The sequence below is a fragment of the Lissotriton vulgaris genome, chromosome 8 (assembly GCF_964263255.1).
Source record: "Lissotriton vulgaris chromosome 8, aLisVul1.2, whole genome shotgun sequence".
NCBI classification, from domain to species: Eukaryota; Metazoa; Chordata; class Amphibia; order Caudata; family Salamandridae; genus Lissotriton; species Lissotriton vulgaris.
Genome location: NC_141696.1, coordinates 1330475169 through 1330547257, shown reverse-complemented (window position 1 = coordinate 1330547257; position 72089 = coordinate 1330475169). Strand labels below are relative to the sequence as shown.

Here is a 72089-nt window from a genome sequence, read left to right as displayed (position 1 = left end):
TATGTGGTGAGGGCAGGGGTCGGACGGTGATCCTGAGTGTATGGAGTTCATGATCTTGCGGGTTTGACGTTGACGTTGGTCCAGGAGGTCAGGCGGCTGATGCTGTAGGAGTTCGCGAGTGGGGTGGGGCTTGGTGTTGCCATGGTGGTCGTTGTGCTGAAGCTGTTGTGGATGTCGGCGATCTTGCGGTGGAAGAAGGTGGACAGTGAGTCACAGAGTTCTTGTGAGGGCGGGATGTCGTTGGCATTGGTGCTGAGGTTGGCGAGTTCTTTCACGATGCTGAAGAGCACTTTGCTGTCGTGTGCGTTGTTGTCCAAGCAGGTTTTGATGGAAGATCTCTTGGCAAGTCTGATGAGGAGGTGGTGACTGCGGGTGGTGTCCTTGTGGGCTGCGTGGTTGTCCAGTGTTCGTTCGTTCGCGGAGCCATTTCTTCTCCAGTTTCCAGCAAGTACGTTTGGAGGTCTGGTGTTCTTTGGTGAACCAGGAAGCTTTCTTGCTGGTGTGGTTGTGGGAAGGTGTTTGTGGGAAGGTTTCTTGAGTGGGCGAGGGTGTTGGCGCAGTCGGCGATCCACTGTTTGAGGTTGCGGGCGGCGGCATCTGGGTCGGTGGGGTCGCTGGGTGGGTTCAGGGCGAGGGTGGTGGTCAGCTGGTCTTCGGTGACTTTGCTCCAGCAGCGTCGGGGCGGCCGTTGGGTGCAGTGGTGCATGGTGGTCTTTTTGTAGGTGAAGGGGACGCAGTGGTGATCAGTCCAGTGGGGTTCAGTGGTGTGGTCGAAGGAGACGCGGGTGCTCGTGGAGAAGATGGGGTCAAGCGTGTTGCCGGCGGCGTGGGTGGGATAGGTGACGAGCTGTCTGAAGCCGGGGTTGGTGAGGTTGTCGATCAGGGTGGCGGAGTTGGCGTCGTTGTTGTTCTCGTGGTGGAAGTTCAGGTCCCCTAGGAGGATGTAGACTGTGGAGGCGAGTGCGTGGGTGCTGACGAGGTCAGCGATGGCTTCGCTGAACTGAGTCCGGGGTCCAGGGGGCCTGTAGACGAATTTTCCTCTGAGGGTGGTGTTGGGGTCGTTGTGGATCCGAAAGTGTAGGTGTTCGGTGGTGCTGAGGGTGTCGTCTGTGTGGGTGGAGACCTTAGACCTTGAGTGTGGACTTGTGGACGATGGCTATTCTTCCTCCAGTTCAGTTGATGCGGTCTCTGCGGGCAATCTTGTAGATGTCCGGGATGGCAATGGCGATGTCGAGGCCCAAGGTGCTATTCCACCAGGGCTCGGCCAGGGTCCGGGGGGCCTGTAGACGAGTGTTCCTTTGAGGGTGGTGATGGGGTCGGTGTGGATCCGGAAGTGTAGGTGTTCGGTGGTGCTGAGGGTATCGTCTGTGTGGGTGGAGACCTTAGACCTTGAGTGTGGACTTGTGGACGATGGCTATTCCTCCTCCAGTTCCATTCGTGCGGTCTCTGCGGGTGATCTTGTAGATGTCCGGTATGGCAATGGCGATGTCGGGGGCCGAGGTGCCATTCCACCAGGTCTCGGCCAGGGTCCGGGGGACCTGTAGACGAGTGTTCCTCTGAGGCTGGTGTTGGGGTCGGTGTGGATCCAGAAGTGTAGGTGTTCGGTGGTGCTGAGGGTGTCGTCTGTGTGGGTGGAGACCTTAGACCTTGAGGGTGGACTTGGGGACGATGGCTATTCCTCCTCCAGTTCCGTTGGTGCGGTTTCTGTGGGCGATCTTGTAGATGTTCGGGACGGCAATGGCGATGTCGGGGGCCGAGGCATCGTTCCACCAGACCTCGGCCAGGGTCCGGGGGGCCTGTAGACAAGTGTTCCTCTGAGGGTGGTGTTGGGGTCGGTGTGGATCCGGAAGTGTCGGTGTACGTTGGTGCTGAGGGTGTCGTCTGTGTGAGTGGAGACCTTAGACCTTGAGGGTGGACTTGTGGATGATGGCTATTCCTCCTCCAGTTCCGTTAGTGTGGTCTCTGCGGGTGATCTTGTAGATGTCTGGGATGGCAATGGGGATGTCGGGGGCCGAGGCGTCGTTCCACCAGGTCTCCGTCAGGAAGGCGACGTCTGGGGCGGAGGTGTCGAGAAGGTCCCATAGCTCGAGGGCGTGTTTGCGTGCGGAGCGGGTGTTAGGGAGTATGCAGCGGAGGTTGTTGGGTCTGGTCCGTAGTGGTTTGGTTGCTCTGTTGAAGGTGAAGCTGCAGGTGCGGCAGGAGAAAGGTCCGTAGGTGCGTTTCTGTGAAGTAGTGTGGCTCACTGGTTAGAGGCGGCAGACCCGAGAGCAGAGGACGGCCCGGACCAGGGTTCGATTCCCGGAGCGGCAGGTTTCTGGACCAGGGTCAGCGGACTCGATAATTCTCTCGCCTCTGTGCCCACTCTGATCAGCGTTCACACTCGGCAACTTTGGGCATTAGCTTGCCTCATCTTCACTAACGGCCCCACCAGACCGCCGGGGATGCCTGGTCTCACCCTGGAGATACCCATTAAGGGACCATCTCTCAGGGAAGCCAGGAAGGGTTTCGCAGCGGTCGAAGCGCCTTGGGACCCTCCGGGTAAGTAGTGCGCTATATAAATGCCTATACATACATACATACGTTTCGGGGCGGCCTGGAAGCAGCTGTGGTCTCGGCCGCAATTGAGTGCGTGGAGGGTGCTGGCGTCGTACTGGAGTCTGGTGTCGTGGCGTTTGCGGGGGCCAGGGGTTCTGGTGCTGGGCACGGTACAGGCGTGGACGGGAGCAGACGGGCTTGCCTCTGGCACGCCTCCGGCGCGCCAGCGGTGGGCCCGCTGCCCGCGACCGCACATCGGCCACCATTTAAGGCAGGGAGGGAGGAGCAGCTGGGAGCGGGGCGGCGAATGGACGGCGAGGGGGCGGGGCTGCAGGGGAGCAGCGGCGGGAAACGGGCAGAGGATACAGAAGAGAAGAGGGGGTCGGGGTGGGGGGACGAGCAGAGCGCAAGGGCAATAGGGCAGAAAACGAAGCTCAGAACACGCACAGGGCACAGCAGTGGAAATAAAAACGTACAGGTGGCAATAACAGTTAAACGCACAGAAGTAAAATTCTGGCAAGAACAAAGTGGCCCAGAACAAATTGAGTGGCAGAAGACGAGTGGCACAGAACAGACAGTAATACACTAAGAGGCACAGAACAGATACTTAGCTACGGGGCGCAGCTGACAATGGCAACGCACAGGGGGCACGGCAGGCTCAAACTCAGGGTCAGGGGTCGCTATGAATTGTTTGTAGTTGCTGTCCCTGGGCTGGCTCATTTTAGTCAAACAGACTTCATCAGAAGACATCTGTACTTGATGATTTTGTAGAGGGTTATGAGCTGAAATATCGGCAAACATCCTACTGTAAATTTAAGGACACTATATTCTGTGATATTGAAAAGGACTTTGACAAGTGGTTGAACATCCTATTGATGAAGACTGCAGTCATAAATAAAACCAACTGGCAGAATTAGAAGTTGTCAAATCAGCTGGTTTTTTAACCCATCAATCGCCCACGCACGGTTGATCTCTCTCTGATGTTGTACATTGTTCGGACGCGTGGGGTTCTAGATCTAGACAGGATTTTAGCATTTATTCCACAAAAAGGAAATACATAGCTGTGTTTGACGTGCTATACTTCAAATTTGAATGTTATGAAACTCATTTTGCTCTCTTCTCATCTTTTAATTCCTTTCCCATCATTTGACAAACTTCAAATTATAAATGGATCAAGTCTATTGGATTGGAATTAATGTGGAAAGGGAAAGCCCCTTGCAATTTGGAAATTTTTCTACTGCTCTTTGGTATTATTCATGGGGTTTTCCCACTTGCTGGGCTCATGTTCTTCAAGTCCTCAATCAGTTTAGTTACAGAGGCTATTTCTGGTCACACTAAAAGCCACACAAAGCCTTTTCCCAAAGAATAAACACTTCTGGCATATCAGTGCAATTCTGTATTATTGTAACTGAAGCCGGCGTTTCCTGAATGAATCAATAAAGTTTACAGCTGTGTACTTGCATTCATTCCAAAGCAAGCAGCAGTGCCAGCATAACAGTTCATGGAAGCCCACAAAGGCTCAACACATGCAGAGGGCCACTCATTCGGGAATTTTTCAAGCCAGCGTAAAGTCACTTTTCTAGGATATTTATATCAAGTATCATGCCTAGTATTTAAATAATGAAATCAAATATTCGTGTTCTGAAGATGCTCCAGGGATGCATGTAACATGTTACAGAACACCCGAATCGAAAAACATACGAGCATACACATATACACCTCACTTGCTTCTGCAAAACCTCTCGGGTTCCACTGAACTATCTGCACACTACACGTCTTTTTGGTACAGCATATATTGAGCCAGCTTCCTACAGTTGCTAAACACATTTTGCTTATAAATAGTGACAGCAAAATCTTTGAGAGTGTATTAGAGACTTACTGTGCCCCATTAGCATTTGATATTTGTGAAAGGATTCCAGCATGGTGCCTGGGTCTCAGTGGGTGGAAAATTCTAGGCAGGCAGAGATAGCCCTTGACAGACTTACCTGCACTTCCTTTCAGACCTCTTTTGTGTGTTACAGGGACAAACTCTTGTTTCCACCAAAATGGGTCATGTATTCCGATCCTTGGGTGCATGCTGTTTCCAATTAAATGTTTTCCACCGTTATTGGGATACCAGGCAGGGATGTCCCTTGTCACCAATATAAATTATTGTGATGTCAGAATTTTTGTTCCATCAAATATAACTGGATAAAAGAATCAAATATATGTACCCCCTTGTTGTCGAAGTAGGGATTGTGGCACATGATGCTTGTATTTTGGCTCATTTGACAGAAACATCCAATCAATCAGCATTTGTAAAACGCAGCACTGTCAACCTTAGGGGTATCTGGGCACTGTGGATGCGATGTCTCTGTTAAAGATCCAGGTCAGAAACAAGCAGAAAGAGGAAAGATAAAGGTCGGAAACAAACAGAAAGAGGATACCTAAAGTTCAGAAACTAGCAGAAAGCGGAAAAAATAAAGGGAAGAAATGAGCAGCACGAGGGAAAACAAAGGGCAGAAACGGGCAGAAAGAAGAAAAATAAGGAGCAGAAAGATGCAAAATAAAGATAAAAATGAACAAGCAGAGAGAGGAAAAAATAGAAGAAAGAAAGGAAGGAAAACTAGAAGAAAGAGGCAGCAGAGGGCAGAGGACTGTGGGCAAGCTGGTCAGGAGAATTATTGCAGGGGGAGCAGGCACGAGGGCCTGCTCAATGGGGCCAAGCTGCAGCCTCCATTAATTAGGTCCTTGGGGGAGTGCGGGCGCTGGTTTGGAGGAGGGAAACAGCGGTAGGAAGGAATGGCAGAAAGAGGGAAGTAACGAGCAGGAAAAGAAAAATAAAGATCAGAAAAGAAAAGAAAGAGGACAAATGAAGGTCAGGAATGAGCAGAAGGAGGAGAAATAAAGGTCAGATATGAGCAAGAAGAGGAACAATAATGGGCAGAAACTAGCAGAAAGAGGAAAATTAAGGGTCAGATTCAAGCATAAAGAGGCAAAATATATATCAGAAACAAGCAGAAAGATGCAAAATAATGGGCAGAACAAGCAGAGAGAGGCATAAATAGAGGACATAAGTGGGTAGAAAAAGGCTGAAAAACTAGCAGAAAGCAAGTAGACAACAATGCAGCACCTGAGCAGAGTAAGCACAACCTAAGGCAGCAAAGGGTAGCAGACTGTGGGCAAGCTGGACAAGAGAACTATCGCAGGGGGAGCTGGCGTAAGGACCTGCTCGGGGTTACTTAAAACTTGTTTTCATTGGGAAAATAATCAGAAGGTATTGTCTCAGATAAAACTGATTTTGCTTCGGAAAATCCTCTTGAAGGAAGGTACATTCTCACAGCTCTTGTTAGTTTGGGAGAAATACAGACCATGATATATCAAGATATTAATATGCTGCTCTGCGAATGAAACCATAATCATGGGCATTAAAAAGAAAGAAAAAATAAAAGAAAATGTTAATAAGTGAAGTGAGCACTGTTTGTTGTGGAAAGGTCCTTTGGAATCCACAAAAAAAACTAAGCTATATTTTTTGGTACTCTGTCCTCTTCCAGGATTGTCCATTACATGATCCAGTGTTTTCCTTAAAGAAGTACATAAAATACTTTACAAATTCATAAAGGCTAAAAGGAAATCCCCAGCAGAGAGTGCCACACTCTAGAAGCTGAGGATGTGGAGAGGGTGAACTTCCATAGTTCCAACCCGTGCTGTAGGGAATTTACACTTTGCAGTTTTGTTGTGGCTTGAAGAAAGTCATAAACTTAAAACTGCTTGAGTTATATTAGAAGAGCAACAACGTCCCTTCACACTGCCACAAATGATTTTCATGTTTGAGTGGAATAGATGTTGCTTATTTCCAGCATTATTCTTCTCCACAAACCTGCATTGACATGCAACATATCTGCATAATCCCACCAATATATATTTAGAAATGTTTATCTGGCACAACAGACACATGATATTAAAAGGACCACCCTTACCTTTCTCCACTTAGAACTCCTGTAACATCCTTAAGGTGGGGCATGAGTGGAGTAATTGCAGATTGATGACACTTCCAGAACAACAGGACAAATGTGGTATTTGAGATTTGCTTATTTCACTCAATTACCTTTGGTCCCTTATGCATCTACCCTAACAGGAAACTGAAGCTTAATGCCTAAAAGGTCTAAGAGGAAGCTGAAATAATTATTTCAGAAGAAAACAAGAGATGAGGCAATTGATGAAATTCAGGCGAGGAGCATAATCTTGTATACAATTTTAGTACTTAAGAGCAGAGTAATGAGCAAATATAAGGTTTGGTGGCGCAGGCAACTGTGTGGGGTTCCCATCCCAACACATGTGATTCCCTTGCCTCGTTTGGAGGTGGGCAAACACCATGTTTTCTACTGTGGAGCCTCAGCGGGCTTTGCTATCAGAAATCAGTGGCAAATGGCTGATGAGTCAAGGGCTGTTGGTTTAAGAATCACTTTTTTACATTTACTGTCCCACTGTCAATTTCATACATACTATAATGCATCAAAGCAAAGGCTGTAAAGGGCCCATAAACATCAAAGCTGTATGTACCGAACCTTTCTCAATTTACTTGGTGTACGACTTTTGCCTTGTGCAGGAGGCCATTTGGTACATTAGACCTATCAGATGTCAGACGTATCCTTATAAATATGTAAATACCCTGGTGTGCACATGTCTATCATATTAAAGAATTTAACAATTTTCACTTTGTAATATATACTGCGTTTTACATAGTAATGAATTGCTTATACACATGGTCTCTATTTGCTGCCATATTATCAGCTTTTTATAGTAGCCATTCGCCAGCTTGTATATCAAGGTTTGATTTTGTTTCCCCTCCATGTCCTGCTCTCTCCTCCTTTGCCCCTAGTCTTTCCCCATATCTTTCCTCTCTTTCTCTCTCTTCTCACCACTTCTCTTTATTTCCCCTGTAAAAATTGGCTTCAGAAATGGACTGGTGTTTCTAATACTAATTGTTCTGGTTTGATGGCAGGCCCTGGCCCTATCGGATTTATGATATCCTTGCCAGATCTATTTACTTTTAACTTGAGATTTCCGCTGAGGTAATGAGAACATTTTGGGGAATAATACCTAGAATGACCGTTTCCCCAGAATTTCCGCTTTTTTCAAGAGGACCCTTAAAATCCAATTAGCAATGGTCCAAAATGTTACGCACCTCATAGGTACCAGCACATGAAGATATACTGGTCCATTTCTAGACCGCTCAAATTGAGGACATGAGAGTGCACTGCTAACCAGAGGTTTAAATGTAGTTATTGCTCACAAACATTGTGTTGATGAGATTAACAATGTATAATCATTTGCTTAAAAATTTATTTCGAAAGGAATATGGTATCTACAGGATTTGTAATTGCAGTAGGCTAGCACAAATCTGTCAAACGCCTTATAATGTACAAGCATTTGAAACAGCGTGAACTTTCCTATAGAATTAAGCACTATTAATGACAAATCTGCTGTGGGCATGAAGCATTAAATGCATTTTAAAATGTGGCACACAGTCATTTGGTGCTGCAATTTAACACATAAGGCTTTGATATTCACAGGCCTTTAACCTGAAGCTTTCCCTTTGAACTATGAATTTATAGTTTGACCTTAATGTGACTAGTTTAGATTTTGTCCTCAATATAGAATGCAGTTTTAACTTACAATGTAAACATGTGTGCAGTAGTAGCATATAGTTTGTATTGAATTAACACAACAGTTTAAAGTGTGAAAAACAGAAAACAGGTAATGGTTTAGCTTGTTCAGATAGCTCAAGCTTGACCTTCCATATAAAAGAGGAATGTGACTCTCATGAGAAAAAGAGGCATGTTATAATATACAGCAAGTAACCTTGGAGCCTTATCATATTTAGCTGCTGGTAAAATGATTCAAACAAAGCCCCATGTATTTCTTTGCCTTAGAGAGAACAAAAAAGCAAACACATTTCAAAATGTATTTCCATCTTATGTTTTAATGATTCCCACTTCAGTAATATGTTCTTTTGCAGCTAATGTAATGTGTTTTGTTAAAATAAAACATTTCTTTAACAGAAGGTTAAGCAATGAAGTAATTTTAAATAAGATACAAATGTGCCGTGAAAACAGCGCCTGATGGACGATGTGTAGACAGCAGGAGAAGGTGGAGATGTGCTATTGGAGTACACTGGATTTCATTGACGGAGACAAAGTACATGCAACATACTTTTAGCAAAATCTTTACAGATTTATAAACACGTTCCAAGTTCAGGAGTTTCTGACTTTGAGACGGAGATCTGCAGCTACAGAGGGGAGAGAGATTCCTTTAGAGAAGAAGACTGGTATGTTAGATGCAGAACTGAAGGGAGCAGAGGTGATTTGCAGAGAACAGATGCAAAGGAGAAGAGGGAAGACTGTGATGGAGAGCAGAACAGATTCAAACAAGGGCAGATTAGATGCAGGCTGTATCCTATTTAACTTTTGGTTTAAATCCAAGCTTTATGCTTTCACTAATTGGCTTTGGCAAGGCTTATTTGCGCTCTGCTTTATTTCACTTCATGGGAAATTCTGCAATCATTAATTATTGGTTTAGCTTCATGCTAATCACACTCTTGCCTCTATTTTTGAACTCTTCATAGGTTCTGACTGACATATTTTGTGCCCTATTTCTTAGAATAGGGATTCTTTCCTTTATGGAACGCGCTGTAAGCACGTTATAATATGCTCTGCACAACCCTTTTTTTCTGTTATCAATTCTGTAACCTGATTGATGTTTGACTACTGAATGAAGAATCAGAGAATCTTAAATTTTACTATGAAGAAAGCCCTTCAAAACTCTCATTATTGACTAAAAAATGTCTTTGCATTTGAATACGTGTTTCTGTTTATGGCGGAGTTCTTTTGGTCAAAAATACAGTGGCCAAGATTTGTCACCTTGAGAACAGATATTGGTGTGGAAAAAGGGTAATGGTAAATATGGGTAGTTCTGCCACATTTGCAACACTTTCCAAAGAGAGATTACAGCGAGATTTCCATGCTAGCACATGTGTGTCACTTTCTTTCAGATGGTCTGGGCAGACACAAAAATAATCGGGCTGGGGCATCTTCTGGGCGCCGCTTGTCCAAGCCCCAGCAATGTGACGTAAGGAAGATAGGAGACTGCCAAAAGAAGGGGAGCTACGCAACCAAATGATGGCTGGAATGCTGAATAAATCATCCATGAACGAATAAAATGTATTTATAAACTCTACAGCTACTCAGAAAGAGTGTCCCGGTGCTAGAGAACCTCAGAACTAGTCTGCTGCTACCCCTAGAGGGAGGGTGAAACTTAAGATAATAAGTGTCACAAGAGAAAGGTTGTAAGCAACTTCCTAAGGGTAAGCCAAAAGATCTGGTTTAAATCCATCATCCCCTTGCTCACCAAGCCACCCAAGTTTAGACCCAGCCACATGCAAATCAGCCTTGAGCCTGCTCCTTATGGGAAGACTCCAGCCCAAGGTGCTAAACCAGGTCCTCCGTGGACTGGAAACAAGCATCCTGGGACCGGTTTTGGGGTATTAGCCCTCTTTAGCCAGGCTAGCCTGAATCCAGTGGTGCAGTGAGCAAGGGGCCCACATCTGGGCATACCCATCCCACTGAGGTAAAAAACTGCTATGCAAACAAATGATGGAAGGAATGCTAATTAATCGTACATTCATCCCCAGTCAAGAGATCTTGGTTAAATCGTTCAATCTTTTGCCTACCTTGACACCCCAGTTTATACCCAGCCATAAGCAATTCAGTCTTTTTTTTTTGTTTAAGAAATTTTTATTGAGTGTTAGCAAAAACATACACAAAGCCATACAATAATGTAAGTGAATACAATACATTAAGACAGAAGGCATTCAAGGTAATGAAAGGATTTTTTTTTTCCATAAAGACAAATGAGGAGAAGAAATAAGAGTAAAGAAAAGAAGGAGAGAGAAGAGAGGAAAGAGGGAAAAGACAGAGAAGGAAGGGGAAGGAGGAGAGAAAGAAGCTAGATGAGAGTTGGGAAAATGCAAGAAGAAGAACAGGATATGAACTCACAAGGAATGGGTAGAAGAGAGGTAAGAAACAAAGGGGAGCCATAGGAGATCAGATTTGATTTGTAGAGGGACAGAAGAAGAAGAAGCAACAGAAAGTCTATGTTCATCGCATATGAAATTCCACCAAGTTATAACAGAAATTTTAGAATTATCTTTCCAGCAGGATAGAATCACTTTAAATGCAATAGCAATGAACAAATCAAGTAACCGAGCATTAGATGAGATCAAGCAATTCAGTCTTGACCCTGTTCCTTCTGAGAACTGTCCAGCCCGAACTGCCAAGCCAGGTCCTCCCTGAACCGGAAACAAGCAACCTGTGACCGGTTTTGGGGTATTACCCCTCATCAGCCAGGCTAGCCCAAATCCAGTGGCGCAGTGATCAAGGGACCCACATCTGGACGTAACCATCCCACTTAGGGCAAAAAGTGCTATGCAAACAAAGGTTGGTTGGAATGCTGAATGAATCGTACATTCATACCCAGTCAGGAGATCTGAGTTAAATCCATTGTTCTTTTGCTCACCATCCCACCCCAGTTTAGACCCAGCCATATGCAAATCAGTCTTGACCGTGTTCCTTATGGGAACAGTCCAGTCGAACTGCCAAGCCAGGTCCTCCCTGGACCGGAAACAAGCATCCTGGGACCGGTTTTGGGGTATTAGCCCTCATCAGCTAGACTAGCCCGAATCCAGTGGCACAGTGAGCAAAGGACCCACATCTGGGCATATCCACCATCGGCCATCTGTGTGTCTGTTGCTTTCTTGTCTTAAGTGAGCTGGGTATGCCCAGACATGGGTCCTGGGCTCGCTGTGCCACTGGACTCAAGCTAGCCAGGCTAATGAAGGGTGATGCCCCAAAACCGTTCCTAGTATGCTTGTTTCTGGTCCAAGGAGGACATAGCTTGGCAGTTTGGGCTGGACTGTTCCCATAAGGCAGAGGGTCAAGACTGATTTTTATGTGCCTGGGTCTATACTGGGGTGGCATGGTGAGCAAAAGAACCATGGATGTAACCCAGATCTCTTGAGTGGTGGTAAATGTTTGATTTGCATTCTGTCCATCTGTGTGTCTTTTGCTTTCTCAACCTAAGTGCGCCGGGTATGCCCAGACATGGGTCCTGGGCTCACTGTGCCACTGGATTCAAGCTAGCCTGACTGATGAGGGGGTGATGCCTCACCACCACCTAACTTCCTGGTCCTGGATTTAATGCCTTTCCTCCGCCATGGCAGAAGGGGACCGGCTTCACCTCAGCCTCATGATGCCAGGCATTGCCTGTTTACTTTGTTTTCCAAGGTGCTATTGTTTGGGGGTCTGTTAGACCTGGCACCTTGGCGTGGGTCTCCCTTCCACATTCTGTTGCTGTGCCTCATATGTTTTTGCTCGTGTTAGATGCTCAGAGCACTGTTCCACTGCCAACCAGTGCCACATTGCAAGTGCTCCCTGTGTAAATTGCTATATCTTTGGATTCCATGATTGGCTTATTTGGTTTACTGGCAGACCCTAGTGCAGTGCACCAGGAGTGCTCAGGGCTTGTAAATACAAATTCTGCTGGTGGGCTTGCAGCACTGGTTGTGCCACCCACAAAAGCAACCTTGTAAAATGTGCCTAAGGTCTGCCATTGCAGAGCCTGCGTGCAGTCTGATACTGTCATGCTGACTGGGCAAGTGCACCCACTTGCCAGTCCCTAAACATTCCCTTACCTTCATGTTAGTCACCCCTATGGTAGGCCCAAGGGCAGGGTGCATTGTAAGTATGAGGTAGGACAAGCCCTGATGTGTGTGGCATGTCCTAATATAATATTACAGCCATTTTCGTTTTTCACAATTGCAAGGTTACCTGTTCTCCATAGGCCAGAATTGGCTGTTAGAATTATTACATTCTATAATCCTAACAGACTCAGGGAACATGGTAGAAATTCAAGTTTCGTATGCCGAACTTAGAATGATAAAATACATCTTTTAGTAAAGTTTATTTTAATATTCTGTATTTGCAAATACCACTTTTAGAAAGTAGGTATTTGCTTGCCTAACCTGTCCAGGCTTGCCTCTGCTAGGATGTGTATCTGCTGTATGGTTTCTGTGAGTGACAGGGCTGGGGAATTCCAAGGGGCAGAGCTAGGTAGCCCGGTGGTGAATAGAGAGATTTACATCCAGATGGGTGGGAGGAGTGCACCTGGGCTCTGACTAGGAATGTGCCTTTCCACCACAATGCTGGCTCCACCTCCTGTGGAGTGTCTGATGTCTCTATCCTGCTCCCTGAATAGAAAGTCAGAGCAATGTCAACAGAGTGCTCCAGAACTGGTTTAGACTGGGCAAAGACCCCTCAGCCCCAGAGGAACAAAGGATTTAGGGGTGTAAGTATTGGGACCCTGCTCCCACGAAATTAGATCCAGATCAGACAAAGATACTTCAGAAGACTCTGAAGTTACAAGAAGAAACCTCTTCCCGAAGAGATGGAACTGGGAAAGCTGAAGGAGGAATACTGTCCTTGACCTGGGGGATTGGCCTGCAGTGGTTGCCTTGCTGCTGAAGGAGAGGAGAAAGACTTAAAGACTTTATTTTCACTTGTGCAAAAGATCTCCAAGGGCTTGTAAGAGAGCTTGCCCTTGAACAAAGTCACAGGACCAGTGGACTTCACCCGCCTTGAGGAGAGCTGCTGGAAACACTGTTTTCCGTGGCTGCCGAGGCAGGGAGCTGTGTGCGCCTCGTACTATTGACTCGTGTCCTTTAAAGCACCGTACCAAGTCCGTCTGCCTCAATCAATGCGGCTCTGCGCCCAATGACTTGTACCAACGATGTCAACGAGCCGTAGCTCCCACCGTGACTGGCAGACAACGCAGCGTACACCGCTTCACCTCATCGAATCGCACTGGTCGGAACAACGCGTACATTGCCCGGGATCTCAAGTCTAGGATCGCACCTGGAGTTGGGTACGCTTCACACGTCCGGGTCATACTGCCCACCTCGCACCGCGTTCATAAGACTGTAAGACACCGGCTTCCAAGGTACGGCTCGTACGCCGCAACGTAAACTGAATGAACGGCACCAAGCACCGTCCCCTTTTTACATCGCACCGTTGATGCCGGATGCATCTAGATAAGGTACTGTGTACGACTCGCACAACATTCTGAACGCATCAGACCCAAGCATCCGCTGCGCTTGCCAGACTCTTTGTGTTCTTTTCATCACCGGGAGAGCCGGACAAGGGTACGAATCACACAGAACTCTAAAAATGAGCATTTTAACAAGAACTCTTTATTTCTGATATTATTGTGGATTATTTTTGTCGTTATTTGGTCTTGTGCTAATTCTTTATATAAAAGCTAACTATTTTTGATATACTACCAGTGTGGTGTCCATTTTAAGTGTTGTCACTTGATTACTGTATGTGTTCACAAATGCTTTACACACTGCCTCTGAGATAAGCCTTACTGCTCGTGCCAAGCTACCAAGGGGGTGAGCAGGGGTTATTTTGGGAGTGTACCCCCTTACCCTGACTAGAGGAGAGGGTCCCTATTTGCCACAAGTACCTACCTGTGCCAACTAGCGACCCCCAATTCTAACAGGGTCTGTGTAACTCCATTCCCTGCCCGTGCAACTCGCGGTTGGCGCCGTACTTTGGATTTGTGCCTGTCATGACATTATGTTAGCCCAGGTAGAGCTATTTTGTTTCTACATTTCTATTTTTGAAGCGACCAGTTTTTACCTAGTAACTTGATACATGTATTTTGGATTTTTGTTGTTTTGGTCTTGTTTGGTTTGGATAACGATACCTTATTTTTCAAAACTAGCGTGGTGTCCATTTGTCGTGTTTTCACTGTGTTACTATGTCTTTGGGCACAAATACTTTACACATTGCTTTTGGGATTAGCCTGTCTGCTCTTGCCAAGCTACCAAGCGGGTGAGCAGGGGTTAACTAAAGTGTGTAACTCACTTACCCTGACTCGAAGAAAGGGTCCTTACTTGGACAAAGGTGCATACCTCTGCCAATTAGAGACCTCCCTTTCTAAAAATAGGTAAAACATATTGTCGTTAACTACGCCAATAGCTCTAACTCTTGCAAATGCGAGACCTATTGCATTGCAAATGCTTGTTATTACCTTGATAGCATCTCAGTCACTGGGTGAGCTAAATCATGCAGTTGACCAATCCAACTCCTGAAGCTCATGAGATACATTGCCCAGGCTATAGTAATGGAAGGGAATCACATCATCTAAAAAAGGCCACCATGTCACCATGATCACAGCAATGTGTGGTAAATGTACAACATTTGTCTAATTTGTGTGAGAAAAAACCTGACTAAGGGAGTGCCAAAATTGTGGCATTAAATGCTGCTTTCCTGTTGTGTGTATATTTGTACTTTTACCACCTGCCAATTTGTGCCTGTGCTCAGTGCTCATCAGGAGTTTTTTGTTCTTTGTCTACCCTAAAATGTGAGCATATGCTTAGTGCTCTTTTGTATTCAGAGAGTGAGCTGTGACATGGTTGACACTGAGCAGAGAGACACTGTCAACTCATGAAGCACTAGCTAGTAGGTGCCGGGATCCTCTTACTGCCCACACAGACTGAAAGACAGTACTCCAGTTTAGCTGGCCTGAGGACACAGTATCATAGGAGGACTGTGAGCCCTCATGTTTGCATGGCAGTGCACTTTTATGGAAGGCGAGTTACTACAAAAGTACCTTGTGTATATTAGCAGGTTTGATTTTATTCTCGGTTTGGCCTGCAGGGCTAGACAGTGCAGTTTGAAGAGTGGCCTTCTCTCAGCAAAGCAGGTGAGGAGAGATTATGAGGTCACTGTTCCGGGTTAGGAGGATGCCAAGTGCAGGTCCTACTCCCATCCTTTCAGATGGGTAATGCTTCTCTCTTCTTACAGTGGTGGTTTTCATAGGATGTGCTGCGGGCGGGGCAGGGGAGGGCAAGGGTAGGGCTAGTAAACTCGGGCATACGACGGAACGGAGGATTACTTTCCTCCGTTCCGTCGTATTTCTGAGTTTACTACCCCCCACCCTGCTTTTGCCCCGCCGCACCTCACTGCCCCACAGCACATCCTATGCGAGCCGCCACTATCTTCTAACCTGCCTTTGTCTTTTAATCCTTGTATTTGGATACATTTATGAATGGGGCTGAAAAGCGATCATTGTCTCAGAATTCAGAGTTCCTGAAGCTGCAGGTCAGACTGAATGTAAGTCTGCCACCAGCATCTCCTCTCTACCAACCAAAGCGAGACCTGTGGCAGCACGGGGCCAAGTGATAGCAGTCACACACTACTCATACAGCCCTCACAGAGTAGCAGTCTCACACTGCCAACAGCAGTCTCACACGTGTCGTTGAATAGTAATCACAAACTACCAAACGCACTCTTAAATCCCTCAAACTAGAAGTCACACTCTAATCACAGAACACTCACAGATTAGCATTCACTTTTTCAACCACTTTTGAGATTTGTAATTATTTTTGCTCCTTGTGCAAAGTGAATATTGCTATTGTTTAAAATCACAAATATCATCAAACATATGGAGTAAAGATATGTTCTAATAAAATAATTTATTGTTTCTTAACAAATACATAAATAAGTTAAATGACTATTAAATATAATAAATTACTTTAGAAACATACACTCAAGAATGTTGTCCTGCATTAAAAAATAAACCTAATTTTCAGCATTGAATTCTAACTTTCTTAAAGGTTGAACCAGTACTGCTTCGAAAGTACTCCTACATCAGTTTTTTTCACATTTTAAAAGATCTTCTCCTTCCATTAGTGAACTTTTTCTGCAGATATCTTAGCATCCTAACCAGCTGGTGTTCTTCAGAGTTCGGGTGACCTTCTTAGACTTCATGTTGAACTCAAACTGCTTATGGCCAATGAAGAAATACAAAAGTCCTGCAAATAAAAAAGAAAAACTATCAGTGCATGGTGTAATGTTTGTGAAAATGATATACTTTAATATCTGTCGGTCAAGAAGAAACATCATTATTTTGCTGAGGTTATCTTCAACTTTTCTAAATTGCCCTTCTATTGACAATATTAACAATCAAAATTAAACCGATCATTGATAAATACTTTAGTAAATAGTGTAAAACAGCAGGGCCCCTTATGTTTGACCAAGAAATTGTTTCTTGGTCTTGCTGTTTCATTATACGTTATATTGAGAGGCTGTCATCGCATGTTTAGTACTGGCTAAATAAGTAGACATAACAGAACCCATATCAAGACCATATTGTTTTGCATTGTATTTGTTGCATTTAAATTGTGCAACATGGCTCTCAGAAGCACACAAGGGCATTTGTGGACTGGTGGCATGCTTCTTGGTGGCAGTGCTTGGATGGAAGAGCATGTGTCTGTCATGTATGCCTGTGCGAGTAGTGGTTTGACGTTGTGTGTGAAGACCAGAGTTGAAATCTTGTCCTGTTTGTGTCACTACAGCTTGGTGAGTAGTAAACATAGCAATACAACTGTTGTGCTTTAAGATGACATTGTACTGATGGAGAGAAAATGCAGGAGTGTTGGGTGTCCTCCTATGTCGGAAGTACTTTGGTGCTGTGTGTTTATGTCAGGGACTGCTCATGTGATTGAACAGGACACTCTGGTTAGGAGATCAACTCTTTGGCACTGCAGATTTCATTCATAGCTGAGAGAACATGACTGACTCCTGGCAGAGTCTATCTCCATAAGCTGGCTGCCTTACTTTACCCTGCCTTGAAGAGTAAGGGAGTTAGGCTTTAAGAAACAATGTGTTTGGAAACACTAGATTGTGCCTGTGCTCTGCTCAGATGGTAATAATGACTTGGGGTTTTAGTGCAGGGAGGAGGGAATAACTTAAGTTAAGAAAGGCAAAAGGTGTTAATTTCTTCTGGTTTAGTACTCTGTTATTGGGCACACATTGTTTAATCAGCAATCAAACATGTTTCTTATCTTGAGTGTGTTTTATCAACCTAGGAGTTTCTTTTTAACCCCGTCCTCACATAGCTGAATTATAAAATATAGTAACACTTATGATATTTCAGTCACACGATCTACCAGTCCAAAGCTTTAACTAAGGGAACTCCTTACCATTATCTTCGAAAACAGCATTAACTTTTTTGCCAATCCCTGGAAAGTCATCTTCTATCCTTCGTGGAGATTCTTTGTCCATGGTCTTTCTGGCTTCATCATAGCTATGGAGCAAATAGTTTACAAGGAATTAGGATCTTCAGTTTGGTGAAACCAATACACATCATTATGTTTTCACAGTATTATTATCATTACTATTACCATCATCATGAGCATCGTCATAATTATGTTTCATCTTTTTTATGTTTAAGTTCACCACCCCTAAGAATAATGATCCATAATTTATCAGCTGGAACTTCCATTAAAGATTTACTGTTACTTATTGTGGGTGTCAGTTTCTAAATGCAACACTGACCTTTCTCTCCACTAGCAAGTTCAGAGCTGATAAATGTATGAATGTTCTAAACTGCAGGAGCCATCTTGTGGAACTACTGCACTGCCCTAAAGTAATGCTTCTGCGCCTTCGGCTCTTCAATGTGGTGCGCAATATTAGATAACCTCTGTAGTGCGGCTGAGCTTGATGGCGCAAGACCGAGTGACCTCAAGTACTTTTGAAAATGCCTTTAGGGACTCCAACAAGCTTGCCACAGTGCACAGTGCTGGTAACAGGTACCACATCTTTGTCAATGGAAGGAAGGGCAGTAGGGAATCTGGTGTGGAACTAGGATGTTAAATTACAGCTAAAATATGGACAACTGTTGGTTGTTGGTTGTTGGGACAAGGCCATGCCTAACAAGAATAAGGAGCCCATTACTCCTCCACCCCACCGAGGGGGCTTAGTTCATCTGTTAGCCTATTTCCTAAGACTTCATGAAGTGAGAGTAGTAGAAAATGTTAACCAGCACAAAGCAGTTTCCCTTGCGTTGAGCATCAGCCTATGGTGTGTTACTTTGGAGGAACCATCATCTGGCCAATGCACTCTCTTCCTTGTATTGTTCCCCATAGCTCAGGTATTGGTCCTTTCCTATTCTCTCTCTAACCATCAGTCTTGGCTAAATTGTATTTCATTCATTTAGATTATTTGCTGAAAACACATAAATATTATTCTCTTTTGCCATCTTCGCCCCTGATATTCAAGCCAAAATCACAAATTGCCTTATTAGGCATGGTGCTGTAACAAATCAACACCCGGTTTCAAAGCATTTGAAGACTTAGCACTTCCCCACATTCTGAACAATATTAGCAACTACTTCCCTTCATCTGCAAAATTCTTTGCCGCACAACTCCACCTTGGTACCACTGTCTTTGTACAGGACATTCTAATTCAAGACCTTCCTACATTGTCCTGTTGGACCCAATGTGATGAGCCATAAACATGCCCAGCTCATCCTCCCACCGAGCAGCACCTTCCCCAATATTAATGTTGTTTATGTTTCTTTAGATTTGTTTCACTCCCAACTCATAAACTCTATCCCATCCACCTCTTGGTTTATAAAGCCACCAACAGATGTCTTGCTGGGTCCTGCATTGTTCACACTACAACATATTTGTTGTTATGTTATATGTTTCCAAGTAAATATAAATAAATGCAGTTTTCATCATAATCACCAGGGCCACCTCTGAAATTTACTGAAAGTACCGAATGACGTCATCAGAACATCACAATCTCACATCCTTACCTCCAGTACTGCTCTCCAACAAAGAAGTATGTTTTCTGTGTGCTTTGAAGATACACGGCTGCGTTGATGTGCTTCACGGTCCTTGGGAAACCAAGTTTGTAGATGCTTTTAGGGTAATTGGGCAGAATGTCAAATCCCTGAAGAGCCCAGTATGTTGATGCTATAAGGAACAAACAATAAAGAATGTTAGCACACCTTTAACTAATTCATTATTACCATTCTTTATGATGTCCCGATTAATCTTGAAAATACAGTAAACTGCATGGTCGTAGGTAGTTAAACCCTTCTCGGTCTGCTTTCAGTTGATAAATTACATTTTCAACCATTGCTTAGTGCACTTGTTGCTATATATACAACACTGTTCACTGAAATTACATTCCACTGGCATGCAGGTGGCAATCACATTGAACCGACAGTTTTTAAGATTTCTTTCTAGGAGCATCATTTTTTAAAGGGTCTGCAGGTCCACTGTGTACGGATCAAGAAGCAAATGAGAAGAATTTGTTTTTTTATGTTAAGCAAATAAAATATAGAGTGATTATCCACCCACAGTACAGAGACTTAATGTAAATCCGTGGACGTTCATATTACAAGTTCCTGATTCGACCCCTAGTTAATGTTTAATATTAAAATGTAAATTACATTACTTGACAGAATATCTCACACTCAAATAATTCGTATTGAGTACTCCTCTAACATGCCACAAAAGACACTTGGAGGCGCTTGATATTGGTCAGGCCTCTTGTACTGTCATGTCTGTTCACGGTCCACACCCGCAGACTGTGGAGACCTGTGGTATATTTCCAGGGGTGGGGTGCGCAGTCAGGCCTGAGACACAGGTGAGAGAAAGTAGCACAAGTGATAAAATAACCCAGAGGGTTAATGCACCTAATTACAGTTGTCTAACCAAGGCCCAAGTTTTTGAGTAATGGCAGGGGCCATTTAAAAGCTCAAACAGCTCAAGGTAAGGTCAGATTTATTGAAGCATAGCATATGAAATTCTGGGGGTTCTAGGTGTGTCAAAGCTATTGCAGACTGATGCACTAAGGGTCATACACCCAGTGGAGAGTAAACATCTAGCGTGTGCACCCTAACTTGTAGTTCATGAATGATGATCATTCCAGGCAACAATAATTTTATTGCTATGGTGCTTCTGCATTGTTTCCCTTCTCAAGTCATGTAGGCTATCAATGCTTCCTTTTATGATGCTGGGGAATGGATTATTGATTGACCCTTCCTTTCACATTATAGATGAATTCTTATCAATTATGCTATTCTCAAAATGATCATATTCTGATAAAGTTGGAATTGTCCCCTGTGTTTGGTTCATCATACGCAACAACACTACAACAACGCCAACCCAACAATGACCCAGAATTTGTTGGATGACTTAGACCTGCAAGGTCCAAAATAGGAGAAGGAAGGCCATTGGGTCAGATTTTAATCAGAGAAAAAAAAAATGACTTCTTAAAGTATTTCATTTAGGTTGATTGCCTGGGCATTTATCTCATTGGGTTATTCTGAAAATGTAAGCACATATGGATCCAAACGACCTTCAATGAACACTTGTGATCTGAGCAAACTGTGGGTTATTGAGAAAGTTAGGTGGAAAATGACCTTCACTACAGCAGGAGCTGTCAAAGGGTTAACGCATGAAGCACATGGACAATCATAAACAATGATGGGGAAATTTTTCAATCTTGAATCAGGCAAAGTATTGATGATTTTCAGCCATTAAAACCAGTGGGTCCCTTTACAGACCAAGATTCTCCATGGTAACAAGAATATGGTGAAAGTGATGACTGAATAGAAATACCTTTGAAGAGGAAAATCTGATCCGTCTCTGGATTTTCATAGGCGGCCTGGATACCAGATGGCAAAGAGGGCCAAAATGTTGAGATTGGATAATTGTAAACCTCTGTTACGGTTGGAACTCTGCGCCAAAAGGAGCTGTTTTGAAAAAATAAAAATATATCAGTCAATTGACATATCAAAATTCTCTACACTGTAAAACAAATCAACATTATTGAGGGCATGTCAGTTTATAGAAAATAATGATATACATTGGGAGAAGTGATACTAGAAATTCCTGCAAATATCTTCATGCTAAAGATGTCACTATGAAGGAAACAGTAGTTGTCTGTGCTTTTTGAGTTAGCCGCAATTATTTTTAGACCTGAACTAGCTTCTCTAGCCCTACTCAATAATGTATAAAGCCAAAACTAGAAATGTTTTTCTTTGCTTCACCTGTCTTTGAAAAGGAGAATTTCTCCACGCAACGTGGTGATGGCATCAAAAACAAGAGTTGGGTCACAGATGGATGGATTGATGGGCGACGAGGTAGTTGTGGTGGTAGATGATACAGTGGTAGTTGGTGTGGTAGCTTCTGGTATTGTTGGAACTGGGTTTGGAGATCCTCCTAATAGAATGAAAAAACATGCATTTCAAAATCAATGTGAAATAATATGCTAAATGAGCTCATGCACATAAAAGACACCTTCTTATAAATCTCACAGTTGCTCACAGTTGCTAGAACATAATAGTTTAAAGAACATATTGACCCTTTCTTGCAAATACATCTTTTTACATTGTAGAAGGAAAATATCATAACATGTAAAGTTAACTTACCATACAGGGCTTGAATGCCATCAACATCATCCTGGGGGAGTTGGAATCGGGCTGGATCAGTATAGGAGTAGGTCGGATACATCAGAGCACTGCGGTCACCAGAATGAGACAAGCCTAATGAATGGCCAAACTCATGGGCAGCCACCAGGAACAAGTTGTATCCTGTGGAACAAATCAAAACAAATATGATGAATATACAGTTCACTAATAGGACATTGTTCAATATTTATTCATTTCTGAATGCAATGAAACAATAGATAGTGAAGCAATAAACCAAAAGCACTTTAAACTAATAACCGATTGAAAGCTGACAAAAAGTTGTGATCTGAAAAACTAATCGGTGAGACAAGTAGTATGTAACCATCAGGTGCTTTGTGGGTCCATGCGGCTTTACCTGGTGTCACTACGGTCTACCAGAGCTTTTCTGAGTTTATATCGCCACACTGAGGTCTGCCAAGTATAACCTGAACTACCAGAACCCACCAGAGCCTAAAGGACATTGTATGCTGCCAGTGCTACCATGGACTACTAACCCCTATCTAAGTATTTGAAGGCCTACCAATGTTTCTAAGGTATACTGGACTGTACTTGACCCTACAATGCTCTACATTACCATTAGAGCCTGTCAGGCTCTCCGTTTAACAAGATAAACAAAAGTACAGCCTAGTTCCTCTCCTTCTACAATAGTGTTGACTAAATGATGCCACTTTAACAGTTACTACAGAGCAGCTTTTTTGTAATGGTGTGTGCTCCCTATTGTGAACAGGGCTTATTGGCACGCTCTTAACTATCTGAACCTGTCAATGTATTATGCAGACAAGTTCTAAGGACATTGAGGTCACTTCCTGAACACCTGAATTCTTGTTTCGTTACCTTACTAGTGGGCATATTAGTTAGTATTTTGCATAAATTCTAAAATTAACAGGGAGACAGATAACTGAGTGTGAGGGATCTTAGTATGGCAGGCACCTCGAGGTGCCTGCCACGGGGTGCCGGGATTAACAGGGTCGACCCCCAAACAGGGGCTGCAGAGGCAAGGGGGCCCAGCTAAGGGTCCCCATACTCGCTCTCAGTCTGGCTTTCCATGTCGGAAAGCTCTGCATGGAAAGCCTCCCGGAGACCGAGCATCATAATCCCAAGGGAGGAAAGTCTGCCCCTTTGAAATTATGGACCGGCATCTGAGTGTCCGACAGGCTCCATGATCCTGTCAGAAGCCAGCCGGAATGACCAGCTGGTTTCAATTCCAACCGGCTGAATAAAAATCAGCTGGTCGGAATTTAAACAGACGAAGAGGCCCGTAAAGCCTCCGACCGCACCCATTTCTGTGTATAATGTTCTGGCTTTATTGAACTCTTTTGAAGCTGAAGTCATTTTCGCATCTTTCCCATGGAAGATGCAAAATAATTTTAAGTAACACTTATATGTTGTTTCCTGCAAATTATTAGACTGTGTGAGCTAATGTTATACCTTTGACAATGAAAACATGAGAATGGGAATGTGGGATCCCACGCTGTGAGCAGTGAAAATGACTAATGTATTAAATAAAATATTCTATGGTCAAGTAATTTTAATAGAGCCATTTTAACCTTTAAGAGGTTATCGATTTTTGAAATAAAGCTTGCTGAATAAATCTCTTTCTACAGATAACTACATAGTCCATACTCATATGTAGGAACATTCAGACATAAAATGTTTTATGTATTAAAAAGTAAAAAAGTAAACCAAAGTATTAATATTTGTTCAAAACTCTAATCCACTAATCGCTGATTCAGACACCGCTCACACCTACCAGTCATAGTGAGACCATATCAGGTTCACATACCTCAGTTTAGCTCCCTCAGTATGACAAAGGGCGGGAGAACAAGAAAGCACTTTATATGTGGAATGCAGACTCATTCACAATCAATTCCTTGTCTATTTAATAGTAAAATGTTTTGTTTTTTAAATGCTTTGTTTAGGGTAGAGTTTTTGTTCCTCTGATTCAATTGCTTTATAATATTAAATTGCTTTAATATTATAAGAAAGATGTATATGAAAGCAGTGCAATAACAAATATGCAAAGGAGAATGGAAATGTGAGGACACAGATGGCACTATGATGAAAGTATGACTATGTATTTGACCTCGATGGGGATCACAGCAGCATGGAACACCGGGCTAGATCCCGAGTTAATGGTTTATGATCATTTACAAGCGAGGCAGGGTATATATAGGATCCTATAATGTGGAGTGAGGTAGTGTCATTTGAAGATACAGGTCTTTCATGTCTCTGTGAACTGCATGTGGGTAGCAAAGTCATTTCTTTTGTAATTGGCAAAGCACTTTATGATTTTCCTCAAGGGGGCATTGACTAAAACTGACCTATTCATCGGGTGTTGATTTCCCCTTTCTATTTTGTTACTCATGACGACCCTCACATAAGTATCACTCATTCAATGACACTTGAATGAGATTCAGAGAATGGTTTCATGTATGTGAACACCTACCGGCCGACCCTGCGGTCCAGGATTCGTCTTCATCAAAGTGCGCATCGCCACCAATTGAATTCCCAGGTGCAAAGGCGTGGGCCAGAGTTCCATGAGGTCCATCAAATGGGTAGAAATCACCATGCACTAAAAGAGTAAATGGCAAATTAGAAAAATCGCCAGGAATAGAAAGCTAAGGAAAATGAGAAGCAAGGGAGACCTCCCTAGGATGACTGCAGCACATTGATTCATCCTTACCTCCTGCTCCAAAGGAGATCTGGATATCAGCCGTCCCCTCGTAGATACGGCTAAAGGTCAGTGGGGTCACATCACTCCAGACTTGGAAAGCTCTCTGGATCGCTCTATCTACATCAGCCTCATGCATGTCAGGTGTGTGGTTCAAAATTCTTTAAAACAATATGAAACATCAATATTAGTGGTGCCTGTGTGCATTGGGAACAATAGTATATACTGTCATCTAAAACATGTTTTCTATCATGTTACCTGTATGTCAAAGATGTTGTTCTCCAGGTAGGGCGGCCACCAAAATGACTGTATTCGGCCGCATCAGCAACTCCACAGCGGGGCTTTTGCATCACTTCCAGTGTGTTGGAATCCAACTTCCCAGTCACCTCCAGCCCAAAAAACGCCTGCATTTCTTGAAGTTTTTCAGAGAACGGGTTGTGCTTTTTTCGCGTAATAGGTGTCCCATCTTCATTGAGGTTGTAGAATTTCTTTAAATATTCCTGAAATTAATACAAATAAACAATTTAGTAAATTAGTTTGCAAAAAACACAAAGGAATGTCGGCAACCTCCCAATTGCCACTTGTTTCTTTACATCTCAATGAGGCATATCCTGGAACTCATTGAAGATGAATGGCTTTGTTTCTACTGTTACATAGAAGATGTCTCTCCAGTCTTTCTATGGAGAGATTTCTGCAGTGTCAGCGGGCCTAGGTTTCGTGGAACAAATGTTTGCGAGACAGTAGGCTGAGATTGTATGTTACAAAACAGAACCTTGGCCTCATCTGGGATGCAGGCCTGAGCTTAAATACTCCGATTGCGACACTTGTACACAGTACATTATCAGACTAGGCAGCCATATTGACTTCTGCAGTTTATCACCACAGAGCAATTTCTGCCTGAGGCAAGGGCCTCCTTCCAATTTAGAAAGTAATTTCTTGTAGGTCTTCAGCAAAGTACAGACAGAACCAGACCAGTATCTGAACAGTGGTCGCAGAAAAGAGCGACATTCAAGATGTTACCACCAAGGTTGGACTAGGAAGCTAGATTCAGCAGTGGAAAACACACAAATAATTGCTTTTTACTACAACGACTGCAGTGACCGAGCCTAGCATGCAGTGAACGAGGCTAGTGACCATCTCTGGGGTAGTGTGGCAACCAATTATACATTTTACAAGACAATTTTCCAAATAAAAATGCTGAAAAGCCTCCACCCTTAGAGGTAGTTTTGATGAATAAACACATGGGGATGTTGCAATGCTTTAAGCTCAAGTACAGTACCAAAGAGCATCATTTATCTGCAGCAGTAAACAATATAGATGACTCTAACAAACCCTCCTGGTGCTCTCTCAGAACTGTTTTCAGGGATAAATGGGTCTGAGAAGCCTCAACCCTCCCAGTCCTAAAACCACTCAATTGTTCCCAAGCCTACTAGGATGTTTCTACTTGTCTCATATAGCAAGACCACCCCAGGTTACATCTCAGCTACAGTGCAACAGTGTATACCTGCTGGAATCTGAAGTTAAGTGACCTTCAATAAAGTCACTGATATATTCCTCCTGGGTAATGTGTGCTTCTGACTCTCACTCAATTCTTATGGCATGTGCCTGCTTAGTTCTTCAGTCCTGTGACTCTATTGAAATCTAATAGTATATTCCTGCTTGGGTTCTACAGTACAGTGACCTAAACAGATTCCCCCACGAGCTTTCAACGTAGAGGAGAGTGGCCTGTATGTATCAAGTCACGAGTGGACAGGGTGTCCTCTCTAGTGATAATCTGGGTTGCCATAATTTACTAGCCTTTAGCAAATGTCTAATGAAGTTTTTGGTAGCCTACTCTTTGCCCTTGAGCCTTTGGTGACTCTGGCGTCCAGGCAGCCATTCGAAGGTACAAGACATCTGCTTCATCTCAGCACATGATGTGGTGTAAACATACCAAACAATGTGGTATGTTTGATTCATGCCTGAAAATGTTTTCTGCCTTCCGTAATGAAGTAATGCCTGCTGCCTTCCAAGCGCCAACAGACATGTTCTGCTCTTCCTTGTAATACGAGGAGCCGCCTCTCAGCTTACTGCTATGACATTTTTATATACCCCAGGGCCATATTTCCTAGTTCTCTTTAACTTCTCATGCCTCTTCATTTCTTGCTAATCGGGAACGGAGAGCAATTACAAACCTGCAGCAAAACAAACGGTTTTGCATTTAGTTTTAATTTTTCTCGTTTCCACATAATTTTTACGCTCTTTGCTAATAGTAGAACTTTATTATACTGTACTTTAAATAGCGTCTATCCCCCTAAAAAGGCGACAAATCAACGTTTACTTCACATTTAAGGTTGGTACATTAAAATATATATTCATCCATATTTTATTAACTGACAAACCTCCAACACTAAGGGATTAAAGCTTCAACCAAAAAATGTTATTACATGCAACATGCAGAACAGAATTTAGCATTTCTTGCAAAATGTTGTTTTCAAGAGTCGATAAGTTGAAAATAAACTATCCTACAAGGTTTACCGCAGAACCAAAACATTCTATTATGGGATTTTAACTCTTCCTTTATGCAGACTGGGATTCTGCTGGACTCAGTTCATGGACTGAAGTCTGTCCCAGGACTCACCTCTGCCAGCTGTTGACTTTCATCCGGGTCTTCGGTTACAGGCGCTGCAGGGAAGGCATATGTGTGCAGCACACACAGGAGCACCAGCAGCGACAGGGACTTCATTCTTCTCTTCTGCTGGCCCTCCCTCTGCTCAGTGAAAGGTCTCTCTTCGGGTTCTCTGCCTCTCCATCTCGCTGCCCCCTTTTATACAGTCCTGTGAGCGCCCCCCAGTCACCTGCATGAGTCACTCTTTACAACTTGCACCAAATGCAAGTCAAAACACATCCAGAGGGTTGCGTCATCTGTCTGTTTGGTAAATCCCTCAATGTAGCAATCCATCCTGTAAAATTATTCGTAGTCAGGAAGAGGTTTAAAAAAGTAAAGGAAACTTTTTTTTAAACTATGAATTCTGTTAAAAAAAATAGTCTTTTGCAAATCGCACTTTGGAACGCGTTATTTGTCATATTCCTGTACCAGCAATAATGAATATGGGAATGGCTTTAAGATAATGACTGCTATATCAATTAAAAAGAAAACTATTGGCTTGAATTCTGAAAGAAGGCCACTGTCCTGTTGTCCAAGGAATGTCCCTACTCAAGCCTTTAGTTTTATTTATATTTTCATTAAAAATATGTATATATATATATATATATATTCACTGAAAAAACCATAGGTTATAGACCATATATAGTTAGGAATTAGCATTTACAAAACCTTAATTTACTCGCACAAAACCATTGAAATTCGCATATATAGTTAGTTGCGCTAACTATATATCGCGCACCCGCAATCCACTGCTGATGATGTCACATATTACATCATTCATGACATGGTCAGTGACATCACTGATGACATCACTGATGACATCATCCAGTGACTGTATGTTTCTGTAAAGTTAAAATATGTCTTACATATTGAAGAATGAGTGGATGTATAAGTGTCTGGATGAAGGATTTAGTAGGTGCATGACTGACTGTATGAGAGAGTGATTAAATGTGTCTCACTGGGTGCATGGGTTAGTGACTAAACTGTCTTAATTTCTGCATCATTATATCTGTTGTTCTGTAAACTGCTGCATGTGTTGATCAGTAGCTATATGAGTAACTATATGGGTTATTGATTGGTTGCCCAAGTATTTGTTTGGGAGACTGAGTGTGTGTGTGTGGGTGGCTGGGAGGTGTGTGACTCTGTGCATAGATGTGTGAGCAGTTGATTCACTAGATGTATGGGTTCAAAGGTGCATGTGGAAACAGCTGTATGGGTGGTTGACTGTGTGCATGAGTGTATTGGTGAGTGAATGGATATCTCAGTGCTACATGTCAAAGTAAGTACATATGTAAAACACAGTACATGTGAGAGTTGACATATATAAATAACTGTGCATAAGAGCCAGTGAATGTGTGAGTGGCTGTATGGATCATTGTGAACTTGTATCAGTGATTGTATAAGAGAGTAAATATGTGTTAGAATATGTTTCAATAAGTAAGGTGTGTATAACTGTATAGTTGAGGAAATGGAGGTGTGATTGATTCAGTGCATGACTGACTAGGTGTGTGAGTAACTCCATGGATGAGTGATAGTCTGTGAGTGTCTGTTTACTCTGAATGTATCTAAGGTTATATTAGAGTCTGAAGAGGTTGATCGTATTATCACATGATTGATGTCATCAGTGATGTCATCAGTGATGTCATTTGGGTTGTCATCAGTGATGTCATCAGTGATGTCACTGACCATGTCATGAATGATGTAATATGTGACATCATCAGCAGTGGATTGCGGGTGCGCGATATATAGTTAGCGCAACTAACTATATATGCGAATTTCAATGGTTTTGTGCGAGTAAATTAAGGTTTTGTAAATGCTAATTCCTAACTATATATGGTCTATAACCTATGGTCTTTTCAGTGAATTTCAATGGTTTTTTAATAGCAAATATGAAAAGCTGTAAAATGTCAAGTACGTGGTAGGTAAAAACATTTTCGTATTTATGCACGCTGATGTGCTTTGAACGCTGCCCCCCCCTCCTCTTTTCTTTTAAAAATTCGAAGAAACAAAAAGTATTCCCTTCCATAAATAACCCAAGACTTTTATTTTGTTATAGCAAGGGAACGAAATAGAGAATAAACTATAGTTGGTCACCATTGGGTTTAAAGAAGGGATGGTTCTTCACCAGATTAGATATTTACCCAGACCCTCATTCTCCAATGTGATGAACTAGGCTAAAATTCTTCTGGTGCCTGCACCCTGTCACAGAATATCACCCTAAAACATGGAATCTCCCAAACACCAGATTGAGTTGAACCCCACAGTAAGCCTTATTTCTTCAGGGCCTCAGAATTTCTTTTGCTTTGCTCATGGAAATTGTGGGATATAGGAGAGATAAGGTGTCACCATTTAGAAAGGGTAGTATTTAAATTTGCATATCAATTATGTTAAACCTTTTAGACATATGATATGCTAGCTTGAACTTATGCTTTACATTTGAAGCCGAATTCAACAGCTTAAGTAAGTAGGTTTTCGTAGTTGTAACTTTAAAGGGTGATCTAGCAAGCTGTAAAGATTTTCTAAAACAGTGGAGCGTATTTAGTTTTTTAATGTACATGTTTATGAAACAATTACACAAATGAAACATTTGTGAGTTTTAAATTTCCGGAGAAGTATAATTCACCAATAGCTTTCTCTGTAGATGTTTTTCCATTAACAATCCCAGTTCCATCACCCGCCCAGGATATCACTACTGTTAGTTGTCATTGTTGCTTCTGTTTTAATAAAAAATGTTTTAAGGTGTTTACTGTTTTTGTTGCGATGTATATATTTATAAGTTATTAAAGTGTTATAATCCTACTAATTTTTTATCGATTATTGCTCTTTGAGATATTCCCTGTCTACAAACAGAGAAGAATAGGAATATTCTGTCTCCCTTTGCAGATAGTGAAGGATAGGTAATGCGGACTTTTGTCCCCCGTTGTAATCCGTCATGCCTGTTTTTCTCCCCACTGATTGATTGATTGGCTGGACATTTATTGTTCAAGGAATAGTTCTTTCGAGGTATTCTCTGTTTGCAAATAACGTGGAATAGAAATATTCTGTCTAGTCTTTGCAAGTAGTGAAGGGTGGGTAATGCGGACCTTTGTCCCCCGTTGTAATCTGTCATGCCCATCTACTCCCCACTGATTGATAAACTAGTTCCACCCGGACCATTTATTAGAGGTACATCATCTGGCTCAACCGGAGGGTACCCCTAATAAAGAAGACATATGTAAAATACGAAGTAATCACTGTATCCTGTTAAACAGAAACTTTAGCATGAAACACACTTGAAAAGGAAGGGAAAGAAATCGAACAAAATCAGTAGGCCACTGATGAGTTTTTGACTTTGCTAGAAATAAGAAACATGAAAGTGGTGAGAGAAGCCAAGCTTGACGTTACGGCAGCCACGAGGTAGCTAGGCTCCGCCACCCCCCCCACTGCTCCAAGCATGTCTGTCCCACCGCCCGCCACGCCCAATAACGGTAACATGAAATAGATACAAATCAGCAGATACCTACCCCCATTCCGGAAACTCCCGAAGTGCAACAGGTTCGCGGCTAGGCCCATCCGGAAGACGAGGCCTTCGGCACGTGTAGGGCGGGTCCTGCTGGCAGTCGTCGGCCGGGGAGGTCGTCGCGTAAGGTGGGCCAGGAGAGGAGCCGAGGCCGACGGGATCCCTTGTCCCATCCTCTTCTTTCTTCAATAATAGCTGCGACAACGGGGGGGGGGTGTCTTGCACATGCCACCGACCCCCCCCTCCCCTCGTATCTCCTGGTCTGGCCCCGGCTTGGTATGAGCTCCCCGTTCGGTCCTGAAGCGGCGCCCTGCAGGCCACGTGGGGGGGGATGTCTTGCCTCTGCCTCCGACCCCCCCCCCCTCTTATCGCCTGGTCCGGACATCACGGATATCAATGCCAGGTGTCGGCGTGGGGTGCGCTGGGAGGGAGAGGCGGCGCGAACGAGCCTCTCCCACCCCCCCAGGTGGGGGCCCCTCAGCTGCACCCCCAACACTCCACTCACCCAACAAAAGGTCTTGTTCACTATTGCGAGGCAATGATGCTCCGCTCACCCAGCGGGGGTCTCGTCCACTGTTGCGGTGCAACGGCGCTTCTGAGTTCAGCTAGAAAATGAGTCCTGCGTCCAGAAACGTTCTCCTCGACTTTGAAGATTCTATAAGAGCCACGGGGGCCCCCGACCCCCGCAGATACCCCCAATGGGGAATGACTGCCATGATCACCCACGGAACGACCACGACGTAGCCGCGGGACGTCGGCGCGCTCATGCCGGTGCTGGCCTCAGTCTTGAAATGACCAAAATCCTGCAAGACTACCAACTTGATCAGTTCCGGTGGGACACCAGTATGACCCGGTAGGAGAGATTGTTGCCTCCCACCCCACTTTGACTGATGGTTCATGTCGCCAGTCCCCTCTGCTACCCTTCAACGAAAATTTTTGGACTGCCGAAAGAGGTCCCGGTCCAACCACGAGTTGGTGGAGACATTTTGACTATACTTGGACCTTCCTGACCTCACCCAAAATGGCGCCGGTACAAATGAAACTCTCAACTCCTTGTTGTGCCCCGATTGCTCAGCCTTGATATCATGAGATATGTATGCAGATTTTAGCACATGAATTGATATGGGATAAGACTGATTAAATGTTCGGACAATGAATTGATCCGGGATGGGTATTGATTATACGTTCGAACAATGAATTGACATGGGACGGGTACTGATTACACGTTCGGACAATGAATTGATATTAAGTTCTAATGCATCATTGATTACTGTATTTATGAAGGTTCGAACTGTCGACACTTTTGGTACTTGCTCACAATGAATTATCGATATGATTTTGTTGCACTTGTCGCACTTTTTACTATGAAATCAACGACCACTGACTCTGTTATGTTTTCCACAAATAAATACCCCCCCCCCCCCCCATTTACAGTTCCAGCCTGCTCCGTGGCCGGCCCACGGGGTTGTAGGCCCGTATTTGTGCACCAACATTTTTATTAAAGGTTTTTGAAAAAGCAAACGTAGTTGTAACGCGTAGATTGGTAAGTTTTGAATAAATGGCCACTGTTTCCGATAAAAAAAAAAAAAAAAGCAGGTGAAATGAAGCAGCTCGATTAGTTAAGGGTTAAAAAGTATAGTACGCAGAAACATTGCAAATATGAATGGTCCAGGTTTGTTGTATGTGCTTTTCATATTTTTGTACAGCATAAAGCAATCGATAAAGTTCCTGGTATTTAGCCTCTACTTTATATGCTACCTGTATCAGGGAAGTTGTTTTAAATGCCCCTAAGCCACCCCGAAGGAATGTCACCTGGCCCCCCTAGTACGAACGAAAACGACCCCGTACCACTGTAGGTTATCTCTCTTCCTCAAAGGAGAGCACGAGCTCGCCCCCACTTTACACCGACTGCCCTTTGTTTTGACCCTCCCCTGCACACGATCCGTAATGCCACACTTGGGCGACCTATGCTATCCACAGGCCTCCGATAATTATCTCTCCCACATTACCGGTCCCCCCTGGGCTTAAACGCCGAGATGGTAGGGACTGCATCCCGTGGAGATAGGCCGAATATGTAGTAAGTAAAAGCCTTATCGGGTTTATGCACGCTGATGTGTTTTAAACGCTGCCCCCGCCCCTTCTTTTTCCCTCTTTTCTGCAGGTCACTTCGGAACGTCGATTAAAGTATGGAAAAATGGTGACTTAATGGCCCATGCATGAGAGAGAGAGCGGGGGTGACCAGTGCATGGGGGAGATGCTTGCGAGGGTGGGGAGCCATACTGAGGATCGGCGGCGTGCAGAGAGTGGGTCTGGTCAAGGCATCTAAAATGGCTGCCGTGCACGACAAAAGTGTGGCATTGGAAAAAAGGCAAGATGGCGCAGACAATGTTTATCAATAGGGATTAATTTATAACAATTATTTTTAACAATATATTTACTCGCAGTGTCAAAATGGCGGTCAACACTTCCTGATTTCCTTCGGATCGAACGTTAACAGACGTCACGCAGCAAAAAAAAAAAAAAAAACGCTCACGCGCAGCCGCTGGAATACATGTATCAACATATATGAGCATCCTCAGCCACCCTCAGAAAACATAGGGGGTCAGGATACGTCTCCCGTACCCCCTTATACCCATTTCTCACATTGTTTTTCCTCCATCTTGTAATTTAATTAAAACGAAACACAAAATGGCGAATTCCCGTTTCGCGACCCAGTTCGCGAACCGGAAAGCGCTTCTACCGCAAAAAATCAAATTTTTTTTATTTGCCCCACGGGACCCTTTAATAACCCCAACATCATTCCTAGGGGGTCAAGAAGGGTCTACCTTGCCCCCTTTCAATTAAATTCCCCCTTCGTTTTTCTCCTCCTCTTGTCTCTCGATCCTACCGAGAGACAAGATGGCGGCCGTTCCGGACTGTTTAGAATGTTGACAGACACTGGAGAGCCAATCAGCTTCGCTTCGCAAAGTTCCGTAACGCGAAAAGTACGCGAACCGGATCGCTACCCGGGACGCTGTCAGAGATATATCTGTTTTTTAAAACGTTAATTTCTCAAAATCCACTGGAGCACATATATTGAGACCCAGCAAAGGCACATCGGGCTAACAGTCCCTACAATTTTGCCAAGTTTCGTGCAAATCCATTAAGCCGTTCGAGCTAAAAGTGAGGCCAAACGCCCTATGGAAAAATGAATTGGAAAAACGCGTTTTGGGACCCCCCTTTTTTCTCGGCCCTCCCTTGACGAAACCCCCCCAAATTTTCAGGGACTGCTCAGAAACAAAATGTGCCATTTTCCTGAAAATTTCAGCCGATTCCGTCCACAAACGCCAAAGTTATTAGACATAGAATTTTCAAAAGTCCCATAGAGAAAAAATCCTAACTATATATACCTACTGGCTATCGCCAGTAGGTAATATATATATATATATATATATATATATATATATATATATATATATATATATATATATATATATTAAATAGTATGGTTGGGTGTTCATTTCATTAGGGCACCAACATCACTCATTATCCTTACCGGGATGATGATCTATCACATGTACGCGGCGGAGAATATTCTACCTAGTTATTAGAAGTTGTTTAGTAACAAAACTGTATGCAGTGAATGTTAAAAAGTGAATTTTCTCTCATGTCCGGGTTCACAAAGCCCGGCTTTGAAGCATCAGAAGTCTACTGCTTTAGGTTTTCTTCTACTCTTGGAACAGATTTCCAACTTTTGGGGAAGTCACATCAATTTTGGGAGTATTCCTTGAAATCCAGAGGTGTCTAGAGTTTAAGCAGTAATTCTTCTTCCCAAGACACATTCCAAAGTTTCCTACTGTGAGAAACCTGCATGAAGAAATCAAGTGAAAACGCAGCCATTTAACTTCTTTTGGGTCTCACCTAGCGACATAGCACATGCGCTACACTCCTTGGTGAGCCCTATAGTCGTCGATTTTGCTAGCGAAGGGAGGCAGGAGATGGCATGCGCCCTGAAAGGCGTTGTGCACACACAATCACATCTCCTGTCCGTACTCCTAGTCTTTGAGCAGAACGCACGCCATGCGCGCTTTCACTCTCACGGCAACAACGTGTTGTAGGAAGGCTTGTTTCTTGTGTATCCATGGGTACTTCCTGTGTGTATTTCGGTAGGTCAGTTTGGATTTGTATATTTATGCACGTTGGCCTATAAATGTTTACATTTCTGTATGCAGGGTTGGGATAGAGAGGGGTCCAGATGAAGTCTAGATTTGCCCACTATTGTGATCTGGAATCTGTGTTGATTCCTCTGGGTCTCACATCCTGATTTCTCGAGAACAGTTTGTTAAGGGGGGCTTTCTTTCTTCAGCGGCTATGTCAGCACTGATTTAAACATTGCAGACCTGCCAAAACAGCCATTTCATAAATATCCAAGAATCTATTTATAACAGGCTTGAGACCTGAAGGTAACATAGGGATATTCAAAACTTACCGCGTTATCTTGCATGAAAAGCAAATCTGTGATCTAAATGTTACTAACCATGCTTTTTAGTGGACATGTTAACTCTGCTATTGTGTGATGCTACAAACCTGTGATGAGAGACGTCATACAATTCTCCAGCAAGTGCCTTCATTTCTACACCTCCCATTATTGAAACACACAGACTTCTGTGACCCAGCATAGGGAGCTGTGGGGATGTTATTCCTAGCTTAAGGAAACATTCAAACAGCATATGAAATGGGACAGCGAGCAAGTCAGAGGTGTATAGCAAATAAAGATGGCTGCAGATGCTGTCGAATGCGGAGTGTGGTAAATCAGACAATAACCTGTACCGCCAAGGGAAGATGGTGTAAACAGCAAGACTTAAAGAATTGTTTATATGATTCTCATACAGATGAGAGCACTGAGTATGCAAAGTGGGACTGTTTCTTCTATCATTTCATTTGCTTTGCCATCTTCAAAGATAAATGGAGTTAGAAATTACTTTTTAAATGGTACAATCAGTTTTTAGAGAATCTACACAAGATACTTTCGTACTACAGAATTGTTCTTAAATAGTGTTCTTTGTATTTGTGTTAAATATAATTACAAATGATTTGTGAAAGTATTCTGCATATGAACATTAACCATTTAAACCCAAGATTACTTCATTTGAGACTCCGCGTGAGCTGCTCTGTGCACTCTGTGAATGTCCAGGCTCATGAAATCCTTAATTCCCATAAAATGTGACAGAAGGCTTCAAAATTAAAGCTTATGAAAGAACACCTGGCTTAAATTGAACTTAAAAATTAGAGAAACCATATGCAGCAATTTCAAAATAAGGTTAACTATGCTACTGAAATCAAACCTATGCCTCAATGAACAAGCATTTACGATGCAATAGGTCTCACATTTGCAAGAGTTTAAGTTATTGGCATTATAAATGACATGGCTTTTATTTGTCTGTTTTGAAAACCAACACATAAATAAAAGGCATTGTCATTTACAAAGCCAATAGCTCAAACTCTTGCAAATGCAAGACCTATTGCATTGCAAATGCTTATTTACCTTTGGAGAAGCTCCTGTGTCTACAAGTCCATGAAACATGGGGTCTTAATTTCCTTTCCAACCGTGAAAAGGGGCTTACTTCTTTGAATATGCAGCAGTTACATATGTGTGAATAGACACGACGTCCAACATGTTTGTGTATGTTTCTGGAAGTTCATTGTAGGTGGCCAAGTAACACTGCTTCTAAACTCCACTAGTCTGCTCTGAATATTAAATGTACAATATTGGAAGTCAGCCATATTGGCACATTTTGGCCACCAGAAGTGAACATTTTGCTAAATATCCACTATTGATGTGCACAATTGATTTTTCATATATCTAAGTTCCACCTAGCTGGCGAAAACCTTTCTAAACCCAATGTACTGTTATAAAAAAAAACTCCTTCCACTTTCTTACTGAAATAAATTAAATTTAATGTGATTGAGTTAAAGAAACATCGTATACAGAGGATGGCAAATTATACATTGTCATTGGCCAAAGGTAGAAGCAGAGGTGCTGCAGTTTGGTTTCCTAAGTTCTGGACGCTCGGGTAGATTCACATCATTTGAATGAAGACAAAAAGTGAATAGTTTGCAAGGCATGGTATAAAATGGTCAAATCTCTCTCAGTTTATTTGGATGATATAGAGAATACTGCCTTTTGGTTGCTCCCAGGTAGCACATGCTCTAGTTTTCAGGTGCCAACATAACACTTGAGGGAGGTGGCCATTTCTTCAGGAGAGATGTAGGAGAGGCTACATCTTTCGAAATCTGCAGCTTAATTTCTGCAATGAATACATTTTCATTTCAAAACTTTTGAGACTGACTATAGTTAGACGGTGAAGTTCGTCAACTGGGAAATCAGATCAAGCACCAGTCACCGCGGGCTTTTATTGGAGATACTTCCAAACCTAGGATTAGGCTTAGGTTTAGCATTGCTAGTTAGAAGAACAAGACCTTTCCAGAGAGTCAATTTTCTGCACCAAATCTTCGTTGTATGAAGATATACCAATAGCAAGTAATTGAAACAGGAACAAGATAATTATTGAAAAAGACAATGGTGTCTACTAAAAAAATGAATCTTGGACAGTAAAAACGCTAGGAGGGTGACGTCAACTCCATGAACCAAAAGCACGAAATATGAAACGTTTTCTCTCTCATAAACAAACACAAGCAACCAGGGAGATACAGAAAGAGACTGCAGATGTTCTTTCAATTGTTTTAACTTTCTACACCGATATGGGTGACCTTGAATAGCATATAGTAATGTCTGCCTAAACAAAATACTTCAACAACATATAGGCCCAATTATTTCAGATCTTTAGGAGCAAATGTATTGTTGAGGAAAGTCCTGGATGCTATGGAAATTCTGCAAAAAAGAGAAGGTTCTATTGGCAGAGGACTTCTTGATGGTCTTTTTGAAATAGTATTGCAAAGCGTTGTCTCTCCTGATCTTGGCGCTAGTTAACTCATTCAGAAAATAATGGAAACCAAGTGGTTCCTTCTTATAAGAAGATGACATTCTGGCAAATAGCAAGCTTCTTCCTGAAAGTTGCTAACACATTTTGCTTATAAATAGTGACTGCAAACTCTTTGTGGGGTTATTAGAGGCTTTCTGTGCTCTGTTAGCATTAGACATTTGTGAGATAATTCCAGCACGGTGCCTGGGTCTCAGTCAATGGGAAATTCTATGCAGTCAGAGATTGCCCTTGACAGATTTACCTGGACTTCGTTTCAGACATCTTTTGTGTGTCTCGGAATAGCCTCTTGTTTCCACCTAAGTGGGTCATGTATTCTGATCGTTAGGAGTACCAATTACATGTTTTCCACCATTTTATTCTTAGTTTGGGAAAAAAGGCAGGGTTGTCCCTTGTCACCAATATGAATGATTGTGATGTCAGATTATTTTCCCGAACAATTAAAACTGGACAAAAGCATAAAGATTATGCACCTCCTTCTTGTCAAAGTGGGGTCGCGGCTCATAATGATGGTATTTTGGTGGCACACGTGACAGAACTATCCATATTATTTAAGTTTTTTTTATGATGGAAATTTTAATCTTCTCGATGATCAGAAGTTATTCTCTCAAATAAAACTGACATTTTTGCCAGAAAATCCTCTTGAAAGTAGGTACATTATCATGGCTTTCGTTTGTTTGGGAGAAATACGGACCATGATATATCAACATAATAATATGTTGCTCTGTGAATCAAATGTGAATAAAAGAAAAGAAAATGTTAATAAGTGAAGTGAGCATTTTTTGTTGTGGAAAGGAACTTTTGAATCCATAAAAATCTATGCTTTATTTCATGGTTCTCTGTCATCTTCGAGGATTGTCCTTTCTATGCAGCAGGGGCCTGCTCAGGTAAGTGCAGTGGGGTAGTGGCAGGGGCAGGGTGTGGCAGGGGGGAAGCTGACAGACAACCGGATATGTATGTATTTATTTAATTATACCTATTCCATCGTCTGTCGACTTACCCCCTCCCACTCTGCCTCACTCCTGCAGCGCGCACCTCCCCACTGTGTTTACCTGTGCCGGCTGCCGCTGTTTCCATGGTCCAGTGTCTTCCTTAAAGAAGTAGATGCAATTGTTTTCATATTCATCCTAGCTAATAGGAAACCCAGAGCAGACTGCGCCACACTCAAGAAGCTCCCCCTCGTCAGTTCTCTTTATGTCCCCTGTAATGGTTGTATTTACAGATGGACCGGTGTTTCTAATACTAATTGTTTAGCTTTATTGGCAGTACTTGCCCCATCGGAGTTTTGATATTCTTAGCAGATCTATTTACTTTTAACCTGAGAGCCCGGGTGAGTTAATAAGAACATTTTGGGGAATAAAACCCAGAATTACTGTTTCCTCCAGAATTTCCTCTTTTTTCAAGAAGACCGTTAAAGTCCAACGAATAATGTGCCGACATTTTACGCACCTCACAGGTACCAGCGCATGTAGATGTACGGGTCCGTGTGGATGCTCAGATTGAGGACACGAGAGCGCACTGCTAACCAGAGGCTAAATGAGCTAAAATGACGGAACCTTTTTAAATGAAGTTGTTGCTCAAAAACGTTGTGGTGATGAGAATAACAAGGTAGATTTCAAAAGCTATGGCAAATGTAAATAACTAAATACCTGTGAATTGTTCAAATCAAACAGTGAGTGTTGTTGGCACTGCAGGATTTGTAATTGCCCTAGGCTAGCACACATCTGTCAAACGGCTTTACATGTGTGTCATAAAAAAGTTTCCAATGACGTGCGGTTCTTTCACGCGCCAATAATCCGGGAACAATGGTTGAAATCATCAGTATTTGTTTAAAAGAATTTACCCTTTTCGCAGGATTGGCTCAGAGGGGAACCTGCGATTTCTTTTTAAAAAACTTTTAAATGGTGATTGTTGAATTACAGCTTCAAGCAATAAAAGTTGCTATTGTAATAGTCAATTCAATTCAAATTCACTTTATTCGGATTCATAAGAACCACATGAGCACACGTGTGCAATAAAAATCATTAAAGCACAATGTAACAGCCATTAAAATCTGACAGTAGATTAAAAAAACTGTTAATCTTTCCACAAATTCCTGAGATACATCATAGATTTTAAAAAACAAGTAATATTAAAAATCACAAATTCATCAATGAACATATGTAAAAATACCAGGACAGGAAAGATTTGAGGAAAACTCTTACCCTTCAAAACTGGAATAATGAAAGTTCTTCTTGCCAACTCGACTTTATATTAGAGAGGGCTGCATTAAGACCTTAATTTGTTAGAATATTTATTTGAATGTTCACTTTATTAGGAAGGCTTTCTGTCCATAAAAGTAACATACATATAACAGTTGACATTTCATTCAATTAAAAACAAAATTAAATATTATTAAAAGGAGAAATTACAAAAAGCAGCAAGTTATAACAGGATAAAGTGCCAAGGGCCTTCACAGCATATCGTGCTGAACCTACAGGATCAATATGTTTAATTTTCAGACAACTGAGTAACAAAGGAATGTAGCTCAACATTATATATCAGAAGTGGAATTGTGCATAAAAGCAAGTTTTAAAATAATTAATTGCAATGTGCCCTAATAGCGTGTCTTAAAAATGAACTTATGTGTAGGCATATTTCATTGTCGGACAAATGAATAACAGAGGAAAACATAGCTCTATGGTTAATATCATTGTATTTCCTTTCACATGTACAAGACAGTAAAAGATTTGGCATAGTTAGTTTGACCTAACTTATTGTCGCACTGACAGGGAATTGCAGCAAGGCTTGGTGGATACACAAGTGGAAAACCCAATACATATTTAAGGGTGTCGGCCTGAAACCCGAATAGCAGAGAGCACTCCCATCTCCCACAAGGCTGCTCTAAGTAGATGGGGGATGTTGCCAAAGCACACGGCGGTAATCAATGGTTCCCCTTCCACATTGTTTTATAGGCAGTTGTACTGCGCTAATTCATAAAAAGCTGCTACGACTACCTTTTTATTAAGAGTAGGACACAGGTCTTTCACTATAAAATCCTTCTGCATGCCAATTTTTTCCTAATTCTGATTTAATGTATACCGACCGGAATTCGGAGGCCGTTATCACAAGAGAGGCAGTGATTTATTTTATCTCTTGTGAGCGGTGCCTCCTCAGTGCTCCAAAATGGTAAAGGCCTCATTCTAATGGTGTTCATTATGTACAATGGATATAGCTCATTGAGACAGATAATATAAGGAGATGAAATTGGTGCTCCAAGGAGTCATTTGCAAAACCTATTTTCTTCATTTATAAGGCTTCACAATTAGCGGTCCCCAGATTGCAGAGCCGTAGGTGGCGATGGAGATACATTGAGATTTATAAATTTGCCACATTGCCTTCAATTGCTCCCCACCACAAGGTTTGGGATGGGAGGATAATGAACCAATTGCCTTTAAAAACTGCATTCTACGGTGTGCAATATTAGGCGACCAAGCTCCTGAAGCAGAGAACATAACACCCAGGTATGGCAATGTCTTTACACTAGTTAGGGAGTTTCCACCTACTTGCATGCTGGACAATTGAATGCAGTGTGGACCGCATGCAATAATGTGTCATTTAGTAAAATTAGTTCTAATTTCAAGATTAGTCATGAAATCAGTGAACACAGATACTAAGAGCCACAGTGAGTTGGGGGTCCAAACTATTAGCACAGCGGCATCCGCACATAAAAGTGCAGGTAGGGTACTCCCTTTGACAAATGGGACATCACGATTTATCAAAGCTAAGGCCGGGTGTAGATCATTAATATATAATATAAACAAGAGCGGGGAAAGCACGCACCCTTGTTGGACACACCTGGCAATCTCAATATCTTGAGACACATTCCCGTTATCACTTAATCTAGCTCTGGCTCTGATATCCCTATGGAGATATGCAAGAAAGTGGACAAGAGATACATCTAGACCCTTGTGCAATAGCATGTGCCATAATTTAGTTCAGTTGACACAGTTAAAAGTGGCACTTAAGTCTATAAAGGCCATGCATAATGGTACACGCATTACAAGAGTATATTTAACTACAATTAAAGTTAAATTTGCGCATTGCTCAATTGTCCCTATCTTGCTTCTAAAACTGTGTTGGGGGAATGTAAAATGGATTCTGCTAGAACCCACTCCTGGATTCTATTATAGATAACGCGTCACAGAATTACAGACTGTTGTGTTGATCAATGAGGTTGGCCTATAACAACTGGGGTCCTTACTGTTACCCTTCTTAAATGTAGGGACAGTAATAAAAGTGTGCCAGGAGTCTGGAATGTCTGTATGCGCCATGTTACTGAAAACATTAGTTAAAATTGGAGACCAGAGTAGGATATTGAGCTTTAATAAGTCAATCGGTACGCCGTTGGCCCTGCTGCTTTACCACCCATACTTGGAGTAAGGGCTTCTTCTACCTCGTCCACTGTCAACCTGACCTCTATACATTGCCTACTGCCTATAGTAAAGGTATGCCTGTTTAGGGGAGCAGCATAAACTTTATTAAAATGATCTTCCCATGATTCTCTTGTAATGTGACAGGAGATCGGGGAGACTGTCAAGTTTTTACCTCTCATATCTGAGACTGTGGCCCAGAAGTGCATATCAGCTGCAAGTACAAGATACTCCCATTGGTGTTTTAAAACTTGCTGCCAATGCTTCATTGAATGATTTAAAAGTGTTGGTACATAGCAGCCTAAGTGGACTACCACTGGGGAGAATAAACTGCACTTTATCTTAGTGGAAATGCCGCCGTTTTTTTCTCTCACCCCATGACACAACACAATGCAGCACAACAACTGTGGTTGCTGCTTTGTTTAGGTTAAGTATGGTTGGTTCAAAAACATGGTTTCCACTCATCAAATCACATACATACACATACTTTTTCATGCAAGTAAATCTTCTCACCAAGGTAGAATGTGTCATTCCAGGATGGGAATGCTTTGGTAAATTTGGAAAAACTCACAAGCATGCTTGCTTGTGGATATTAAAAATATATTCTATGGAGTTATTCCTGGCTGGAGTATACCTATTTCCACAATGGAAATAAAATCAATTCTGCCAAGTTTGTTGCAAAGGTAGAGGAAGGGTATTTTCAAGGAGGGAAGATCATTTCCCCTTGGGGAAATAAAAATACAAAGCAGCAATTGCACTCATGAAGGACATTCTTTCAAGTGGAAATGTAGACTATGTTCATTTGAATTGTGCAAATGCCTTCACATTGTCGTATGTGGGAATTCATAAACCCATCACCAGCTGCTCCGCACCCTGACCAGGTGCCGTGAGCGTGAGGGGTAGGTGTCCTGCCGATCCAGCGCCTGACTAAAGGTTCATCTAACCTAACAGCGCTGGCCTCACGGGAGTATGCTGCGAGGCCCTAATAATTTCCCTTAGGGTCGCCTAAATAGAGCAGGACCCCGTGGCCCTCTTTACCTCCGACCCAGAGAGGTTGTATCTGCCTTCTTCATAGTGAATGAGCATCTAAATTCATATGTGTTTTTGTGTAGTACTTTGTTGAGGTCCTGACGAATCGCCGGTTGGCGAGAAACATGTTGACCACACCAGGGGGTTGAGTTTGGTTTCTGTATACCTATACGGTCTCTAGCTCCCCTCTCACCCCTTTTAACCAGGGAATCAGCCACGTTAATAAAAGTCAGTGTGGACTGATCACCCTTTTTAACTTTCACTCACGCTTGCACCAACTACACTTTCTTTCATCCTCACTCACAACCACCATCGGCAAGGAACAAAAAAACCCAGCCAAAAGAGTGCCTTTTGGTACTCCGTCAGACATTGCAGCGCCGGTCTGTCGAGGGGCAGTGAGTCGATGATGACACTGGACACCCTCCGGTCAGGGTGTGTTTCACACCGAATACTATGGGTGTGTGAGGCTCTCCAAGTTCCGACAAGGGAACCCTTCCAGTCACATTACTTGTGATACCAACCCTTTTCTCCACTCTGTTACACTTTCCCTGGGGAACTTTGTATTCTGCTGTTTTGCTCTAAATCATAAACCTTTTTCAGGAGCAGTCATAGGAATCTTTGTATATTAAACAATATATATTTTACTTCAAAGGAAGAAGAAAACTATGGAAACATATTTCTGATTAGTCATTTTAAGTCTAGACTTATAGCTCTTATCAATCAATCATAGTATTTACAGAGCGCACTACATACCCATGAGGGTCTCAAGGCGCTGGAAGGGAAGGGGGTGCCGCTACTGCTCAAAGAGCCAGGTCTTGAGGAGTCTTCTGAAGGTGAGTAGGTCTTGGGTCTGCCGTAGGTGGGTAGGGGGGGTTTTCTAGGTCTTGGCGGCGAGGAAGGGAAGGATCTTCCACCGGTGGTCTTTCGTTGGATGCGGGGGACATCGGCGAGAGAAAGGCTGGCAGAGCGGAGCTGTCGGGTGGGGGTGTAGAAGCTGAGTCTGCTGTTGAGGTAGTCTGGTCCGGGGTTGTGGAGTGCTTTGTGTGCGTGGGTGAGTAGCTTGAAGGTGATCTTCTTGTCAACAGGGAGCCAGTGGAGGTCTCTCAGATGGGGTGATGTGGCTGCGGCGGGGGACGTTGAGGACCAGTCGGGCCGAGGCGTTTTGGATGCGTTGCAGTCGTCGTAAATGTTTGGCCGGGCTACCTGCGTAGAGTGCGTTGCCATAGTCCAGCCTACTGCTGATGAGGGCCTGTGTCACCGTCCGTCTAGTTTCAATGGAGATCCACTTGTAGATTCTGCGAAGCATGCAGAGTGTGTTGTAGCAGGAGGAGGAGAAGGCATTGACCTGTTTCGACATGTAGAGGGAGGAGTCGAGGATGAATCCTAGGTTGCGTGCATGGTCGGTAGGTGTCGGCGCTGTTCCCAGCGTGGTCGGCCACCAGGAGTCGTCCCAGGCCGAGAGGGTGGGTCCGAGGATGAGGCCTCCGTCTTGTCCGAGTTTAGCTTCAGTCTGCTGTTCCTCATCCATTCAGCGACAGCCGTCATTCCCTCGTGGAGGTTGGTTTTGACGGTGTGCGTGTCCTTGGTGAGGGAGAGGATGCGCTGGGTGTCTTCGGCGTAGGAGATGATGTTGAGGTCGTGCTGGCGGGCGACTTGAGCGAGGGGGGCCATGTAGATATTGAACAGCGTCGGGCTGAGGGAAGATCCCTGGGGTACGCCGCAGATGATGTCGGTGACTTCGGAGCTGATGAGAGGGAGGCGGACGCTCTGGGTTCTGCCGGAGAGGAAGGATGTGGTCTAGTCCAGGGCCTTTTCTTGGATTCCGACTTCTTGGAGGCGTGTCATTAGAGTGCGAAGGCGGCTGACAGGTCCAGGAGGATGAGAGCTGATGTTTCACCGTTGTCAAGTCGGGCCCTTATGTCGTCTGTGGCGGCGATGAGGGCTGTCTCAGTGCTGTGGTTTCTTCGGAATCCGGACTGGGACAGGTCCAGGATGTTGTTGTCCTCGAGGTAGCAGGTCAATTACGTGTTGACATTTTTCTCGATGACCTTCGCCAGGAACGGGAGCAGAAAGATGGGCCGGAGGTTCTTGAGTACTTTGGGGTCCGCCTTGGGTTTCTTGAGCAGTGCGTTGATCTCGGCATGTTTCCAGCTTTCCGGGAAGGTCGCTGTCTCGAAGGAGGCATTGATCACTTTACGAAGTTGGGGTGCAATGGCTGAGTCGGCTTTGTAGAATATGTGGTGAGGGCAGGGGTCGGACGGTGATCCTGAGTGTATGGAGTTCCTGATCTTGCGGGTTTGACGTTGACGTTGGTCCAGGAGGTCAGGCGGCTGATGCTGTTGGAGTTCGCGAGTGGGGTGGGGCTTGGTGTTGCCATGGTGGTCGTTGTGCTGAAGCTGTTGTGGATGTCGGCGATCTTGCGGTGGAAGAAGGTGGACAGTGAGTCACAGAGTTCTTGTGAGGGCGGGATGTCGTTGGCATTGGCGCTGAGGTTGGCGAGTTCTTTCACGATGCTGAAGAGCTCTTTGCTGTGGCGTGTGTTGTTGTCCAAGCAGGTTTTGATGGAAGATCTCTTGGCAAGTCTGATGAGGAGGTGGTGACTGCGGGTGGTGTCCATGTGGGCTGCGTGGTTGTCCAGTGTTCGTTCGTTCGCAGAGCCATTTCTTCTCCAGTTTCCAGCAAGTACGTTTGGAGGTCTGGAGTTCTTTGGTGAACCAGGCAGCTTTCTTGCTGGTGTGGTTGTGGGAAGGTGGTTGTGGGAAGGTTTCTTGAGTGGGCGAGGGTGTTGGCGCAGTCGGCGCTCTACTGTTTGAGGTTGCGGGCGGCGGCATCTGGGTCGGTGGGGTCGGTGGGTGGGTTCAGGGCGAAGGTGGCAGTCAGCTGGTCCCTCAGTGACTTTGCTCCAGCAGCGTTGGGGCGGCCGTTGGGTGCAGTGGTGCATGGTGGTCTTTTTGTAGGTGAAGGGGACGCAGTGGTGATCAGTCCAGTGGGGTTCAGTGGTGTGGTCGAAGGTGACGCGGGTGCTCGTGGAGAAGATGGGGTCAAGCGTGTTGCCGGTGGCGTGGGTGGGATCGGTGACGAGCTGTCTGAAGCCGAGGTTGGCGAGGTTGTCGATCAGGGTGGTGGAGTTGGCGTCGTTGTTGTTCTCGAGGTGGAAGTTCAGGTCCCCTAGGAGGATGTAGACTGTGGAGGCGAGTGCGTGGGTGCTGACGAGGTCAGCGATGGCTTCGCTGAACTGAGTCCGGGGTCCAGGGGGCCTGTAGACGAGTTTTCCTCTGAGGGTGGTGTTGGGGTCGTTGTGGATCCGGAAGTGTAGGTGTTCGGTGGTGCTGAGGGTGTCGTCTGTGTGGGTGGAGACCTTAGACCTTGAGGGTGGACTTGTGGACGATGGCTATTCCTCCTCCAGTTCCGTTGATGCGGTCTCTGCAGGCGATCTTTTTTTTTTTTTTAACATCATTTTTATTGCATCACCAATATAAAAGTACAGACAAGATATTCAGCAGAATGAGTATGACATGAGCCAGTTCAGTTGAATACATTCGTTTTTTGTCCGGGGAGCTCTCCTCGCTTGCTATGCGGGCAGCTTCATCTCCGTCTTGGTCTCACACTTCTTACATTGTCTGATCGCTTCATTGTGCACATAACCCTGGAATGCTTTTGTGATTTACGCCCCTCCCCCTCCCCAATTTTCGGTACCCCAACATCCCTCCAAACCAGCTTCCTACCCGCCCTCCCCCGTGGTCGCGCTGCGCTTGAGTAACCATGTATCAGTGCCTGGTGTGTTGCAGGAGGAAGCAAACAATCGCTAAGGTGTGTTCTCCTGTATAGTGTTAGGGTCTGCTCCGGCTAGTTCGCTCTCGCCTTCCTGCCCCTCATCGTCCACATCCCTGAGCGCCTGCACCATCACCTCCCATGCAGTCGCCCTTTCCAGTGCTTTCTCATCATTCGACCTCCAGGCCATCTGGTATCGTAGGGTACTATCACACGCAGCCCATCTCAGACACTCCCCATACCTCTGCAGGCGATCTTGTAGATGTCCGGGATGGCAATGGCGATGTCGGGGCCCAAGGCGTCGTTCCACCGGGGCTCGGCCAGGGTCCGGGGGGCCTGTAGACGAGTGTTCCTCTGAGGGTGGTGATGGGGTCGGTGTGGATCCAGAAGTGTAGGTGTTCGGTGGTGCTGAGGGTGTCGTCTGTGTGAGTGGAGACCTTAGACCTTGAGGGTGGACTTGTGGATGATGGCTATTCCTCCTCCAGTTCCGTTAGTGTGGTCTCTGCGGGTGATCTTGTAGATGTCCGGGATGGCAATGGCGATGTCGGGGGCCGAGGCGTCGTTCCACCAGGTCTCCGTCAGGAACGCGACGTCTGGGGCGGAGGTGTCGAGAAGGTCCCATAGCTCGACGGCGTGTTTGCGTGCGGAGCGGGTGTTAGGGAGTATGCAGCGGAGGTTGTTGGGTCTGGTCCGTAGTGGTTTGGTTGCTCTGTTGAAGGTGAAGCTGCAGGTGCGGCAGGAGAAAGGTCCGTGGGTGCGTTTCGGGGCGGCCTGGAAGCAGCTGTGGTCTCTGCCGCAATTGAGTGCGTGGAGGGTGCTGGCGTCGTACTGGAGTCTGGTGTCGTGGCGTTTGCGGGGGCCAGGGGTTCTGGTGCTGGGCACGGTACAGGTGTGGACGGGAGCAGACGGGCTTGCCTTTGGCATGCCTCCGGCGCTCCAGCGGTGGGCCCGCTGCCCACGACCGCACATCGGCCACCATTTAAGGCAGGGAGGGAGGAGCAGCTGGGAGCGGGGTGGCGAATAGACGGCGAGGGGGCGGGGCTGCAGGGGAGCAGCGGCGGGAAACGGGCAGAGGATACAGAAGAGAAGAGGGGGTCGGGGTGGGGGGGACGAGCAGAGCGCAAGGGCAATAGGGCAGAAAACGAAGCTCAGATCACGCAAAGGGAACAGCAGTGGAAATAAAAACGTACAGGTGGCAATGACAGTTAAACACACAGGGGTAAAATTCTGGCAAGAACGAAGTGGCACCGAACAAATTGAGTGGCAGAAGACGAGTGGCACAGAACAGACAGTAATACACTAAGAGGCACAGAACAGATACTTAGCTACGGGGCGCAGCTGACAATGGCAACGCACAGGGGGCACGGCAGGCTCAAACTCCTGCTCAGAGCGGCAGCAAGGGGGTGGAGGCAGAGGCTCACAGGTGGAGCTGTGCGGCAGGAGGGGAGTGACCTGGCCTGCAAGCAGGGTCAGGGGTCGCTATGAATTGTTTGTAGTTGCTGTCCCTGGGCTGGCTCATTTTAGTCAAACAGACTTCATCAGAAGACATCTGTACTTGATGATTTTGTAGAGGGTTATGAGCTGAAATATGGGCAAACATCCTACTGTAAATTTAAGGACACTATATTCTGTGATATTGAAAAGGCCTTTGACAAGTGGTTGAACATCCTATTGATGAAGACTGCAGTCATAAATAAAACCAACTGGCAGAATTAGAAGTGGTCAAATCAGCTGGTTTTTTAACCCATCAATCGCCCAAGCACGGTTAATCTCTCTCTGATGTTGTACATTGTTCGGACGCGTGGGGTTCTAGATCTAGACATGATTTTAGCATTTATTCCACAAAAAGGAAATACATAGCTGTGTTTGACGTGCTATACTTCAACTTTGAATGTTATGAAACTCATTTTGCTCTCTTCTCATCTTTTAATTCCTTTCCCATCATTTGACAAACTTCAAATTATAAATGGATCAAGTCTATTGGATTGGAATTAATGTGGAAAGGGGAAGCCCCTTGCAATTTGGAAATTTTTCTACTGCTCTTTGGTATTATTCATGGGTTTTTCCCACTTGCTGGGCTCATGTTCTTCAGGTCCTCAATCGGTTTAGTTACAGAGGCTATTTCTGGTCACACTAAAAGCCACACAAAGCCTTTTCCCAAAGAATAAACACTTCTGGCATAGCAGTGCAATTCTGTATTATTTTAACTGAAGCCGGCGTTTCCTGAATGAATCAATAAAGTTTACAGCTGTGTACTTGCATTCATTCCAAAACCGACAGCAAGCAGCAGTGCCAGCCCACAAAGGCTCAACACATGCAGAGGGCCACTCATTCGGGAATTTTTCAAGCTAGCGTAAAGTCACTTTTCTAGGATATTTATATCAAGTATCATGCCTAGTATTTAAATAATGAAATCAAATATTCGTGTTCTGAACACCCGAATCGAAAAACATACGAGCATACACATATACACCTCACTTGCTTCTGCTAAACCTCTCGGGTTCCACTGAACTATCTGCACACTATACCTCTTTTTGGTATAGCATATATTGAGCCAGCTTCCTACAGTTGCTAACACATTTTGCTTATAAATAGTGACAGCAAAATCTTTGGGAGTGTATTAGAGACTTACTGTGCCCCATTAGCATTTGATATTTGTGAAAGGCTTCCAGCACGGTGCCTGGGTCTCAGTGGGTGGAAAATTCTAGGCAGTCGGAGATAGCCCTTGACAGACTTACCTGCACTTCCTTTCAGACCTCTTTTGTGTGTTACAGGGACAAACTCTTGTTTCCACCAAAATGGGTCATGTATTCCGATCCTTGGGTGCATGCTGTTTCCAATGAAATGTTTTCCACCATTTTATCCTTAGATTGGGATACCAGGCAGGGATGTCCCTTGTCACCAACATAAATTATTGCGATGTCAGAATTTTTGTTCCATCAATTATAACTGGATAAAAGAATGAAATATATGTACCCCCTTGTTGTCAAAGTAGGGATTGTGGCGCATGATGCTTGTATTTTGGCTCATTTGACAGAAACATCCAATCAATCAGCATTTGTAAAACGCAGCACTGTCAACCCTACAGGTATCTGGGCACTGTGGATGCGATGTCTCTGTTAAAGATCCAGGTCAGAAACAAGCAGAAAGAGGATACCTAAAGTTCAGAAACTAGCAGAAAGAGGAAAAAATAAATGGAAGAAATGAGCAGCACGAGGGAACACAAAGGGTAGAAACGGGCAGAAAGAAGAAAAATAAGGAGCAGAAAGATGCAAAATAAAGATAAAAATGAACAAGCAGAGAGAGGAGAAAATAGAAGAAAGAAAGGAAGGAAATCTAGAAGAAAGAGGCAGCAGGGGGCAGAGGACTGTGGGCAAGCTGGTCAGGAGAATTATTGCAGGGGGAGCAGCCATTAATTAGGTCCTTGGGGGAGTGCGGGCGCTGGTTTGGAGGAGGGAAACAGCGGTAGGAAGGAATGGCAGAAAGAGGGAAGTAACGAGCAGGAAAAGAAAAAATAAAGATCAGAAAAGAAAAGAAAGAGGAAAAAATAAGGTCAGGAATGAGCAGAAAGAGGAGATATAACGGTCAGTAATTAGCAGAAAGAGGAAAAATAAAGGCCAGATATGAGCAAGAAGAGGAACAATAATGGGCAGAAACTAGCGGAAAGAGGAAAATTAAGGGTCAGATTCAAGCATAAAGAGGCAAAATATATATCAGAAACAAGCAGAAAGATGCAAAATAATGGGAAGAACAAGCAGAGAGAGACATAAATAGAGGACATAAGTGGGTAGAAAAAGGCTGAAAAACTAGCAGAAAGCAAGTAGAAAACAATGCAGCATCTGAGCAGAGTAAACACAACCTAAGGCAGCAAAGGGTAGCAGACTGTGGGCAAGCTGGACAGGAGAACTATCGCAGGGTGAACTGGCATAAGGACCTGTTCGGGGTTACTTAAAACTTGTTTTCATTGGGAAAATAATCAGAAGGTATTGTCTCAGATAAAACTGAATTTGCTTCGGAAAATCCTCTTGAAGGAAGGTACATTCTCATAGCTCTTGTTAGTTTGGGAGAAATACAAACCATGATATATCAAGATATTAATATGCTGCTCTGTGAATGAAACCATAATCATGGGCATTAAAAAGAAGAAAAAAAATGAAAGAAAATGTTAATAAGTGAAGTGAGCATTGTTTGTTGTGGAAAGGTCCTTTGGAATCCACAAAAAAAACTAAGCTAAATTTTTTGGTACTCTGTCCGCCTCCAGGATTGTCCATTACATGATCCAGTGTTTTCCTTAAAGAAGTACATAAAATACTTTACAAATTCATAAAGGCTAAAAGGATATCCCCAGCAGACAGTGCCACACTCTAGAAGCTGAGGATGTGGAGAGGGTGAACTTCCCTAGTTCCAACCCGTGCTGTATGGAATTTACACTTTGCAGTTTTGTTGTGGCTTGAAGAAAGTCATAAACTTAAAACTTAAAACTTAAAACTGCTTGAGTTATATTAGAAGAGCAACAAACGCCCCTTCACACTGGCACAAATTATTTTCATGTTTGAGTGGAATGCATTGACACACAACATATCTGCATAATCCCACCAATATATATTTAGAAATGTTCATTTGGCACAACAGACACATGATAATAAAAGGACCACCCTTACCTTTCTCCACTTAGAACTCCTGTAACATCCTTAAGGTGGGGCATGAGTGGAGTAATTGCAGATTGATGACACTTCCAGAACAACAGGACAAATGTGGTATTTGAGATTTGCTTATTTCACTCAAATACCTTTGATCCCTTATGCATCTACCCTAACAGGAAACTGAAGCTTAACGCCAAAAAGGTCTAAGAGGAAGGCCTCTTAGATGAAATAATAATTTCAGGGAAAAAAAGAGATGAGGCCATTGATGAAATTGAGGTGAGGAGCATAATTTTGTATACAATTGTAGTACTTAAGAGTAGAGTAATGAGCTAATATAAGGTTTGGTGGAGCAGGCAAGCCAGCTTAACTGTGTGGGGTTCCCATCCCAACACATGTGATTCCCTTGCCTCATTTGGAGGTGGGCAACCACCAAGTTTTCTACTGTGGAGCCTCAGCGGGCTTTGCTATCAGAAATCAGTGGCAAATGGCTGATGGGTCAAAGGGCTGTTGGTTTAAGAATGTTTGAACTGGTGGAATAGTGTCTGCAATATACATTGAAAAGGCACATTTTATTACAGCTCTGTGATAGACCTCAATGTTTGGCTAAACAAAAAAATCACTTTTTTACATTTTCTGTCCCACCGTCAATTTCACACATACTATAATGCATCAAAGCAAAGGCTGTGAAGGGCCCATACAGATCTAAGCTGTATGTACCGAACCTTTCTTAATGTTATTCTTGGTGTACGACTTTTGCCTTGTACAGGAGGCCATTTGGTACATTAGAACTATCGGATGTCAGACGTGTCCTTGTAAATATGTAAATACCCTGGTATGCACATATCTGTCATATTAAAGAATTTAACAATTTTCACTTTGCAATATATACTGCGTTTTACCTAGTAATGAATTGCTTATACACATGGTCTCTATTTGCTGCCATATTATCAGCTTTTTATAGTATCCATTCGCCAACTTGTATATCAAGGTTTGATTTTGTTTCCCCTCCATGTCCTGTGTAGTAAATGTCCTCTCCACTGTTCTTCTCTGGATAGACTGTACTATGATATCTGTGACATAGAATGTCTGGGTGTCCCTCTGGCTCACAGTGCCTCTCTCTAACTTACTGTGGCAGTTGGTCATCTCAGGCTGAGCTGCTAACAGCTGGCTCCTGGTGGGGTTTTACTTCTGTACTTATTATCTTGGAAGGAACTTACAATAAAGGATCTTAACCTACACAGTGGACTGTGCATCTTCATTTAACACAACTTGGCGGCATTTTGAAGAGGTTGAACCTACGTGTGAACTAAGGAAGCTTCTACAAGAAAAGGAACTAAAGACATTTTGGAATTATACATAAGCAGAAAGGTAACGCCCGGCTGACCCCACCAGTGTCCTGTTTCATCTTGAACAGCCTGCACCTGGGCCTTTGTTTGTGAAGGAGCCAACTGCTTTGAAGGAACCTATTGTCATCTTGCTGTCATCTGGATTGTCTCCAGCAACAAAAACGTCTGAAACTCAGCTGGCCTGATCACTCTTCTGTGTTTCTTCGACTTTTGAGCCTTGACAGTTCGCAGTATGGGCATGGTTGGGTATCCCATGAGCATGTGATGTGCCTACTTTCACGGATTTGCCAAGCGCTAGCAGTAACCTTCACAACAGCTACCATCGGTGAGTGTTTCAACAGTAAGTCAAGGACCACTCCCTGTGTTTGCGACGTACTTCAACATATCGGTCTGTAGGTGAGCTAATTTGCATTTTTGTAGAAACCGGACTACATCTTACCGATGAATGGGGGACATTTCAGTGACCAACTGGCACCATTTGGCCTGCGTGGGACGTCAGCGCCGACATTTGTGGAGTTTTACGGAGGTTGTTAACTTTTTTTTGGTGCTCAGGAATTGCCAACAACTGACTGTTGTGGGAAGACCGACAGACACCCCTAGTGAGCCGGTCTGGAGTGTGCAGAGGAAAACAGGCTATTACGCTGATTAATAAATGCAGAGGCAAGTGATGCCTCTGAACCTGCGGCCTGTGTGAAGGTGGTATTGTCCCAAGATTGAAGTGCTAAGTAACTTGTTTTTTGCAATTTTCACCCCGAGTGTGCTGGGTATACTCAGACGTGAGTCCCAGGCTTTCCACACCACTGGAGTCAAGCTATCCAGGCTGATGAAGGCTGATAGCCAGAAACCGGTCCTTGGATGCTTGATTCCGGTCTGGGAAAGACATGGCTTGGTAGTTTGGACTGGACTGTTCCCATGAGGCACAGGGTCAGAGCTGATTTGCATATAGCCAGTGTCTAACCCAGGGTGGTGTGTAGTGCAAAAAAACGATGGATTTAGGCCCAGATCCTTGTACTGGGGTGAATGTATGACATTGTTCTACATTCTGTCCATCAACTGTGTTTTTTGCAATTTTCACCCTGAGTGTGCTGGGTATACTCAGACGTGAGTCCCAGGCTCTCCACACCACTGGAGTTAAGCTATTCAGGCTGATGAAGGCTGATAGCCAGAAACCGGTCCTTGGATGCTTCATTCCGGTCTGGGAAAGACATGGCTTGGTAATTCGGACTGGACTGTTCCCATGAGGCACAGGGTCAGAGCTGATTTGCATATAGCCAGTGTCTAACCCAGGGTGGTGTAGAGTGCAAAAAAACGATGGCTTTAGGCCCAGATCCTTGTACTGGGGTGAATGTATGACATTGTTCTACATTCTGTCCATCAACTGTGTTTTTTGCAATTTTCACCCTGAGTGTGCTGGGTATACTCAGACGTGAGTCCCAGGCTCTCCACACCACTGGAGTCAAGCTATCCAGGCTGATGAAGGCTGATAGCCAGAAACCGGTCCTTGGATGCTTGATTCCGGTCTGGGAAAGACATGGCTTGGTAGTTCGGACTGGATTGTTCCCATGAGGCACAGGGTCAGAGCTGATTTGCATATAGCCAGTGTCTAACCCAGGGTGGTGTGGAGTGCAAAAATACGATGGATTTAGGCCCAGATCCTTGTACTGGGGTGAATGTATGACATTGCTCTACATTCTGTCCATCAACTGTGTTTTTTGCAATTTTCACACCGAGTGTGCTGGGTATACTCAGACGTGAGTCCCCGGCTCTCCACACCACTGGAGTCAAGCTATCCAGGCTGATGAAGGCTGATAGCCAGAAACCGGTCCTTGGATGCTTGATTCCAGTCTGGGAAAGACATGGCTTGGTAGTTCGGACTGGACTGTTCCCATGAGGCACAGGGTCAGAGCTGATTTGCATATAGCCAGTGTCTAACCCAGGGTGGTGTGGAGTGCAAAAAAACGATGGATTTAGGCCCAGATCCTTGTACTGGGGTGAATGTATGAATGTATGTTCAACATTCTGTCCATCAACTGTGTTTTTTGCAATTTTCACCCTAAGTAACTTGAGGCAGACTTCTTTCATATGATATCATTGCGGCATGTCTGCTGAGGTACAGTGTATTGAACTTTAACTTTTTAAAGTTAGTTTTTGCATTGTTCTTTCTTTTCTCGCCGCGCTGCAGGGGACAGTTCAACGGTCACATTGTCTTTCAAAAACAGTGCGCGAGCTAGGTAATGCGCTTAATGCTTACCTCGATGTCGCGAGGAGCACCTCAGTGGCCATTCTGACGTCTGTGGGAACTTAGCTGCTTCAACGGCACTCACATACGGTTGCCCAGCACTAACGTGCCGAGAGCCACCCTGTGCAGGGTATGCTGCGTGCCGCCATTTTAGGATTGCATTTCTAGATCGTCTTGGTTTCCTGCCGTTTAAAGCATGTTATTCACACACTTTGCCAACCACGTTTTTGACGCTCTGCCAACCCTGTTATTTCCTCAGTGCAACGGTCTGGGCGACAGGTTAAACATGACCAGTATTGGTTCGACAAAGTGCACAACAACAACGGAGATTTTGACTTTCCTAGTAGACTGTCTAATAGTCTGTCTGAGATTTTGGTTTTATCGGAATATTCAGCGACGACACCGGAGAGCTGCGCACGGAGAACCCGGGTGAGAGATCGCTCACCGGAGCTGATCTTGTCTGTTATCTACTGTTGTAGTTCATATCTCGCTGCATGTTTGTGTTAGTCAACACTGTATGTTTGGAGTGTGCCGATGCATTGGTTTTTGTTGGGCCATACAGTTTATTTCTGTGTGCAATGCCTACTTTCATTTCGTTTTGTGTGTAAAGGGTGGGGGCACCCATTGAGTGAAAGTTTGAGAGGAGCTTTACAATTTCATTGTTATTACAATGCCTGCTTTCTTTTCGTTTGTGAGTTAGGGGTGGGGGCACACAGTGTTTGTTGTTGACACTTTTGAGGGCTGTTAGTGTAACAGTACTCTGAATTTGTCTTTAGACGAGGTGTTGTTGTCCTGGTGTACCCTATTTAGGGTATGTTGTCTGCATGTGGGTAGTCAATGCCCATGTTTGTGTCCTAAGGTCATGTAGAACCTTATGGTGTACCCTATCTAGGTGATGTTGTTGTTTTGAGTTTCAAGGGTGAGTATCCTAATTTGTACTCTTATTGGGTGAGGTTGTGTATTTGTGGGTAGTCAATGCCCCATTTCAGTTCCCAGGTTTACTATCCAGCGTTGTACCCTACTTAGGGGAGGTTGTGTATTTGTGGGTAGTCAATGCCCCATTCCAGTTCCCAGGTTTACTATCCTGCGGTGTACCCTACTTAGGGGAGGTTGTGGATTTGTGGGTAGTCAATGCCCCGTCAATGCCCATTTCAGTTCCCAGGTTCACTATCTTGCGTTGTACCCTACTTAGGGGAAGGTGTTTTTTTCTGGGTAGTCAATGCCCCGTTTCTGTTCCCAGGTTGACTATCCTGTGGTGTACCCTACTTAGGGGAGGTGGTGATTTTTATGGGTCAGTACCCTGTGTTGTTCTCTATTTTTTGTGGAGATTGTTAAACATCGTCTCTTTTTGACACTCTGCTTCTTTCAAAGTCTACATGCCTGAGATTCGTGGCCAAGGGTTTCATGTCGGTGGGACTTTGTCTGAGGAGTTTTATCATATTTTTTCTCTGTCAGCATGTTTTTGTCAGGGGAGCTCGTAATGGGTCTGTGTCTACGCTCGCCTTTGTTAATCTGGGTGTTTGTCCTCTGGTGTACCCATTTGTGAGCGTGACCACCTTTCCTTGCTACTTTGGTCCTCATTCCTCTAAACCATGCTTTTACCCTAAGGGAAGGGGATGTGGCATATAGTAGCATTTAGTTGTTTTTGTTCATTTAAAATCTATCATGTTATTGTATTTCTGTTTATGCTAATGATATCTCATTCAGTACTTTGCTTTTAAAGTATTTTGCCTATTGTTTCTTTATTCTGTTCTTACTCCATAAGGGAAGAGGATGTGTAGTAAATGACCTCTCCACTGTTCTTCTCTGGATAGACTGTACTATGATATCTGTGACATCATAGAATGCCTGGGTGTCTCTCTGGCTCAGAGTGCCTCTCTCTAACTTACTGTGGCAGTTGGTCATCTCAGGCTGAGCCACTAACAGCTGGCTCCTGGTGGGGTTTTACTTCTGCACTTATTATTTTGGAAGGAACTTACAATAAAGGATCTTAACCTACACAGTGGACTGTGCATCTTCATTTACCACATCCTGCTCTCTCCTCCTTTGCCCCTAGTCTTTCCCCATATCTTTCTTCTCTTTCTCTCTCTTCTCACCACTTTTCTTTATTTCCCCTGTAATAATTGTGTTCAGAAATGGACTGGTGTTTCTAATACTAATTATTCTGGTTTGATGGCAGGCCCTGGCCCTATCGGAATTATGATATCCTTGCCAGATCTATTTAGTTTTAACTTGAGATTTCCGCTGAGGTAATGAGAACATTTTGGGCAATAATACCTAGAATGACTGTTTCCCCCGAATATCCGCTTTTTTCGAGAGGACCCTTAAAGTCCAATTAACAATGGTCCAAACTTTTACGCACCTCACAGGTACCAGCACATGAAGATATACTGGTCCATTTCTAGACCGCTAAAATTGAGGACATGAGAGTGCACTGCTAACCAGAGGTTTAAAAAGGTATAATCATATCCTTTAAAATGTATTTCAAAAGGAATACGGTATCTACAGGATTTGTAATTGCAGTAGGCTAGCACAAATCCGTCAAACGCCTTATAATGTACAAGCGTTTGAAAAAGCGTGAACTTTCCTAAAGAATTAAGCCCTATTAATGACAAATCTGCTGTGGTCTTGAAGCATTAAATACATTTTAAAATGTTACACAGTCATTTGGTGCTGCAATTGAACACATAAGGCTTTGATATTTACAGGCCTTTAACTAGAAACTTTCCCTTTGCACAATTAATTTATAGTTTGACCTTAATGTGACTAGTTTAGATTTTGTCCTCAATATAGAATGCAGTTTTAACTTACAATAAAATGTAAACATGTGTGCAGTACTAGCATATAGTTTGTATTGAATTAACACAACAGTTTAAAGTGTGAAAAACAGAAAACAGGTAATGGTTTAGCTTGCTCAGAGAGCTCCAGCTTGCCCTTCCACATAAAAGAGGAATGTGCCTCTCATGAGAAAAAGCGGCATGGCATAATTTTCAGCTAGTAACCTTGGAGCCTTATCATATTTAGCTGCTGGTAAAATGATTCAAACAAAGCCCCATTTATTTCTTTGCCTTAGAGAGAAAAAAAAACACATTTCAAAATGTATTAACATATTATGTTTTTTATTTTTTTTTCTTTTGTACGAACGGGCCGATGTCGAGGCAGTCCATAAACATATGAATGTCTGATGCTGCTAATAGATTGCATTTATAACATTTCTTGTCTGGGAGAAATAACGAAAGTCTCAACTGTGTTATATATGCCCGATGGACTGTGAACAGGTGGTTGCGTCTCAGCCATGATGGCTTCACCACTTTATAGAGGAGCGCAAAAGATCTTAACCATACCTCCTCACACTCACCTCGCCTCTCCCCACAGATCATCTGGTAAGGTAAAATCCCCATCAGTTTCCTCCTGCAGCTGCCAATACCAGAAGGCCACCTCCTTGCCTCCTCTAGGTCTTTCCAATAGCAGCTGCTCCAGGTAGCTTGATTTCCCGAAGTGTACGTCTTTGCGCCCCTGGGTCCTCCCCCAGCTTTCCAGCTGGATGAATTTAAATCTAGAAAGCGCTGGACATATACGGTCATGTAATTCATCCCAAGGTAGTACCGATCCTTTCACCATTAGATCTCCCCATCTAGTAATCCCAGCCTCTTCTAGTGGAGAGGATACGCTGTCCCTTAGGTACTCCGGTAGACCCGGAGAGTCCCATATGGGAGCAAAATTAGAGTAGTAGGACAGCCCCAAACTTTTTCTAATGGCTAACCAAACCTTAGCCCATGACTGTAAAATTGTTTGCCTTATTTTCTTAAAGAATTTCTGGCTCCCAAACTTAAATAGAAATCCATCAGCTGGTAGATTTGCTCCAGTTAACATGGCCTTATACATTATCCCCCCAAGAAGATTATATGGTGTTTTTAAGAGCATCCTGGAGTAGGATAACTGAAAGGCCCATGCGTAATATACCAAGTCCGGTAGGGCGAGACCCCCCTGCTCCCTTCTCATCCTCCACTTCTTCCATGCAATTCTAGTGGATTTATAATTCCAGATAAAGGAATTAATCTCTCGCTGACACTTGTCAATCATCTTAACATCAAACCCCAAAGGGATGGCACCAAAAATGAATATAAACTTAGGAAGAATAGACATTTTTATTAGGTTCACCCTACCCATTATAGAGAGTGGCAGGTGAGTCCAAGATTTCCAAAGGCCCTTACATTCCCTGGAGACTCGGTCTAGGTTAGTTTGGGCAATGGTACCGATGTCTTGGGTGATTCGGATCCCGAGATAGCGCATAGAGGTAGTGATGTTTATGCCTAACCATGGATATGGAATATTCCACACCATAACCTCGGTCTTGCTTGAGTTAATACTGTAGCCCGAGATATTACCGAACTCTTCTGCCCTTTGGATCACAGCAGGAAAGGACAATACAGGATCTGAGGTAAAGATTAAAATATCATCAGCATATAATGCTGTCCGCCTTTCCCACTCCTTAAATTTAAATGATGGAATATTTTTGTCTGCCCACAAAACCTGGGCAAACGGCTCAATATATAAATTGAAAAGGAGGGGAGAGTGCGGACAGCCCTGCCTCGTACCTCTAGTAATCTTAAAGGGTTCTGTTAAGACCCCGTTGATCAGCAGCCTAGCCGAAGGGGCCCCATAAAGCAAGACAATGGTTCTGCAAAAGCCCTTCCCATAGTTAAACTTTTTTAGTACATCGTTTAGATAGGGCCAGTTGACCCTATCAAAGGCCTTTGCCGCGTCAAGGGTGAGGGTGGCCAATGGAAGGGAGAAAGCCGAGGCAATATCTATTGCCCCTACCAAATCATGTGTAAGATCCGAGAGATGGCGCCCTTTATTAAAACCTTTTTGGTCGAGATGGATGATGGTGCCTATTACTCTTCCCAATCTTGCTGACAATATGGCGTTAAAGATCTTTTAGTCGCTGTTCAGCAACGATATTGGCCTGTAAGACCCACAGTCTGATACATCCTTCCCTGGTCTGGGTATGAGAACAATTGTGGCCTCACCCCACGATTTTGGCGGTAGCATCCCTTCTCTAAGAATGCCGTTAAAAAGGGTCGTCAATACTTGGACGATATCCAATGATTAATGATTCCTACTGCAGAAATATTTTCTTTTGCAGCTAATGTAATGTGTTTTGTTAAAATAAAAAATTTCTTTAACAGAAGGTTAAGCGATTAAGTAATTTTAAATAAGATACAAATGTGCTGTGCGAACAGCGCCTGATGGATGACGTGTAGACAGCAGGAGAAGGTGGAGATGTGCTTCTGGAGTATACTGAATTTCATTGACGGAGACGGAGACTTTTAGCAAAATCTTCACAGATTTATAAACACATTCCAAGTTCAGGAGTTTCTGACTTAGAGACGGAGATCTGCAGTTACAGAGGGGAGAGAGATTTCTTTAGAAAAGAAGACTGGGATGTTAGATGCAGAACTCAAGGGAGCAGAGGTGATTTGCAGAGAACAGATGCAAAGGAGAAGAGTGAAGACTTTGATGGAGAGCAGAACAGATTCAGACAAGGGCAGATTAGATGCAGGCTGTATCCCATTTGACTTTTGGTTTAAATCCAAGCTTTATGCTTTGACTAATTGGCTTTAGCAAGGCTTATTTGCTCTATGCTTTATTTCACTTTATGGGAAATTCTGCAATAATTAATTATTGGTTTAGCTTCATGCTAATCTCACTCTTGTCTTTATTTTTTAACTCTTCATAGGATCTGACTGACATCATTTGTGCCCCATTTCTTCGAATTGGGATTCTTTCCTTTATTGAATTCGCTGTTAGCACATTATAATATGCTCTGCACAAACCTTTTTTCTGTTATCAATTCTTTAACCTGACTAATGTTTGACTACTGAATGAAGAATGACTACTGAATGAAGAATCTAGGAATCTTAAACTTTAATTTGAAAAAAGCCCTTCAAAACTTACATTATTGACTAAAAAATGCCTTTGCATTTGAATACTTGTTTCTGTTTATGAAGGAGTTCTTTTGGTCAAAATACGGTGGCCAAGATTTGTCACCTTGAGAATAGATATTGGTGTGGAAAAAGGGTAATGGTAATTATAGGTAGCTGTGCCACATTTACGAAACTTTCCAAAGAGAGATTACAGCAATATTTCCATGCTAGTACATGCGTGTCCCTTTCTTTCAGATGGTCTGGGCAGACACAAAAATAATCGGGCTAGGGCATCTTCTGGGAGCCGCTTGTCCCAGCCTCAGCAATGTGGCGTAAGGAAGCTCGGAGACTGCCATAAGAAGGGGTTCTACGCAACCAAATGATGGATAGAATGCTGAATAAATCATCCATGAATGAATAGAAGGTATTAATAAAGTGCACAGCTAGTCAGGAAAAGTGTCCCGGTGCTAGAGAACCTCAGAACTAGTCTGCTGCTCTCCCTAGACGGAGGGGGAAACTTAAGATAAGTGTCACAAGAGCCAGGTTGTAGGCAACTTCCTAAGGGTAAATCAAAAGGTCTGGTTTAAATCCATTACCCCCTTGCTCACCAAGCCACCCAAGTTTAGACCCAGCCACATGCAAATCAGCCTTGACCCTGTTCCTTATGGGAACAGTCCAGCCCAAGCTGCCAAGCCAGGTTCTCCGTGAACTGGAAATAAGCATCCTGGGACCGGTTTTGGGGTATTAGCCCTCTTCAGCCAGGCTAGCCCGAATCCAGTGGTGCAGTGAGCAAGGGGCCCACATCTGGGCATACCCATCCCGCTGAGGGCAAAAAGTGCTATGCAAACAAATGATGGACGGAATGCTAAATAATTGGACATTCCCCCCGAGTCAAGAGATCTTGGTTAAATCCATCAATCTTTTGCTCACCTTGACCCCCCAGTTTATACCCTGCCATATGCAAATCCGTCTTGACCCTGTTCCTTCTGGGAACTGTCCAGCCCGAACTGCCAAGCCAGGTCCTCCCTGGACCAGAAACAAACAACCTGTGACCAGTTTTGGGGTATTACCCCTCATCAGCCAGGCTAGCCCAAATCCAGTGGTGCAGTGAGCAAGGGACCGACATCTGGACGTAACCATCCCACTTAGGGCAAAAAGTGGTATGCAAACAAAAGTTGGTTGGAATGCTGAATTAATCATACATTCACATCCAGTCAGGAGATCTGAGTTAAATCCATCGTTCTTTTGCTCACCATCCCACCCCAGTTTAGACCCAGCCATATGCAAATCAGTCTTGACTGTGTTCCTTATGGGAACAGTCCTGTCGAACTGCCAAGCCAGGTCCTCCCTGGACCGGAAACAAGCCTCCTGGGACAGGTTTCGGGTAATTTGCCCTCATCAGCTAGGCTAGCCCGAATCCAGTGAAACAGTGAGCAAAGGACCCACATCTGGGCATATCCACCGTCCGCCATCTGTGTGTCTTTTGCTTTCTTGTCTCAAGTGAGCTGGGTATGCCCAGACGTGGGTCCGGGGCTCACTGTGCCACTGGACTCAAGCTAGCCAGGCTAATGAAGGGTGATACCCCAAAACCGGTCCCAATATGCTTGTTTCTGGTCCAAGGAGGACATAGCTTGGCAGTTTGGGCTGGACTGTTCCATAAGGCATAGGGTCAAGACTGATTTTTATATGCCTGGGTCTAAACTGGGTTGGCATAGTGAGCAAAAGAACCATCGATTTAACCCAGATCTCTTGAGTGGTGGTGAATGTTTGATTTGTTTTGCATTCTGACCATCTGTGTGTCTTTTGCTTTCTCAACCTAAGTGTGCCGGGTATGCCCAGACATGGGTCCTGGGTTCACTGTGCCACTGGATTCAAGCTAGCCTGGCTGATGAGGGGGTGATCCCTCACCACCACCTAACTTCCTGGTCCTGGATTTAATGCCTCGCCTCCCCCATGGCAGCAGGGGACGGGCTTCACCTCAGCACCGACTCCTCACCCTCACGATGCCAGGCATTGCCTGTTTACTTTGTTTTCCAAGGTGCTGTTGTTTGGGGGTCTGTGTAACTCCATTCCCTGCCCGTGCAGCTCGCGGTTGGCGCCGTACTTTGGATTTGTGCCTGTCATGACATCATTATAGCCCCTGTAGACCTCTTTTTTTTACATTTCTATTTTTGAAGCGAACAGTTTTTACCTAATAACTTGATACATGTATTTTGGATTTTTGTTGTTTTGGTCTAGTTTGGTTTGGATAACAATACCTTATTTTTCTAAACTATTGTGGTGTCCATTTGTGGTGTTTTCACTGTGTTACTATGTCTTTGGGCACAAATACTTTACACATTTCCTTTGGGATAAGCCTGTCAGCTCTTGCCAAGCTACCAAGGGGGTGAGCAGGGGTTAACTAAAGTGCGTAACTCACTTACCCTGACTCGAAGAAAGGGTTTTAACTTGGACAAAGGTGCATACCTCTGCCAATTAGAGACCCCCCCTTTCTAAAAATAAGTAAAACATATTGTCATATTGTCATTAATAGCTCTAACTCTTGCAAATGCGAGACCTATTGCATTGCAAATGCTTGTTATTACCTTGATAGCATCTCAGTCACTGTGCGGGCTAAATCATGCAGCTGACCAATCCAACTCCTGAAGCTCATGAGATCCATTGTCCAGACTATAATAATGGAAGGGAATCACATCATCAAAAAAAGGCCACCATGTCACCATGATCACAGCAATGTGTGGCAAATGTACAAGATTTGTCTAATTTGGGTGAGAAATAACCTGACTAAGGAATGCCAAAATTGTGGCATTAAATGCTGCTTTCCTGTTGTGTGTATTTTTTCACTTTTTCCACCTGCCAATTTGTGCCTGTGCTCAGTGCTCATCAGGAGTGTTTTTTCTTTGACTACCCTACAAGTTGAACATATGCTTAGTGCTCTTTTGTATTCAGAGAGGGTGCTGTGACATGGTTGACACTGAGCAGAGAGACACTGTCAACTCATGAAGCACTAGCTAGTAGGTGCCGGGATCCTCTTACGGCCCACACAGTTCTTCAGTTTAGCTGGCCTGAGGACACAGTATCATAGGAGGCCTGTGAGCCCTCATGTTTGCATGGCAGTGCACTTTTACAGAAGGCGCGTTACTACAAAAGTACCTTGTGTATATTAGCAGGTTTGATTTTATTCTCTCTTTGGCCTGCAGGGCTAGACTGTGCAGTTTGAAGAGGGGCCTTCTCTCAGCAAAGCAAGTGAGGAGAGATTATGAGGTCACTGTTCCGGGTTAGGGGGATGCCAAGCACAGGTCCTACTCCCTTCCTTTCAGATGGGTAATGCTTCTCTCTTCTAACAGTGGCGGTTTGCATAGGGTGTGCTGCGGGCGGGGCAGGGGAGGGTAAGGGTGGGACTAATATACTCGGACATACGACGGAACGGAGGATTACTTTCCTCTGTTCCATCGTATGTCTGAGTTTACTACCCCCCACCCTGCCCTGCCACACCTCACTGCCCCACAGCACGCCCTATTCGAGCCGCCACTGTCTTGTAACCTGCCTTTGTCTTTTAATCCTGGTATTTGGATAAATGTATGAATGGGGCTGAAAAGTGATCATTGTCTCAGAATTCAGCGTTTCTGATACTGCAAGTCAGACAGGTTCCAGAATGTAAGTCTGTACCCTGCATCTCCTCTCCAACAACGAAGCAAGCCCTGTGGAAGCAGGGGCGCCAGTGATAGCAGTCACACACTACTCATACAGCCCTCACAGAGTAGCAGTCTCACACTGACAACAGCAGTCTCACACGTGTCATTGAATAGTAATCACAAACTACCGAACGCACTCTTAGATCCTCAAACTAGAAGTCACACACAACTCACAGAACACTCACAGATTAGCATTCACTTTTTCAACCACTTTTGAGATTTGTAATTATTTTTGATCATTTGTGCAAAGTGAATAATACTGTTGTTTAAAATCACAAATATCATCAAACATATATAGTAAAGATATGTTCTCATAAAATAATTTATTGTTTCTTAACAAATACATAAATAAGTTAAATGACTAATAAATATAATAAATTACGTTAGAAACATACACTCAAGAATGTAGTCCTGCATTAAAAAATAAACCTAATTTTCAGCATTGAATTCTAACGTTCGTAAAAGTTGAACCAGTACTGCTTCGAAAGTACTCCTACATCAGTCTTTTTCTTCACATTTTAAAAGGCCTTCTCCTTCCATTAGTGAACTTTTTCTGCAGATATCTTAGCACCCTAACCAGCTGGTGTTCTTCAGAGTTCGGGTGACCTTCTTAGACTTCATGTTGAACTCAAACTGCTTATGGCCACTGAAGAAATACAAAAGTCCTGCAATTAAAAAAGAAAGACAATCAGTGCATTGTGTAATGTTTGTGAAAATGATTTACTGTAATATCCGTCGGTCAAGAAGAAACATTATTTTGCTGAGGTTATCTTCAACTTTTCTAAATTGCCCGTCTATTGACAATATTAACAAATTTTAACAATCAAAATTAAAGCGATCATTGATAAATACTTTAGTAAATAGTGCAAAACAGCAGGGTCCCTTTTGTTATGGCAAGAAATTGTTTCTTGGTCTTGCTGTTTCATTATACGTTATATTGAGAGGCTGTCATCGCATGTTTGGTACTGGCTCAATAAGTAGACATAACAGAACCCATATCAAGACCATATTGTTTTGCATTGTATTGGTTGCATTTAAATTGTGCAACATGGCTCTCACAAGCGCCCAAGGGCATTTGTGGACTGGTGGCATGCTTCTTGGTGGCAGTGCTTGGATGGAAGAGCATGTGTCTGTCATGTATGCCTGTGCGAGTAGTGGTTTGACGTTGTGTGTGAAGACCAGAGTTGAATTCTTGTCCTGTTTGTGTCACTGCAGCTTGGTGAGTAGTAAACATATATACAACTGTTGTGCTTTAAGATGACATTGATTGTACTGATGGAGAGAAAATGCATGAGTGTTGGGTGTCCTCCTATGTCGGAAGTACTTTGGTGCTGTGTGCTTATGGCAGGGACTGCTCATGGTGTTGAATAGGACACTCTGGTTAGGAGGTCAACTCTTTGGCACTGCAGATTTCATTCAAAGCTGAGAGAACATGACTGACTCCTGGCAGAGTCTATCTCCATAAGCTGGCTGCCTTACTTTACCCTGCCTTGAAGATTAAGGGAGTTAGGCTTAAAGAAACATCAGTCAATGTGTTTGGAAACAGTGGATTGTGCCTGTGCTCTGCTTGGATGGTAATAATGACTTGGGGTTTAGTGCAGGGAAGAGGGAATAACTTGAGTTAAGAAAGGCAAAAGGTGTTAATTTTTTCTGGTTTAGTACTCTGTTACAGGGCACACATTATTGAGTCAGCAATCAAACATGTTTCTTTTCTTGGGTGTGTTTTAACCAACCGAGGAGTTTCTTTTTTACCCTTTCCTCACATAGCTGATTTATAAGGTATAATAACACTTCTGATATTTCAGTCACAACTTCGACCAGCCCACTGCTTTCACTAAGGGATCTCCTTACCATTATCTTCGAAAACGGCATGAACTTTCTTGCCAATTCCTGGGAAGTTATCTTCTATCCGTCGGGGAGAGTCTTTGTCCATGGTCTTTCTGGCTTCATCATAGCTGTAGGAATAAATAGTTTACAAGGAATTAGGATCTTCAGTTTGGTAAAAACCAATTCACATCATTATGTTTAACACTATTATTATCATTATTACTGTCATGATCATTACCATCATCAATAATATGTTCTAGATCTGTATTCCTCTTACTGTTCTGTCTCCTGTATTCGTTTGCAGTGCTGCGAGGCCTCCGGGTAGCCATTGCACTTTATAAATCTCATTTCATTCATTCATTCATTCAGTCATTCAGTCATTCATCCTTTTTATATTTAAGTCCATACTACTAAGAATTATGATCCATGATTCATCAGCTGGAACTTTCATTAAATATTCACTGTTATTTACTCTGGGGGGCAGATTTCAAAAGCAACACAGAGCTTTCTCTCCACCAGCAAGTTCAGAGCTGATAAATGTATGAATGATGTAAACTGCAGGAGCCATATTGTGGAACTACTGCACTGCCCTAAAGTAATGCTTCTGCGCCTTCTGCTCTTCAATGTGGTGCGCAATATTAGATAACCTCTGAAGTGCGGCTGAACTAGATGGCACACGACCGAGTGCCCTCAAGTACCTTGGAACATGCCTTTAGGGTTTCCAACAAGTTCGCTCCAGTGCCCTTAGATCACCGGTGCTGGTGACAGGTACTACACCTTTGTCAATGGAACGTCATCAGGGAATCTGGTGTAGAACTAGGATGGTAAATTAGAGCTAAAATATGAAAAACTGTTGGTCATCTGGAGAAGACCATGCCTAAGAAGAGCAAGGAGCCCATTACTCATCCACCCCACCCAAGGGGGCTTAGTTCATCTGTAAGCCAATTTACTAATACTTTATGAAGTGAGGTTGGTATAAAATTTTAACCAGCACAAATCAGTTTCCTTTGAGTAGAGCATCGGCCTGGGGTGTGTTAATTTGGGGGAACCATCATCTGGCCAACGCACCCTTTCCTTTTATTGTTCCCCATAGCTCCGGTATTGGTCCTTTCCTCTTCTCTCTCTAACCATCAGTCTTGGATAAATTGTATTTCATAAATTTAGATTATTTACTGAAAACACATAAATATTATTCTCTTGTTCATCTTCGCCCCTAATATTCAAGCCAAAATAACAAATTGCCTTATTAGGTGCTATAAACATGGTGCTATAAAAATTCAACACCCCATTTCAAAGCATTTGACGACTTGGCACTTACCCACATTCTGAACAATATTAGCAACTACTTCCCTTCATCTGCAAGATGCTTTGCCTCGCAACTCCACCTTGGTACCACTGTCTTTGTACAGGACATTCTAATTCAAGACCTTCCTACATTGTCCTGGTGGACCCAATGTGATGAGCCATAAACATGCCCAGCTCATCCTCCCACTTAGTAGCACCTTCCTCAACATTAATGTTGTTTATGTTCCACCCCCAACTCATAAACTCTCTCCCATCCACCTCTTGGTTCATAAAGCCGCCAACAGATGTCTTGCTGGGTCCTGCCTTGCTAACACTGCAACATATTTGTTGTGATGTTAAATATTTCCACGTAAATATAAATAAATGCAGTTGGTAAGTTTTCATCATGATCACCAGGGGCACCTCTGAAAATTACTGAAAGTACGGAATGACGTCATTAGAACATCACAATCACACATCCTTACCTCCAGTACTGCTCTCCAACAAAGAAGTATGTTTTCTGTGTGCTCTGAAGATACACGGCTGCGTTGATGTGCTTCACGGTCCTTGGGAAACCAAGTTTGTAGATGCTTTTAGGGTAATTGGGCAGAATGTCAAATCCCTGAAGAGACCAGTATTTTGATGCTATAAGGAAAAAACAATAAAGGATGTTAGCACGCCTTTACCTAATTCATTATTAGCATTCTTTATGACGTCCCGATTAACCTTGAAAACAAAGTCATCTACATGGTCGTAGGTGGTTAAACCGTTCTCGGTCTGCTTTCAGTTGATATATTACATTTTCAGCCACTGCTTAGTGCACTTGTTCCTATATATGCAACACGTTTTACTGAAATTACATTCCACTGACATGCAGGTGGCAATCACATTGAACCGACAGTTTTTAACATTTCTTTCTAGGAGCATTTTTAAAGGCTCTGCATGTCCTGGCACAGTGTACGGATCAAGAAGCAAATGAGAAGTGTTTTTTTATGTTATGCGAATAAAATATAGAGTGATTATCCACCGATAGAACAGAGACTTAATGTAAATCCGTGGACTTTCATATTAAACGTTCCTTTTTCGACCCCTAGTTAATGTTTAATATTAAAATGTAAATTACATCACTTGACAGAATATCGCACACTCAAGTTGATTAATTCGTTATTAAGCACTGCTCTAACATGTCACAAAAAACACTTTAAGGTGCTTGATATTGGTCAGGCCTTTTGTAATGTCATTCATTATGCTGTGCACTGTTCGCACCCGAAGACTGTGGAGACCTGTGGTATATTTCCAGGGGTGGGGTGCGCAGTCAGACCTGAAACACAGGTGAGAGATGGTAACAAAGGTGATAAAATAACCCAGAGGGTTAATGCACCTAATTACCGTTGTCTAACCAAGGCCCAAGTTTTTGGGTAATGGCAGGGGCCATTTAAAAGCTCAAACAGCTCAAGGTAAGGTCAGATTTATTGAAGCATAGCATATGAAATTCTGGGGGTTCTAGGTGTGTCAAAGCTATTGCAGACTGATGCACTAAGGGTCATACACCCAGTGGAGAGTAAACATCTAGCGTGCACCCTAACTTGTAGGACATGAATGGTGATCATACCAGGCAACAAAGTGTTAATGCTATGGGGCTTCTGCATTGTTTCCCTTCTCAAGTTATGTAGGGTATCAATCCTTCTTTTTATGATGCTGGGGAATGGATTGTTGAGTGTCCCTTCCTTTCACATCATAGATAAATTCTCACCAATTATGCTATTCTCAAAATGATCATATTCTGATAAAGCTGGAATTATCCACTATAATTGGTTCATCATACGCAACAACACTACAACAACGCCAACCCAACAATGGCCCAGAAGTCTTTGGATGACCTAGGCCTGAAAGGTCCAAATTAGGTGAAGGAAGGCCATTGCGACAGATTTTTCAACAGAGAAAAACAATGGCTACTTAAAGTATTTCATTTAGGTTGATCGCCTGGGCATTTTTCTCATTGGATTATTCTGAAAATGTAAGCACATTTGGATCCAAAGGCCTTCAATTAACACCCATGATCTGAGCAAACTATGGGTCATTGAGAAAGATGTTTGGAAAGTGACCTTCACTACACCAGGAGCAGTCGATGGGTTAATGCATGAGGCACATGTACAATCATAAACAATGATGGGGACATTTTTCAATCTTGAATCAGGCAAAGTTTAGATTATTGATGATCTTCAGCCATTAAAACCAGTGGGTCCTTTACAGACCAAGATTCGCCAAGGTAACTGGAATATGGTGAAAGTGATTACTGAATATAAATACCTTTGAAGAGGAAAATCTGATCTGTCTCTGGATTTTCATAGGCGGCCTGGATACCAGATGGCAAAGACGGCCAAAATGTTGAGATTGGATAATTGTAAACCTCTGTTACGGTTGGAATTTTGCGCCAAAAGGAGCTGTTTTGGAAAAATAAAAGCATATCAGTTAATTGACATATTAAAATTCTCTTCTCTGTAAAACAAATCAACAATATTAAGGGCATGTCATTTTATAGAAAATAATTATATACATTAAGAGAAGTGATACTAGAAATTCCTGCAAATATCTTCATGCTAAAGATGTCACTATGAAGGAAACAGTCGTTGTCTGTGTTTTTTGAGTGAGCCACAATTATTTTTGGACCTGAACTAGCTTCTTTAGTCCTACTCAATAATGTATAAAGCCAAAACTAGAAATGTTTTTCTTTGCTTCACCTGTCCTTGAAAAAGAGGATTTCTCCACGCAACGTGGTGATGGCATCAAAAACAAGAGTTGGGTCACAGATGGATGGATTGATGGGAGACGAGGTAGTTGGGGTGGTGGTTGATACGGTGGTAGTTGGTGTGGTAGCTTCTGGTATTGTTGGAACTGGGTGTGGAGATGCCCCTAATGGAATGAAAAAAATGCCTTTCAAAATCAATGTGAAATAATATGCAATATGAACTCATGCACATAAAAGACACCTTCTTATAAATCACGCATTCAAACATGAGTTGCTAGAACATAATAGTTTAAAGAGCATATTGACCCTTTCTTGCAAATACATCTTTTTACATTGAAGAAGGAAAATATCATAACATGTAAAGTTAACTTACCATATAGGGCTTGAATGCCATCAACATCATCCTGGGGGAGTCGGAATTGGGCTGGATCAGTATAGGAGTAGGTCGGATACATCAGAGCACTGCGGTCACCCGAATGAGACAATCCTAATGAATGGCCAAATTCATGGGCAGCCACCAGGAACAAGTTGTATCCTGTGGAACAAAGCAAAACAAATATGATGAATATACTCTCATATATAACAACAACAAGAGAGTAAGGGCTCAAAGGACACTCCTATACCCCATTCTAAATATAACTAACAACAGAGGAGTGACTAAATGAATTGAAAAAAGGAGTTAAAGTGAAGTGAAACGTGGAAAAAAAGTATTTTTTTATATATTACCCTCACTCACCCAACTATTGGGTGACATGCTTCATCATTGGGTAGTTTTTACCAGACAGGTAAAAGACCTGTCTGGTGTGCTGCGACACCTGCAGTTGCAGTGGAGCTGGATTGAATAAAAACCAGTGAAAAAAGAATAAGAAAAAGTCCACAGCTGGTGGCAATGCCCTTTTGAGTCAATGAGATCTGAATAGGGGGCATAACAATATACTGCTGAAACTTCATTTAGAGCCCTCTGCTTACATACCAAGAGCATCACATCGTTGCACAATGTGTTTCCATGGGGGCATAATCGAAATGATAACAGCTGGTTCCGCGTAATTTCTAAAATAATTTTGGTTGGTTCTATTAAATTCTGTTTCCCATAGAACACACGCTCTGATTTACCATTCCGGCGTGCACTTTGACTGGGTTCTTGTGCCTACTGAGGGACTCGATAAAGTTATTTTTGAAACCAGATAAAGACTGTCCCTTTAAATCTCCAACTCCGGCCACAAGTGCTCTACTATGAGCGAAGCATGGTGATTCGCCATCCAACACCATGTGACCGGAGCGATCGCATATTGCCATTTCAACTTTCGGCATTGGTTAACATTCGGGCAGTGGTTGTGAACCCTTTAGGTCACACGCGGGGAGCCATCGGAACGCTGGTAAGTACGGGATGCCGCCGTTATAGATAAACGCCGACAATTGATTTTACCTGTCTTAATACACCTAGTAAGGGCACTGTTGGTG

The 72089-nt window shown here is 43.5% G+C and overlaps 2 protein-coding genes across 2 annotated transcripts in view; both read right to left on the bottom strand.

The window, feature by feature from the left end:
* Positions 1 to 16082: 16082 nt before the first annotated feature.
* Positions 16083 to 27362, bottom strand: LOC147698684 (matrix metalloproteinase-18-like). The gene is made up of 10 exons (XM_086933487.1): positions 27198 to 27362; positions 24836 to 25077; positions 24590 to 24738; positions 24353 to 24478; positions 21868 to 22029; positions 21487 to 21658; positions 21056 to 21189; positions 19240 to 19399; positions 17621 to 17724; positions 16083 to 16450 (listed from the first exon to the last, which is right to left on the bottom strand). Exons 1-10 carry the CDS (start codon positions 27300 to 27302, stop codon positions 16350 to 16352), a joined length of 1455 nt encoding a protein of 484 aa, XP_086789613.1. The 5' UTR covers positions 27303 to 27362; the 3' UTR covers positions 16083 to 16349.
* A 37712-nt stretch (positions 27363 to 65074) lies between these two features.
* LOC147698683 (matrix metalloproteinase-18-like) overlaps positions 65075 to 72089 on the bottom strand; it is a 14419-nt gene continuing 7404 nt past the window's right edge. The window contains exons 5-10 of the mRNA XM_086933486.1: positions 71002 to 71163; positions 70621 to 70792; positions 70190 to 70323; positions 68365 to 68524; positions 66620 to 66723; positions 65075 to 65433 (exon numbers count right to left, since the gene is read on the bottom strand). Coding sequence (XP_086789612.1) covers positions 65333 to 65433; positions 66620 to 66723; positions 68365 to 68524; positions 70190 to 70323; positions 70621 to 70792; positions 71002 to 71163 — 833 coding nt within the window. The 3' untranslated portion in view covers positions 65075 to 65332. The remainder of the gene's footprint in view (positions 65434 to 66619; positions 66724 to 68364; positions 68525 to 70189; positions 70324 to 70620; positions 70793 to 71001; positions 71164 to 72089) is intronic.

Coding starts and splice junctions, on each gene's coding strand:
- LOC147698684 (XM_086933487.1), bottom strand. CDS start 27,302: ATGAAGTCCCTGTCGCTGCTGGTGCTCCTGTGTGTGCTGCACACATAT. Junction 24,739..24,835: donor ACAACATCTTTGACATACAG/GTAACATGATAG, acceptor ATTGTTTTAAAG/AATTTTGAACCACACACCTG. Junction 21,190..21,486: donor ATTCTCCTTTTCAAAGACAG/GTGAAGCAAAGA, acceptor TTTTCAAAACAG/CTCCTTTTGGCGCAGAGTTC.